The sequence below is a fragment of the Pseudophryne corroboree genome, chromosome 4 (genome assembly GCF_028390025.1).
Source record: "Pseudophryne corroboree isolate aPseCor3 chromosome 4, aPseCor3.hap2, whole genome shotgun sequence".
In the NCBI taxonomy this organism is placed as follows: Eukaryota; Metazoa; Chordata; class Amphibia; order Anura; family Myobatrachidae; genus Pseudophryne; species Pseudophryne corroboree.
The window spans coordinates 309,754,404-309,826,492 of record NC_086447.1 but is presented as its reverse complement, the minus strand read 5'-3'; positions in this window follow the sequence as shown (position 1 = coordinate 309,826,492).

Genomic DNA, 72,089 nt, shown 5'->3' with positions numbered 1-72,089 from the left:
GAAGCAGACTTCCTCAGCACGACCTCCACCCGGGAGAGTGGGGACTTCATCGGGAAGTCTTCCACATGATTGTGAACAGTTGGGAAAGACCAAAGGTGGACATGATGGCGTCCCGCCTGAACAAAAAACTGGACAGGTATTGCGCCAGGTCAAGAGACCCTCAGGCAATAGCTGTGGACGTTCTGGTAACACCGTGGGTGTACCAGTCGGTGTATGTTAGTGATGAGCGGATTCGGTTTTACTCGGTTTTACTCGGTTCTCAAAACCGAATCTTATTGGCTCACTGATGTCACGTGTTTTGGATAGCCAATAAGATTCGGTTTTGAGAACCGAGTAAAACCGAGTAAAACCGAATCCGCTCATCACTAGTGTATGTGTTCCCTCCTCTGCTTCTCATACCTAAGGTACTGAGAATTATAAGACATAGAGGAGTAAGAACTATACTCGTGGCTCCGGATTGGCCAAGAAGGACTTGGTACCCGGAACTTCAAGAGATGCTCACAGAGGACTCATGGCCTCTGCCGCTAAGAAGGGACTTGCTTCAGCAAGTACCATGTCTGTTCCAAGACTTACCGCGGCTGCGTTTGACGGCATGGCGGTTGAACGCCGGATCCTAAGGGAAAAAGGCATTCCGGAAGAGGTCATTCCTACCCTGGTCAAAGCCAGGAAGGAGGTGACCGCACAACATTATCACCACATGTGGCGAAAATATGTTGCGTGGTGTGAGGCCAGGAAGGCCCCACGAAGAAATTTCAACTCGGTCGATTCCTGCATTTCCTGCAAACAGGAGTGTCTATGGGCCTCAAATTGGGGTCCATTAAGGTTCAAATTTTGGCCCTGTCGATTTTCTTCCAGAAAGAATTGGCTTCAGTTCCTGAAGTCCAGAAGTTTGTCAAGGGAGTACTGCATATACAACCCCCTTTTGTGCCTCCAGTGGCACTGTGGGATCTCAACGTAGTTCTGGGATTCCTCAAATCACATTGGTTTAAACCGCTCAAATCTGTGGATTTGAAATATCTCACATGGAAAGTGACCATGATGTTGGCCCTGGCCTCGGCCAGGCGAGTGTCAGAATTGGCGGCTTTGTCTCACAAAAGCCCATATCTGATTGTCCATTCGGACAGGGCAGAGCTGCGGACTCGTCCCCAGTTTCTCCCTAAGGTGGTGTCAGCGTTTCACCTGAACCAGCTTATTGTGGTACCTGCGGCTACTAGGGACTTGGAGGACTCCAAGTTGCTAGATGTTGTCAGGGCCCTGAAAATATAGGTTCCAGGACGGCTGGAGTCAGGAAAACTGACTTGCTGTTATCCTGTATGCACCCAACAAACTGGGTGCTCTTGCTTCTAAGCAGACGATTGCTAGTTGGATGTGTAGTACAATTCAGCTTGCACATTCTGTGGCAGGCCTGCCACAGCCAAAATATGTAAATGCCCATTCCACAAGGAAGGTGGGCTCATCTTGGGCGGCTGCCCGAGGGGTCTCGGCTTTACAACTTTGCCGAGCTGCTACTTGGTCAGGGGCACACCCTGGCTGAGGAGGACCTGGAGTTCTCTCACTCGGTGCTGCAGAGTCATCCGCACTCTCCCGCCCGTTTGGGAGCTTTGGTATAATCCCCATGGTCCTGACGGAGTCCCCAGCATCCACTTAGGACGTCAGAGAAAATAAGAATTTACTTACCGATAATTCTATTTCTCGTAGTCCGTAGTGGATGCTGGGCGCCCATCCCAAGTGCGGATTGTCTGCAATACTTGTACATAGTTATTGTTACAAAAATCGGGTTATTATTGTTGTGAGCCATCTTTTCAGAGGCTCTGCTGTTATCATGCTGTTAACTGGGTTCAGATCACAGGTTGTACAGTGTGATTGGTGTGGCTGGTATGAGTCTTACCCGGGATTCAAAATCCTTCCTTATTGTGTATGCTCGTCCGGGCACAGTATCCTAACTGAGGCTTGGAGGAGGGTCATAGGGGGAGGAGCCAGTGCACACCACCTGATCCTAAAGCTTTTACTTTTGTGCCCTGTCTCCTGCGGAGCGGCTATTCCCCATGGTCCTGACGGAGTCCCCAGCATCCACTACGGACTACGAGAAATAGAATTATCGGTAAGTAAATTCTTATTTTAGGTCAGTGCCACCATATGTGCACATCGGTATATACGATTAATAGTGTTTTCTCGATTCCTAACACAAATAAATGACTAAGCAGCAAATTTTCAAATTTTTACCCACTCCTCCGGCTCGAGTCTCCCCAAAGTCCCTCTCCCAGGCCAACTAGTGGGGTTTACACATTGGTGAGGTTTTATGTTTTCCATAGGAAAAGATTCTGATGTGAGTTTGGTCTGTGTGAATTTTCGGGATTGCAGGAACATGCGAGTTCACATGTTCCTGCATCCTATTACATTGTCCGAGCTGTAAAAATGTTTGAGTTTAGCGCTAGACTCGCAGATTTAACAAACCATAATCTGTGATAAATTCCCAGAGCAATGGGTTAGCAGGTTTGCGGCACCTGTGATCAGGGCACCTATGATTTTTTCTGTTGGAGACTCCTTCAGGCTAGAATAGAAATCTACGTTAACTGAGGTCTGCGGGCTGATTGCGCCCTGTAATTAAATAGCCCCGGCAGATCAATTAGCCCTTGGTAATTAACTGTGGTTAATGAAATTCTAGACTTTATCTCTTTATTTCTCTTTCTGTCTGTCTCCTCGTGATGTGTTATTCATCTTTAAAAAAAATTTTTTTTTGATATGTATTAAATTAAGACCTTAATTTTTGGGGTTTTAATGTGTGGTAGGGGGAAAAACATAGGGAAGGGAGAATCTTTTGGTGGGTCCCTTTGCCAGGAGACCTCGGACCCCTAGATAGACCTTTATTGACAGTAACTCTAGCCTTCTGCCAACCAATACATACAGTACATATCTACAAATTTCAATATTTAGTATCAATCAATAGTGTTACAAAAAAAAAGCACTCCAAAAAACAAAAAATCCTAATCCCAAATCCTTTTATTTTTCTTTCAACTTAAGAATTTATATACATGCATACAATATACCCAAATGTAGTGGCAGTAACGTTTAAGTGAGGAAAACATTATGGACAAAAACACGCACCGCAGACCTTGACCCCTGCGACCCTATCAAATATTGTACAAAATAGAATAATTGGTATTCCTACTACAGGGGCAAATCATTGCTTACACTCTGGCACAGATATTTGAGGGTTTTGTAATTAAACTACAGTATGTAATAAAAAGTAGTAAAACTAGAGAGAAATATAGATTTTAGGAAATAGGCTACAAATGAAGTGTAAGTAACAATAAATAAATAAAATATATATATATGTATATTTATATTGAGCATGAGACTAACAGCACCCACTATAGAGTCGAATAGTCCAGAGTGCAGGGCTTTACAAATGTAAATAAAGAAGGGAGATTAAAGCCAGCATCATCCGATATGTAAATTCTATATAGCTTTCAATACAGCAAACACATTTGCAGAAAAAACACATAAAAGTGCATTGTGCAGCAGCAAAAAACAGGTGACCAAACACTAAAAAAGTGCAAAAAAAGTGCATACTGTAATTGCATACTGGTACTTATCAATAGTGCCAAGGTGTAGAAAGATTGTCAGTCATCCTGCTGCGTGTATAAATAAATATATGAAATAATTACAGTGTAGTGGTGATGTCTTGGTTACATAAATTCATTGCTTTATATTAAGATATTAGATTTTCATTGATTTTAATAAATTGTATGTTCTAGAAACATAATTACAGTAGGGATTTTAAAACTCACAGTTTTGCTAGCTCTATTTTAAGGTTATTAACTTGCAGTGTTCTGATTACTTAGATAGATTTAGACCATAGGTTGTCCTGAAAGTGATAACAGAAATGTCCCCGGCAGCCAGAACTAATGCAGGAGGAGTAGGGGATATATCCAGTATAATGGATAGTACATGTGGCAAGCAGTGCAAAGCCCCTGGGTGCAATTTCCTGAGCAGTCAAGGTGACTAAATGTCTATTCACTATGTTCTTTCTCCCCAGTCTTTGCAGTATTTACTAATATAAACAGTTCTGTATAGAAGTGTTAACTCATTGTACACAAAGTTTTTTTCACCAACACAAGCATATATTTATTTATAATGTAGACATTGAAGTAGACACTGATTCATCATGTAGACACTGATGACATGTCGACATCATAGAATCTCATCTTATCCAGGCCTGGCAACCGGGGTGGTCAAAGGGGACACCTGTACTGGGCCCCAAGGACACAACACTTAGTGCCTGGCAGGGATGTGAGCTGTTCTGTACAAATAGGGCTGCAAACTGTAAGCGGTGTGGGCGCAGCCTCAGTGTGACAGGAGCCTTTCACACACAGTGACTGTATGGTGCGAGTGTGCACCCGCTCTTCTGGGTCCAGCTCTGTTGCAGCCAGTTACTGCACATGGCAGCAGGTCCCCTGGCCAGGATTGCTGTACCTGCTGTGCGGTGTTCGGGCCTGGATACTGGGGAGTGCAGCGCAGGTGAGTCTCTCCATATGGTAACAGTGGATTGGTGAGGGGATACATGGTTTTGTGATGGGGTTGGGGGAGCTGGGAATGGAGCATGGATCCATGATCTGAGGGGTCCCGAGAGAAATCACTGTTTCAGGCCCCAAGATTTCTGTTGCCATCCCTGATTATATCATCCATGGTGGTCCATCAGTGATTTACCTGCTCACAACGGATGCAGCGTCTTTAGCTGCATCTTCTGGTTCTGACAGTCATGTGAATGTTAGTTTTGACGGACTCATAATCGGCTTTATTCTTGTCTACATTAACCCCTCCCTTATAACACACCTGGAACAGCACCACATCCCTGCCTCTGTAACAGCAGCACATCCCTGCATCACTGACAGCAGAACATACCTGCCCCACCGACTGCGGTGCATTCCTACCTCACTGACAGCGGTACATCCCTGCGTCACCAACAGCGGCACATCCCTTGCCTCACCGACAGCGGCACATCCCTGCCTCACTGACAGCGGTACAGTACATCCCTGCCTCACTGACAGCAGCACATCCCATCCTGACATCTGCACATTCTTGCCTTACTGACAGCAGCAGATTCCAGCCTCACTGACAGCGTCACATCCCTACCTCACTGACAGCAGCACATCCCTGCCTCACTGACAGCAGCACATCCCTGCCTCACTGACAGCAGCACATCCCTGCCTCACTGACAGCAGCACATCCCTGCCTCACTGACAGCAGCACATCCCTGCCTCACTGACAGCCGCACATCCCTGCCTCTCTGACAGCAGCACATCCCTGCCTCACTGACAGCAGCACATCACCTCAATGACTGCAGCACATTTCTGCCTCACTGACTGCAGCACATACCTGCCGCACTGATAGCAGCACGTCACTGTCTCACTGACAGCGACGCATACCTGCCTCACTGATGGCAGCGCATCTCTGCTCACTGACAGAAGTACATACCTGCCTCACTGACAGCGGTACATCCCTGCCTCACTGACAGCGGTACATCCCTGCCTCACTGACAGCGGTACATCGCTGCCTCACTGACAGCGGTACATCCCTGCCTCACTGACAGCGGCACATCCCTGCCTCACTGACAGCGGCACATCCCTGCCTCACTGGCAGCGGCACATCCCTGCCTCACTGGCAGCAGCCCATCACTGCCTCACTGGCAGCGGCACATCCCTGCTTCACTGACAGCAGCCCATCACAGCCTCACTGACAGCATCACATCACAGCCTCACTGACAGCAGCACATCACAGCCTCACTGACAGCAGCACATCACAGCCTCACTGATAGCGACGCATACCTGCCTCACTGATGGCAGCGCATCTCTGCTCACTGATAGTAATATATCCTTGCCTCACTGACAGCGGCACATCCTTGCCTCACTGACAGCGGCACATCCTTGCCTCACTGACAGCGGCACATCCCTGCCTCACTGACGGCAGCACATCCCTGCCTCACTGACGGCAGCACATCCCTGCCTCACTGACAGCGGAACATCCTTGCCTCACTGACAGCAGCGCATCCCTGCCTCACTGACAGCGGCGCATCCCTGCCTCACTGACAGCGGCACATCCCTGCCTCACTGACAGCAGCGCATCCCTGCCTCACTGACAGCAGCGCATCCCTGCCTCACTGACAGCAGCGCATCCCTGCCTCACTGACAGCAGCGCATCCCTGCCTCACTGACCGCTGCACTTCCCTGCCTCACTGACAGCAGCCCATCACAGCCTCGCTGACAGCGATGCATACCTGCCTCACTAATGGCAGCGCATCTCTGCTCACTGACAGCGGTACATCCCTGCCTCACTGACAGCGGCACATCCCTGCCTCACTGACAGCGGCACATCCCTGCCTCACTGACAGCGGCACATCCCTGCCTCACTGGCAGCGGCACATCCCTGCCTCACTGGCAGCGGCACATCCCTGCCTCACTGGCAGCGGCACATCGCTGCTTCACTGACAGCTGCACATCACAGCCTCACTGACAGCAGCACATCACAGCCTCACTGACAGCGACGCATACCTGCCTCACTGATGGCAGCGCATCTCTGCTCACTGATAGTAGTATATCCTTGCCTCACTGACAGCGGCACATCCTTGCCTCACTAACAGCGGCACATCCCTGTCTCACTGACAGCGGCACATCCCTGTCTCACTGACAGCGGCACATCCCTGTCGGCACATCTCTGCTTCACTGATAGCGGCACATCTCTGCCTCACTAATAGCAGCACATCACTGCCTCTGTGACAGCAGCACATCACTGCCTCACTGACAGCCGCACATCCCTGCCTCACTGACAGCCGCACATCCCTGCCTTACTGACAGCCGCACATCCCTGCCTCACTGACAGCCGTGCATCCCTGCCTCACTGACAGCCGCACATCCCTGCCTCACTGACAGCCGCACATCCCTGCCTCACTGACAGCCGCACATCCCTGCCTCACTGACAGCCGCACATCCCTGCCTCACTGACCGCAGCACATTTCTGCCTCACTGACAGCAGCACATACCTGTCTCACTAATGGCAGCTCATGTCTGCTCACTGACAGTAGTACATCCCAGTCTCACAGACAGTGGAACATCCCCGCCTCACTGACAGCGGTACAGTATATCCCTGCCTCACTGACAGCAGCACATCCCATCCTGACAGCCGCACAGTCTTGCCTCACTGACAACAGCACATCCCAGCCTGACAGCGGCACATTGCTGCCTTACTGACAGCCTCACATCCCTGCCTTGCTCTGACAGAAATAAAAATAAATGGCAGAAAAATATGAAATGGCAGAATTACCACATATATCCTGAACTATGTTTTCCTCCTATTCTGTAACTGTTTCACCATAAGTCATCTCTATGCAGAACTGATTTGTCACAGGTGCCATTTTATAAGATAGCTATTCCATTTGGGAGTATGGTCACACTCTGATACACGCGTGCCTTGGATGGTACTGTATATCAAAGCTTGACCACAGACCCAAGAGTGGCATATCTATTACATACAGTATGTGCAATTACACATCTCTGTAATATGTGGTTTGATACCTGCTATCATTATCTTTGTGCACATCCACCACCCTTATACTAGATGAGTCTACAAAAAGGTGTATTCATGAATACACTCTGCATAGCCTGCAGTTCCACTGACATTCCCTCACATCTACCTTCTCAACCTCAAATGGAGACGTGCCTGAAATGTGTTGCCCATAGTTACAAATCCTTGGTTCCAGAGCATGCAAATGATTTTGTGTTCAACTTCATCCTCATGCACTAACTGATATATACAACACACAAATATCAAAAACTATTATTCAGACAACAGATTATGTATGTGTAAGCAATCCTAAACCTAGTGCAGGTGGATATTTGGGGTGGCTTCCTGCTAAGAATCTTAAATTTTTCATTGAATAGTCTATGGCTAGCCCTGTGTAGGAGATGTGATGTGGTGGTGGAAGAAGGGGGGTAGTGCCCATGAGAGGTGAGAGGCTGGTGACGCAGCAGTAATATTCATAGCAGTATCTCCACTTATACATTAGCCGGTCATTATTCCAATTATTAATATGTCAACATGTCCAATGGTTAGCGCTAGGGTTGCCATTAACGCAAGGGTTACCATTAGGGCTAAGGACAGAATTAGAAAAATGCCAATATAACATCAGTGTTGACATATTGAATGTCAGTATGGTCTATGTCAACTTAAGGAATATGTCAACATGTTCAAAGTCACAATTACGACCATGTCAACATTCTCATGTCATCATGATAAATGTCAACATAGTTACCATTGACCAGATACTCCACACCCAAGAAGACTGACTGAGCCTCCACTGTCACACATATAACAGTTTTCTGTTGATATTAGTAAGTGATATTCATCTCAAAGATAGAGTTAAGGATCACTATGGCACGCAAAATGGAACAGGGAACCTAAATAAGCCAAACACATAAATCTGGACAATGGGGAGGAGTCCAATATTACTGAATAAGTAACATGAGAAATAGTCACATTTTAGCAAACGTCTCTTCAAGAATAGTTGACTTTGATGTTTTGGTTGCACATTTAATAGGATTATTTGCAGGCCTAAGCCATCACAAAACGTGAGCAGCAGAGATAATGGTGTGAGGGTACGTCTAGTATCACAGGTAGCAATTGGATCGGTTGTATAAATTGAACGTGCACATTTGTGACTTTGCACGGTGTGGGATGTGCATATTGTCAGCTACACACTGAGTTGGATCATAGCAGTTCCTTTGCACAGCTATGCAAATGTATTATCTACAACTACTGCATCACAATATTGAAACGAAAAGTACAGATTTACATTGGGATGGTATTTCGGGGGGATAGTAAACCTGGAATATGCCAAAAAGTTACTTTAATAAGGATGGTGGGCTACAAGTGTTCTGGTAGACATTACAAGACCACATGGGTAGTATACATTTATACTAGAGATGAGCGCCTGAAATTTTTCGGGTTTTGTGTTTTGGTTTTGGGTTCGGTTCCGCGGCCGTGTTTTGGGTTCGAACGCGTTTTGGCAAAACCTCACCGAATTTTTTTTGTCGGATTCGGGTGTGTTTTGGATTCGGGTGTTTTTTTCAAAAAACACTAAAAAACAGCTTAAATCATAGAATTTGGGGGTCATTTTGATCCCAAAGTATTATTAACCTCAAAAACCATAATTTACACTCATTTTCAGTCTATTCTGAATACCTCACACCTCACAATATTATTTTTAGTCCTAAAATTTGCACCGAGGTCGCTGTGTGAGTAAGATAAGCGACCCTAGTGGCCGACACAAACACCGGGCCCATCTAGGAGTGGCACTGCAGTGTCACGCAGGATGTCCCTTCCAAAAAACCCTCCCCAAACAGCACATGACGCAAAGAAAAAAAGAGGCGCAATGAGGTAGCTGTGTGAGTAAGATTAGCGACCCTAGTGGCCGACACAAACACCGGGCCCATCTAGGAGTGGCACTGCAGTGTCACGCAGGATGGCCCTTCCAAAAAACCCTCCCCAAACAGCACATGACGCAAAGAAAAAAAGAGGCGCAATGAGGTAGCTGTGTGAGTAAGATTAGCGACCCTAGTGGCCGACACAAACACCGGGCCCATCTAGGAGTGGCACTGCAGTGTCACGCAGGATGTCCCTTCCAAAAAACCCTCCCCAAACAGCACATGACGCAAAGAAAAAAAGAGGCGCAATGAGGTAGCTGTGTGAGTAAGATTAGCGACCCTAGTGGCCGACACAAACACCGGGCCCATCTAGGAGTGGCACTGCAGTGTCACGCAGGATGTCCCTTCCAAAAAACCCTCCCCAAACAGCACATGACGCAAAGAAAAAAAGAGGCGCAATGAGGTAGCTGACTGTGTGAGTAAGATTAGCGACCCTAGTGGCCGACACAAACACCGGGCCCATCTAGGAGTGGCACTGCAGTGTCACGCAGGATGTCCCTTCCAAAAAACCCTCCCCAATCAGCACATGATGCAAAGAAAAAGAAAAGAAAAAAGAGGTGCAAGATGGAATTGTCCTTGGGCCCTCCCACCCACCCTTATGTTGTATAAACAAAACAGGACATGCACACTTTAACCAACCCATCATTTCAGTGGCAGGGTCTGCCACACGACTGTGACTGATATGACGGGTTGGTTTGGACCCCCCCCAAAAAAGAAGCAATTAATCTCTCCTTGCACAAACTGGCTCTACAGAGGCAAGATGTCCACCTCATCTTCACCCTCCGATATATCACCGTGTACATCCCCCTCCTCACAGATTATCAATTCGTCCCCACTGGAATCCACCATCTCAGCTCCCTGTGTACTTTGTGGAGGCAATTGCTGCTGGTCAATGTCTCCGCGGAGGAATTGATTATAATTCATTTTAATGAACATCATCTTCTCCACATTTTCTGGATGTAACCTCGTACGCCGATTGCTGACAAGGTGAGCGGCGGCACTAAACACTCTTTCGGAGTACACACTTGTGGGAGGGCAACTTAGGTAGAATAAAGCCAGTTTGTGCAAGGGCCTCCAAATTGCCTCTTTTTCCTGCCAGTATAAGTACGGACTGTGTGACGTGCCTACTTGGATGCGGTCACTCATATAATCCTCCACCATTCTATCAATGTTGAGAGAATCATATGCAGTGACAGTAGACGACATGTCCGTAATCGTTGTCAGGTCCTTCAGTCCGGACCAGATGTCAGCATCAGCAGTCGCTCCAGACTGCCCTGCATCACCGCCAGCGGGTGGGCTCGGAATTCTGAGCCTTTTCCTCGCACCCCCAGTTGCGGGAGAATGTGAAGGAGGAGATGTTGACAGGTCGCGTTCCGCTTGACTTGACAATTTTGTCACCAGCAGGTCTTTCAACCCCAGCAGACTTGTGTCTGCCGGAAAGAGAGATCCAAGGTAGGCTTTAAATCTAGGATCGAGCACGGTGGCCAAAATGTAGTGCTCTGATTTCAACAGATTGACCACCCGTGAATCCTTGTTAAGTGAATTAAGGGCTCCATCCACAAGTCCCACATGCCTAGCGGAATCGCTCCGTGTTAGCTCCTCCTTCAATGTCTCCAGCTTCTTCTGCAAAAGCCTGATGAGGGGAATGACCTGACTCAGGCTGGCAGTGTCTGAACTGACTTCACGTGTGGCAAGTTCAAAGGGCATCAGAACCTTGCACAACGTTGAAATCATTCTCCACTGCGCTTGAGACAGGTGCATTCCACCTACTATATCGTGCTCAATTGTATAGGCTTGAATGGCCTTTTGCTGCTCCTCCAACCTCTGAAGCATATAGAGGGTTGAATTCCACCTCGTTACCACTTCTTGCTTCAGATGATGGCAGGGCAGGTTCAGTAGTTTTTGGTGGTGCTCCAGTCTTCTGTACGTGGTGCCTGTACGCCGAAAGTGTCCCGCAATTCTTCTGGCCACCGACAGCATCTCTTGCACGCCCCTGTCGTTTTTTTAAAAATTCTGCACCACCAAATTCAAGGTATGTGCAAAACATGGGACGTGCTGGAATTTGCCCATATTTAATGCACACACAATATTGCTGGCGTTGTCCGATGCCACAAATCCACAGGAGAGTCCAATTGGGGTAAGCCATTCCGCGATGATCTTCCTCAGTTGCCGTAAGAGGTTTTCAGCTGTGTGCGTATTCTGGAAAGCGGTGATACAAAGCGTAGCCTGCCTAGGAAAGAGTTGGCGTTTGCGAGATGCTGCTACTGGTGCCGCCGCTGCTGTTCTTGCGGCGGGAGTCCATACATCTACCCAGTGGGCTGTCACAGTCATATAGTCCTGACCCTGCCCTGCTCCACTTGTCCACATGTCCGTGGTTAAGTGGACATTGGGTACAACTGCATTTTTTAGGACACTGGTGAGTCTTTTTCTGACGTCCGTGTACATTCTCGGTATCGCCTGCCTAGAGAAGTGGAACCTAGATGGTATTTGGTAACGGGGGCACACTGCCTCAATAAATTGTCTAGTTCCCTGTGAACTAACGGCGGATACCGGACGCACGTCTAACACCAACATAGTTGTCAAGGCCTCAGTTATCCGCTTTGCAGTAGGATGACTGCTGTGATATTTCATCTTCCTCGCAAAGGACTGTTGAACAGTCAATTGCTTACTGGAAGTAGTACAAGTGGGCTTACGACTTCCCCTCTGGGATGACCATCGACTCCCAGCGGCAACAACAGCAGCGCCAGCAGCAGTAGGCGTTACACGCAAGGATGCATCGGAGGAATCCCAGGCAGGAGAGGACTCGTCAGAATTGCCAGTGACATGGCCTGCAGGACTATTGGCATTCCTGGGGAAGGAGGAAATTGACACTGAGGGAGTTGGTGGGGTGGTTTGCGTGAGCTTGGTTACAAGAGGAAGGGATTTACTGGTCAGTGGACTGCTTCCGCTGTCACCCAAAGTTTTTGAACTTGTCACTGACTTATTATGAATGCGCTGCAGGTGACGTATAAGGGAGGATGTTCCGAGGTGGTTAACGTCCTTACCCCTACTTATTACAGCTTGACAAAGGGAACACACGGCTTGATACCTGTTGTCCGCATTTCTGGTGAAATACCTCCACACCGAAGAGCTGATTTTTTTGGTATTTTCACCTGGCATGTCAACGGCCATATTCCTCCCACGGACAACAGGTGTCTCCCCGGGTGCCTGACTTAAACAAACCACCTCACCATCAGAATCCTCCTGGTCAATTTCCTCCCCAGCGCCAGCAACACCCATATCCTCCTCATCCTGGTGTACTTCAACACTGACATCTTCAATCTGACTATCAGGAACTGGACTGCGGGTGCTCCTTCCAGCACTTGCAGGGGGCGTGCAAATGGTGGAAGGCGCATGCTCTTCACGTCCAGTGTTGGGAAGGTCAGGCATCGCAACCGACACAATTGGACTCTCCTTGTGGATTTGGGATTTCGAAGAATGCACAGTTCTTTGCTGTGCTGCTTTTGCCAGCTTGAGTCTTTTCATTTTTCTAGCGAGAGGCTGAGTGCTTCCATCCTCATGTGAAGCTGAACCACTAGCCATGAACATAGGCCAGGGCCTCAGCCGTTCCTTGCCACTCCGTGTGGTAAATGGCATATTGGCAAGTTTACGCTTCTCCTCCGACAATTTTATTTTAGGTTTTGGAGTCCTTTTTTTTCTGATATTTGGTGTTTTGGATTTGACATGCTCTGTACTATGACATTGGGCATCGGCCTTGGCAGACGACGTTGCTGGCATTTCATCGTCTCGGCCATGACTAGTGGCAGCGGCTTCAGCACGAGGTGGAAGTGGATCTTGATCTTTCCCTAATTTTGGAACCTCAACATTTTTGTTCTCCATATTTTAATAGGCACAACTAAAAGGCACCTCAGGTAAACAATGGAGATGGATACTAGTATACAATTATGGACTGCCTGCCGACTGCAGACACAGAGGTAGCCACAGCCGTGAACTACCGTACTGTACTGTGTCTGCAGCTAATATAGACTGGTTGATAAAGAGAAGATGTCTATGTAACTATGTATGTATAAAGAAGACTGAAAAAATCCACGGTTAGGTGGTATACAATTATGGACGGACTGCCTGCCGAGTGCAGACACAGAGGTAGCCACAGCCGTGAACTACCGTACTGTACTGTGTCTGCAGCTAATATAGACTGGTTGATAAAGAGAAGATGTCTATGTAACTATGTATGTATAAAGAAGAATGAAAAAAATCCACGGTTAGGTGGTATTACAATTATGGACGGACTGCCTGCCGAGTGCAGAGACACAGAGGTAGCCACAGCCGTGAACTACCGTACTGTGTCTGCTGCGACTGGATGATAAATGATATAAAAAATATATATATATATCACTACTGCAGCCGGACAGGTATATATTATATATTATATAATGACGGACCTGCTGGACACTGTCTGTCAGCAGAATGAGTTTTATTTTTATAGAATAAAAAAAAAAAAAACCCACAAGTGAAGTCACACGACGAGTGTTTAACTTTTTCAGGCAATCACAATATAAGTATACTACTAACTATACTGGTGGTCAGTGTGGTCAGGTCACTGGTCAGTCACACTGGCAGTGGCACTCCTGCAGCAAAAGTGTGCACTGTTTAATTTTAATATAATATGTACTCCTGGCTCCTGCTATAACCTATAACTGGCACTGCAGTAGTGCTCCCCAGTCTCCCCCACAATTATAAGCTGTGTGAGCTGAGCAGTCAGACAGATATATAATATATATAGATGATGCAGCACACTGGCCTGAGCCTGAGCAGTGCACACAGATATGGTATGTGACTGACTGAGTCACTGTGTGTATCGCTTTTTTCAGGCAGAGAACGGATATATTAAATAAACTGCACTGTGTGTCTGGTGGTCACTCACTATATAATATATTATGTACTCCTGGCTCCTGCTATAACCTATAACTGGCACTGCAGTAGTGCTCCCCAGTCTCCCCCACAATTATAAGCTGTGTGAGCTGAGCAGTCAGACAGATATATATAATATTATATATAGATAATAGATGATGCAGCACACTGGCCTGAGCCTGAGCAGTGCACACAGATATGGTATGTGACTGACTGAGTCACTGTGTGTATCGCTTTTTTCAGGCAGAGAACGGATATATTAAATAAACTGCACTGTGTGTCTGGTGGTCACTCACTATATAATATATTATGTACTCCTGGCTCCTGCTATAACCTATAACTGGCACTGCAGTAGTGCTCCCCAGTCTCCCCCACAATTATAAGCTGTGTGAGCTGAGCAGTCAGACAGATATATATAATATTATATATAGATAATAGATGATGCAGCACACTGGCCTGAGCCTGAGCAGTGCACACAGATATGGTATGTGACTGACTGAGTCACTGTGTGTATCGCTTTTTTCAGGCAGAGAACGGATATATTAAATAAACTGCACTGTGTGTCTGGTGGTCACTCACTATATAATATATTATGTACTCCTGGCTCCTGCTATAACCTATAACTGGCACTGCAGTAGTGCTCCCCAGTCTCCCCCACAATTATAAGCTGTGTGAGCTGAGCAGTCAGACAGATATATATAATATTATATATAGATAATAGATGATGCAGCACACTGGCCTGAGCCTGAGCAGTGCACACAGATATGGTATGTGACTGAGTCACTGTGTGCTGTGTATCGCTTTTTTCAGGCAGAGAACGGATTATAAAGTAAACTGCACTGTCCTCACTAGTAAACTCTCTCCACTCAGTCTCTACACTTCTACAGTAACAGTACTCCTCCTAGTCAGCTCCAGTAAATCTCTCTCAGTCTCTTATAATCTAAATGGAGAGGACGCCAGCCACGTCCTCTCCCTATCAATCTCAATGCACGTGTGAAAATGGCGGCGACGCGCGGCTCCTTATATAGAATCCGAGTCTCGCGATAGAATCCGAGCCTCGCGAGAATCCGACAGCGTCATGATGACGTTCGGGCGCGCTCGGGTTAACCGAGCAAGGCGGGAAGATCCGAGTCGCTCGGACCCGTGAAAAAAAACATGAAGTTCGTGCGGGTTCGGATTCAGAGAAACCGAACCCGCTCATCTCTAATTTATACTGCACACATAAAGAACAAACGTAGATTTTTTTTTAATTGCATATGCTGTTTGTAAGTCCCCGCTGACTACCAAAACCTGATGCATTAATTTATATTCATAGCATGTAGGATCTGCAAGGAGTGTGCTTTATTATTTTACCTCAATCAATAAAATGTTATCTGGAGAAAAAATACATCAAGGTAATGAAAAATTTTATTTCAAGAGTTATATCATAAGAAAAGCCAATGTATTCCTGTTTCAACACATTGGAAACCACTCTACTACTAATACATGTATGTTTTCAACATTCAAACACTAATATCTTTTCGTAATGTAGAAAACAATCTAGCAGAATACTAAACAAACAAGTCCAAGTACAAGCTGCAAGTACCGTAAAGCTGCCGACTTTCTTTTGCTTCTGTGTAATTGGTTTTATCCCTTTTATGTGATAACTCCAGCAAATAAATGTTGCTCTGAATGCAATAATAGGATTTTGGTACTTACCAGGTAAATCCTTTTCTTTGAATCCATAGGGGTCACTGGAGTACTCTTGGGATATGGACGGTCGATAGCAGGGAGAGACGCATTTAAATATTTAAATGTGCAACTCTCCTCCCCCCTCCATACTCCCAAGTGCCTCAGTTTTTTTGTGCTGAGACGAACAGGAGCGAAAGCGAGGATGAACAATGGAGAGTTATAACATTTTAAAATAACAGACAACTGTAAAGTTGACACCTAACATAATGGTCAACTGGAAAGTTGATACCTAACATAACGGTCAACTGAAAAGTTGACACATAACGGACAACTGAAAAGTTGACCCGACAACCGATAATCACCGTAAGCTTCCAACAAGTCGGTGAGAATGTGTTACCATAAGATATACTGAACCTACCACAAGACAGGTGAAACTGCTCTGGGTGGGCGTCCAGTGACCCCCTACGGATACAAAGAAAAGGATTTACCTGGTAAGTACTAAAATCCTATTTTCTATTTCATCCACTAGGGGTTACTGGAGTACTCTTGGGACGTACCAAAGTTTCCCCCTTGGGCGGGAGAGCTGGTTGTCACCTGTAACAATAGACGGCCAAAACTAGATGCTGATGCCGCAAACGTGTTGAACTTGTAGAAGCGCACAAACGTGTGCCGTGACAACTATGTTTACCACCTGCTGTCCATGACGTTCCCACAGAACGCGTGGAATGTGCTGAAATCAACGTAAGCGGTTGTAAACTAGTATGAAAATAAGACTGACGAATGGTCAGCTTAATTCATCCAGCCAACCTCTGACTGGAAGCTGGACAAACTACGTGGACTGCATTATAAAGACCAAGCAATGTATACTATGTACTGTTGATATCTGGCTACCCAAATATGAAGCGCACAAACCATATTCACAGTAGCTGGAGTTCCTAAACCTTCTGAGAAACAGGAACAATGATTGTTAAATTTATGTGAAAAGAGGACACTACCTCTGGTTGAAGAACGGAATTCTTTCAAAGTTCCGCATTGTAATCTTTAAACACCAGATACGGTGGTTTGCATGACAACTAGAGATGAGCGCCTGAAATTTTTCGGGTTTTGTGTTTTGGTTTTGGGTTCGGTTCCGCGGCCGTGTTTTGGGTTCGAACGCGTTTTGGCAAAACCTCACCGAATTTTTTTTGTCGGATTCGGGTGTGTTTTGGATTCGGGTGTTTTTTTCAAAAAACACTAAAAAACAGCTTAAATCATAGAATTTGGGGGTCATTTTGATCCCAAAGTATTATTAACCTCAAAAACCATAATTTACACTCATTTTCAGTCTATTCTGAATACCTCACACCTCACAATATTATTTTTAGTCCTAAAATTTGCACCGAGGTCGCTGTGTGAGTAAGATAAGCGACCCTAGTGGCCGACACAAACACCGGGCCCATCTAGGAGTGGCACTGCAGTGTCACGCAGGATGTCCCTTCCAAAAAACCCTCCCCAAACAGCACATGACGCAAAGAAAAAAAGAGGCGCAATGAGGTAGCTGTGTGAGTAAGATTAGCGACCCTAGTGGCCGACACAAACACCGGGCCCATCTAGGAGTGGCACTGCAGTGTCACGCAGGATGGCCCTTCCAAAAAACCCTCCCCAAACAGCACATGACGCAAAGAAAAAAAGAGGCGCAATGAGGTAGCTGTGTGAGTAAGATTAGCGACCCTAGTGGCCGACACAAACACCGGGCCCATCTAGGAGTGGCACTGCAGTGTCACGCAGGATGTCCCTTCCAAAAAACCCTCCCCAAACAGCACATGACGCAAAGAAAAAAAGAGGCGCAATGAGGTAGCTGACTGTGTGAGTAAGATTAGCGACCCTAGTGGCCGACACAAACACCGGGCCCATTTAGGAGTGGCACTGCAGTGTCACGCAGGATGTCCCTTCCAAAAAACCCTCCCCAATCAGCACATGATGCAAAGAAAAAGAAAAGAAAAAAGAGGTGCAAGATGGAATTGTCCTTGGGCCCTCCCACCCACCCTTATGTTGTATAAACAAAACAGGACATGCACACTTTAACCAACCCATCATTTCAGTGACAGGGTCTGCCACACGACTGTGACTGATATGACGGGTTGGTTTGGACCCCCCCCAAAAAAGAAGCAATTAATCTCTCCTTGCACAAACTGGCTCTACAGAGGCAAGATGTCCACCTCATCATCACCCTCCGATATATCACCGTGTACATCCCCCTCCTCACAGATTATCAATTCGTCCCCACTGGAATCCACCATCTCAGCTCCCTGTGTACTTTGTGGAGGCAATTGCTGCTGGTCAATGTCTCCGCGGAGGAATTGATTATAATTCATTTTAATGAACATCATCTTCTCCACATTTTCTGGATGTAACCTCGTACGCCGATTGCTGACAGGATGAGCGGCGGCACTAAACACTCTTTCGGAGTACACACTTGTGGGAGGGCAACTTAGGTAGAATAAAGCCAGTTTGTGCAAGGGCCTCCAAATTGCCTCTTTTTCCTGCCAGTATAAGTACGGACTGTGTGACGTGCCTACTTGGATGCGGTCACTCATATAATCCTCCACCATTCTATCAATGTTGAGAGAATCATATGCAGTGACAGTAGACGACATGTCCGTAATCGTTGTCAGGTCCTTCAGTCCGGACCAGATGTCAGCATCAGCAGTCGCTCCAGACTGCCCTGCATCACCGCCAGCGGGTGGGCTCGGAATTCTGAGCCTTTTCCTCGCACCCCCAGTTGCGGGAGAATGTGAAGGAGGAGATGTTGACAGGTCGCGTTCCGCTTGACTTGACAATTTTGTCACCAGCAGGTCTATCAACCCCAGCAGACTTGTGTCTGCCGGAAAGAGAGATCCAAGGTAGGCTTTAAATCTAGGATCGAGCACGGTGGCCAAAATGTAGTGCTCTGATTTCAACAGATTGACCACCCGTGAATCCTTGTTAAGCGAATTAAGGGCTCCATCCACAAGTCCCACATGCCTAGCGGAATCGCTCCGTGTTAGCTCCTCCTTCAATGTCTCCAGCTTCTTCTGCAAAAGCCTGATGAGGGGAATGACCTGACTCAGGCTGGCAGTGTCTGAACTGACTTCACGTGTGGCAAGTTCAAAGGGCATCAGAACCTTGCACAACGTTGAAATCATTCTCCACTGCGCTTGAGACAGGTGCATTCCACCTACTATATCGTGCTCAATTGTATAGGCTTGAATGGCCTTTTGCTGCTCCTCCAACCTCTGAAGCATATAGAGGGTTGAATTCCACCTCGTTACCACTTCTTGCTTCAGATGATGGCAGGGCAGGTTCAGTAGTTTTTGGTGGTGCTCCAGTCTTCTGTACGTGGTGCCTGTACGCCGAAAGTGTCCCGCAATTCTTCTGGCCACCGACAGCATCTCTTGCACGCCCCTGTCGTTTTTTAAAAAATTCTGCACCACCAAATTCAAGGTATGTGCAAAACATGGGACGTGCTGGAATTTGCCCATATTTAATGCACACACAATATTGCTGGCGTTGTCCGATGCCACAAATCCACAGGAGAGTCCAATTGGGGTAAGCCATTCCGCGATGATCTTCCTCAGTTGCCGTAAGAGGTTTTCAGCTGTGTGCGTATTCTGGAAAGCGGTGATACAAAGCGTAGCCTGCCTAGGAAAGAGTTGGCGTTTGCGAGTTGCTGCTACTGGTGCCGCCGCTGCTGTTCTTGCGGCGGGAGTCCATACATCTACCCAGTGGGCTGTCACAGTCATATAGTCCTGACCCTGCCCTGCTCCACTTGTCCACATGTCCGTGGTTAAGTGGACATTGGGTACAACTGCATTTTTTAGGACACTGGTGAGTCTTTTTCTGACGTCCGTGTACATTCTCGGTATCGCCTGCCTAGAGAAGTGGAACCTAGATGGTATTTGGTAACGGGGGCACACTGCCTCAATAAATTGTCTAGTTCCCTGTGAACTAACGGCGGATACCGGACGCACGTCTAACACCAACATAGTTGTCAAGGCCTCAGTTATCCGCTTTGCAGCAGGATGACTGCTGTGATATTTCATCTTCCTCGCAAAGGACTGTTGGACAGTCAATTGCTTACTGGAAGTAGTACAAGTGGGCTTACGACTTCCCCTCTGGGATGACCATCGACTCCCAGCAGCAACAACAGCAGCGCCAGCAGCAGTAGGCGTTACACGCAAGGATGCATCGGAGGAATCCCAGGCAGGAGAGGACTCGTCAGAATTGCCAGTGACATGGCCTGCAGGACTATTGGCATTCCTGGGGAAGGAGGAAATTGACACTGAGGGAGTTGGTGGGGTGGTTTGCGTGAGCTTGGTTACAAGAGGAAGGGATTTACTGGTCAGTGGACTGCTTCCGCTGTCGCCCAAAGTTTTTGAACTTGTCACTGACTTATTATGAATGCGCTGCAGGTGACGTATAAGGGAGGATGTTCCGAGGTGGTTAACGTCCTTACCCCTACTTATTACAGCTTGACAAAAGCAACACACGGCTTGACACCTGTTGTCCGCTTTTCTGTTGAAATACCTCCACACTGAAGAGCTGATTTTTTTGGTATTTTCACCAGGCATGTCAACGGCCATATTCCTCCCACGGACAACAGGTGTCTCCCCGGGTGCCTGACTTAAACAAACCACCTCACCATCAGAATCCTCCTGGTCAATTTCCTCCCCAGCGCCAGCAACACCCATATCCTCCTCATCCTGGTGTACTTCAACATCTTCATCTTCAATCTGACTATCAGGAACTGGACTGCGGGTGCTCCTTCCAGCACTTGCAGGGGGCGTGCAAATGGTGGAAGGCGCATGCTCTTCACGTCCAGTGTTGGGAAGGTCAGGCATCGCAACCGACACAATTGGACTCTCCTTGAGGATTTGGGATTTCGAAGAACGCACAGTTCTTTGCGGTGCTTTTGCCAGCTTGAGTCTTTTCAGTTTTCTAGCGAGAGGCTGAGTGCTTCCATCCTCATGTGAAGCTGAACCACTAGCCATGAACATAGGCCAGGGCCTCAGCCGTTCCTTGCCACTCCGTGTGGTAAATGGCATATTGGCAAGTTTACGCTTCTCCTCCGACAATTTTATTTTAGGTTTTGGAGTCCTTTTTTACTGATATTTGGTGTTTTGGATTTGACATGCTCTGTACTATGACATTGGGCATCGGCCTTGGCAGACGACGTTGCTGGCATTTCATCGTCTCGGCCATGACTAGTGGCAGCAGCTTCAGCACGAGGTGGAAGTGGATCTTGATCTTTCCCTAATTTTGGAACCTCAACATTTTTGTTCTCCATATTTTAATAGGCACAACTAAAAGGCACCTCAGGTAAACAATGGAGATGGATACTAGTATACAATTATGGACTGCCTGCCGAGTGCAGACACAGAGGTAGCCACAGCCGTGAACTACCGTACTGTACTGTGTCTGCTGCTAATATAGACTGGTTGATAAAGAGATGTCTATGTAACTATGTATGTATAAAGAAGAAAGAAAAAAAAACCACGGTTAGGTGGTATACAATTATGGACGGACTGCCTGCCGAGTGCAGACACAGAGGTAGCCACAGCCGTGAACTACCGTACTGTACTGTGTCTGCTGCTAATATAGACTGGTTGATAAAGAGATGTCTATGTAACTATGTATGTATAAAGAAGAAAGAAAAAATAACCACGGTTAGGTGGTATACAATTATGGACGGACTGCCTGCCGAGTGCAGACACAGAGGTAGCCACAGCCGTGAACTACCGTACTGTACTGTGTCTGCTGCTAATATAGACTGGTTGATAAAGAGATGTCTATGTAACTATGTATGTATAAAGAAGAAAGAAAAAAAAACCACGGTTAGGTGGTATACAATTATGGACGGACTGCCTGCCGAGTGCAGACACAGAGGTAGCCACAGCCGTGAACTACCGTACTGTACTGTGTCTGCTGCTAATATAGACTGGTTGATAAAGAGATGTCTATGTAACTATGTATGTATAAAGAAGAAAGAAAAAAAACCCACGGTTAGGTGGTATACAATTATGGACGGACTGCCTGCCGAGTGCAGACACAGAGGTAGCCACAGCCGTGAACTACCGTACTGTACTGTGTCTGCTGCTAATATAGACTGGTTGATAAAGAGATGTCTATGTAACTATGTATGTATAAAGAAGAAAGAAAAAATAACCACGGTTAGGTGGTATACAATTATGGACGGACTGCCTGCCGAGTGCAGACACAGAGGTAGCCACAGCCGTGAACTACCGTACTGTACTGTGTCTGCTGCTAATATAGACTGGTTGATAAAGAGATGTCTATGTAACTATGTATGTATAAAGAAGAAAGAAAAAAAAACCACGGTTAGGTGGTATACAATTATGGACGGACTGCCTGCCGAGTGCAGACACAGAGGTAGCCACAGCCGTGAACTACCGTACTGTACTGTGTCTGCTGCTAATATAGACTGGTTGATAAAGAGATGTCTATGTAACTATGTATGTATAAAGAAGAAAGAAAAAAAAACCACGGTTAGGTGGTATACAATTATGGACGGACTGCCTGCCGAGTGCAGACACAGAGGTAGCCACAGCCGTGAACTACCGTACTGTACTGTGTCTGCTGCTAATATAGACTGGTTGATAAAGAGATGTCTATGTAACTATGTATGTATAAAGAAGAAAGAAAAAAAAACCACGGTTAGGTGGTATACAATTATGGACGGACTGCCTGCCGAGTGCAGACACAGAGGTAGCCACAGCCGTGAACTACCATACTGTACTGTGTCTGCTGCTAATATAGACTGGTTGATAAAGAGATGTCTATGTAACTATGTATGTATAAAGAAGAAAGAAAAAAAAACCACGGTTAGGTGGTATACAATTATGGACGGACTGCCTGCCGAGTGCAGACACAGAGGTAGCCACAGCCGTGAACTACCGTACTGTACTGTGTCTGCTGCTAATATAGACTGGTTGATAAAGAGATGTCTATGTAACTATGTATGTATAAAGAAGAAAGAAAAAAAAACCACGGTTAGGTGGTATACAATTATGGACGGACTGCCTGCCGAGTGCAGACACAGAGGTAGCCACAGCCGTGAACTACCGTACTGTACTGTGTCTGCTGCTAATATAGACTGGTTGATAAAGAGATGTCTATGTAACTATGTATGTATAAAGAAGAAAGAAAAAAAAACCACGGTTAGGTGGTATACAATTATGGACGGACTGCCTGCCGAGTGCAGACACAGAGGTAGCCACAGCCGTGAACTACCGTACTGTACTGTGTCTGCTGCTAATATAGACTGGTTGATAAAGAGATGTCGTAGTAGTATGAATGTATAAAGAAGAAAAAAAAACCACGGTTAGGTGGTATACAATTATGGACGGACTGCCTGCCGAGTGCAGACACAGAGGTAGCCACAGCCGTGAACTACCGTACTGTGTCTGCTGCGACTGGATGATAAATGATATAAAAAATATATATATATCACTACTGCAGCCGGACAGGTATATATTATATATTATATAATGACGGACCTGCTGGACACTGTCTGTCAGCAGAATGAGTTTTATTTTTATAGAATAAAAAAAAAACAACACACAAGTGAAGTCACACGACGAGTGTTTAACTTTTTCAGGCAATCACAATATAAGTATACTACTAACTATACTGGTGGTCAGTGTGGTCAGGTCACTGGTCAGTCACACTGGCAGTGGCACTCCTGCAGCAAAAGTGTGCACTGTTTAATTTTAATATAATATTATGTACTCCTGGCTCCTGCTATAACCTATAACTGGCACTGCAGTGCTCCCCAGTCTCCCCCACAATTATAAGCTGTGTGAGCTGAGCAGTCAGACAGATATATAATATATATAGATGATGCAGCACACTGGGCTGAGCCTGAGCAGTGCACACAGATATGGTATGTGACTGAGTCACTGTGTGTATCGCTTTTTTCAGGCAGAGAACGGATATATTAAATAAACTGCACTGTCTGGTGGTCACTCACTAGTAAACTCTCTGCACTCTCTACACTTCTACAGTACTCCTCCTAGTCCTAAGCTCCAGTAAATCTCTCTCTCTTATAATCTAAATGGAGAGGACGCCAGCCACGTCCTCTCCCTATCAATCTCAATGCACGTGTGAAAATGGCGGCGACGCGCGGCTCCTTATATAGAATCCGAGTCTCGCGATAGAATCCGAGCCTCGCGAGAATCCGACAGCGTCATGATGACGTTCGGGCGCGCTCGGGTTAACCGAGCAAGGCGGGAAGATCCGAGTCGCTCGGACCCGTGAGAAAAAACATGAAGTTCGGGCGGGTTCGGATTCAGAGGAACCGAACCCGCTCATCTCTAATGACAACGCACCTAATTTAGAACCCACCTTGCATAAGTCAAGGCTAGAAGAAACTGGTGTGGAATAGAGAAACTTAACAGCCCTTGTTGTAAGAGTTCCAAAAAATGAGGACTACAAAAACCTAAAAGTCTACTGAAGGCCCATGAAGATGTAGGTGGTATAAATGGATGTTAAACTGGAAGGATACCTTGCAGAAACTTATGCCCTGTTGGCACGAGAGCCAAACGGCGCTGAAAGACCATTGTGAAAATAGAAACCTGCACCTTTAGTGTCGATACACCTAGCCTTGCATCTAAACCCCGTCTGTGAACATAGCCCCAGACGGAATCATTTGAAATAAGATCTCGGAAACTTCTGAGCTTCACCCTAACCAACCTAAGCTCACTGAATTGCGCGATAATGCTGCTGTAACTGGCAACCCAGTATGTAGCTTGGTTGGTATACTGTGGAATGCCCTCTCATTTTAAGAGAGCGGTTTCAATAGCCACCCCGTGACATGCAGCCGCGCTAACTTGGGGTAACGAAACTGACCCTTTCCCAGAAGGTATGACGTAGTGGAACGGCGACGGATTGTCTGTGAGTAGCCAGCGAGGATCCGAGAACCCCACTCTCCAAGGCCAATGAAGCGCCACTAGGATTACAGTCGTGGCTTTTCTTACGTGATCCGCTTTATCAGAATGGTGAGAGCATACACTGCCCTCAGCCTTGTTTTGAACACCTACGTGAGTGTGTGATGAATTTGGAGAGATGCCAGTAAATCCACCTGTGGGAAACTCCACCGCTGGACTAAGATCTGGAACACTTTTGGATGTACAGACCATTCTATTTTGGTGCAAATCCTGATGACTGAGTCAGTCTGTTTTCTAGTTGTCCACTCCTGGACTGAACGGTGGCGTTAATATGACCTGGTGATGCTCGACTCAATTTAGGAATCGAGAAAACGTCTCGTGCTTTCTGTTCTGGTAGGTAAATCCGTTGATCCACCGTATTGAGAATCATTCCTAGGAATTGAACTCTTTGAGATGGAATCAGGCTTGATTTCTTGAAGGTGACAATCCAACCGTGCTGAACTAGTACATTGTATGTTAGTAAGGCATGTTGAAGGAGTGTCTGCTGAGACGGAGCTTTGATGAGCAGATCGTCTAAGGACGGAACTATTATCTCATATAGTTATGGAACGTCGAGTTCTTCGTTGTTTATTGACGTATGCGACTGCAGAGGCGCTGTTCGACCAAATATGAACAGCGTAAGATTACAAGAAATTAACTGCCTGTGTAGAGCCTTGTAAACAGGCCTGAGTTCCAAGCATGACAATAATCTTTCCTGATCTGGCCACAAACCATGAAGCTGACCATGTTGGATTATAGCTTCCCAACAGTTGAGAATTGCGTCAGCCGTCATAATTATCCAATTCCAGACTCCGAATCTTTTCGCCGCAGTGAATTTTATTTGGAGCCGTGAGCCATCCGAGTAGCGATACTCTGGAACCAATGACACCCTCTGCTGAATTTGTTGACGCAAGGCAGACCATTGTGCGGAAAAGACGCAAGAGTAAAATACTCCGAACGGGAATGCCTGGAAATATGCTATCTTCCCGAATAGTCGAATGCACCAGGGCCCTCATTCCGAGTTGTTCGCTCTGTAATTTTCTTCGCATCGCAGCGATTTTCCGCTAATTGCGCATGCGCAATGTTCGCACTGCGACTGCGCCAAGTAAATTTGCTAAGAAGTTTGGTATTTTACTCACGGCATTACAAGGTTTTTTCTTCATTCTGGTGATCGTAATGTGATTGACAGGAAGTGGGTGTTTCTAGGCGGAAACTGGCCGTTTTATGGGAGTGTGTGAAAAAACGCTGCTGTTTCTGGGAAAAACGCGGGAGTGGCTAGAGAAACGGGGGAGTGTCTGGGCGAACGCTGGGTGTGTTTGTGACGTCAAACCAGGAACGAAACTGACTGAACTGATCGCAGTGGCAGAGTAAGTCCCGAGCTACTCAGAAACTGCTAAGAAATTTCTATTCGCAATTTTGAGAATCGTTCGTTCGCAATTTTGCTAAGCTAAGATTCACTCCCAGTAGGCGGCGGCTTAGCGTGTGCAATGCTGCTAAAAGCAGCTTGCGAGCGAACAACTCGGAATGAGGGCCCAAGTGCACTGAAACTGGTCGTGATTAGAGCACTACAGTACCAGATGACGAATACCTTGCTTTTACTGCAGACAGGTACAATTGTGCTAAAGTAGGACCTTGTACGACCATAAAGCAAGGTGAAAGCATGTGTTAAGACAACGTCTTAAGTAGGTTGTCTGAGTACGAACTATTAGCACCCTTATGTATCTGAGATGAATTATCATCACAGATATCACTTCCCACAGACATCACATCTGTGATACCGGAGGCACTGATGAGAGCCCAAGAGGCAGTGCTTGAGTGATAATGGTTTTGTTTTACCACAAACCAAAAGTACAAACATTTGTAAGTATGCAGTCTCGGAATTCAGTAAAATCCTGATTTTCTGTGGTTTAGACCCACAAACGCTGACTGCAGCGATCACATCTTTCTGTAGAAATCCTAGTGATTGAGCCTCCTTAAGGTAAATATTGGTGTGACTGAGCCATAAGGCTTAGGCACTATCTAAAGATTGGTATAAAATACCTGAACCTGTATTGTGTATCTTGCGAAATTGCGGAACCCCCCCATCTGTGTGCATCTGCAACAACATCAACTGGAACGTCTGAACACATGCTTGCACAATGGAAGGTCAGAGATAGGCTGGAAAACCTCCAGGCCACTGGCTTGTCAGCTGGCTTTGTGTTCTGACGGCGGCTAGTGGCTTTGTTGAAAGCCCGTTCTCTACCATGTCTACTGCCCCCAGTAGCCTGAGAACCTAATGTGTCCTAACAAGGACCAATAACATAACACCAACAAAAGGTAACGTCACTATTTTATTTTTAAATAAGCCTGTCAAAACTAACGAGAACTTACTTGGCCATCTATAGATAGATATCGTAGGCCAAATACTCAGGTGATTCAGGAATGTGATCGTTTAGAAGTAACAGGTGTTCTGAGGAACGGCCCTGTTGTGGGCCTAAATTGATCTGTGTGGCCTATATAATTACCAGTATGTTAACCTAAACCCCCACTAATGCAAGTGTAAACAACACTTCTGCTGTAGTATAAATGGCCTTTAGCAGGGCTACCAGTTGATGCAGCGAAAGGTCATAAAGCGTTGTTTGGTGCTAGGACTGGAATAGTGAACTCTGTTGAAACTAAAGAGAGTCCACTGGTAACGAAATGTCGCAGTTAGTTTGAGAAAGGTTAGTAAAACAGAAATTGCTATGCACAGAAAAGCCTTTATCTGGATTTTACAACCTCATTGGGGTATATTTACTAATATTCGTGTTTGAGTCGGTTTGTGTAATGTTTAAACTCATTTTTTATCGGGTGCATTTTCATGCAACTTTTTGAAACTATATACGCTAAGTTACGAAGCAGTTGAGTTTATGGTTTTCGTGTTTTCCGATGTCGATGCCAGTCGTTTATTTTTGAAACATTTACAGCCGTCATTGTCGTTTGCGTACGTGTTTTTGTTGTTTTTACTGGTTTATTTTGTATGTTAAACGCGGCAGGGTTATTTATCAACCACGGCCGCATCTTCACTTTTAGTTTCGATTTTCATCCCCGTTCGTGATTGGTTGTGTTTCAGATGTAGGAGTGTCTGTGCGCAACCATATAAATACGCCCCAAACCGTCCGCACCTCTTGGGTTTAGTGTTAAGGAGGGAAGTTGTGCTGTGGAGGTTGGTGAGTAGTTGGTTTGGTGAGTTTTTTTGGCGATTTCTGAGTGTAGTATTGTGTTTGAAAGTAGTCTTGTCATTGTTGTAGTCTTGTTTTTTTTTGGTTTTGTCTCATTTTTTGTCCAAGTTTTTTTGATTTAGAGTCCCTTGTCAGTGTGTGTGTGTGTGTGTGTGTGTGTGTGTGTGTGTGTGTGTGTGTGTGTGTGTGTGTGTGAGTTATGCAGTGGTAGTGGAGGAGTGTGTTGTTTTAAAAAAAAAATTCTGTGTTAATTGTTGAACCACACAATTATGTCTGACTCAGAGGTGGGTGAGGTGGCTGAGGTGAGTGAGGTGGAGGGTGTGAGTGAGGGGGAGAAGGTTGGTCAGGTGGAGGAGGTGAGAGTAAGGTTGAGGAGGTGGGTGAGGTTGCTGCAGAAGCCTCAAGTGACAGTGATAGTGACAGTCAGAGAGCTCCGCAGCCACGCACCACTACTAAGACTGGGCGGAATGTAAAGTTTAGTTATGCAGAAAATGTGGCATTGGTGCGGGAGCTGATGAAGTATCAGCGGCAGCTATTTGGGCCTGAGTCCATGAAGGTGCCAACACGGAAGAAGATGGTGTTGTGGGCGAAAGTTGTTGCTGCTGTAAATAGTGAGGGGGTGGTCAAGCGGACGGAGGACACGTGCCGCAAACGGTACTATGACATAAAGCGACGTGTCAAGTCCAAAATGGCCAAGGAGGCGAAGTCTGCTCGCAAAACCGGTGGTGGACAGCCCTATATTGCCAGATATCTGGACTATGAGGAGCGCATGCGGAGTTTAATACCTCCTGAAGTAGTGTCTGCAACCCATGTCCATGATTCCGATCTGCCCAGGAAGGATGGTGAGCATGTGTATTTGTCTTAACATTCTATTACATTACTTCTGTCGTTATTTTTTGGGGAAATGTGTGTCATGTGACGTTGCATATTACTCCCATCTTCATGTGTGCGTCAGCAAAGACATTGTTTTGGTTAATGTTTTCTACAAAAGCCAATGTAACATAGTACTTTATTGTATGTCATGTGGTTTTTTAACAGTACATTTTCCATGTGTAGTTTTGACTTGGTGTGCCATTGAATTGTCCAGCAATAATGTTTTCCTTTTGCACATTTTACAGTTTGCAAGTTGGACTATGTTTTTTATTTCAGTTATCCATGTGCAATGTTTGAAAAACAGTGGTTGACATGTTAGAGGCTGGAGTAGTGCAAAGTGGCTTTCAAGCCAGTTACATGTGTAATTTCATTAGTACTGTATGTTGTTATCTTGTTTAAGACAAACCCACTATTTTTTGGTTCATTTAGAGTCTGTATTTGTACCCTGACACAACACTGCAGACATAGTTACCGTACTATTATGATGGTTTTTTTAATTTTGGTTTGGTTTTTTGCTCATATTGTGCTAATGTGTGTTTGGAGTGCCACATCACAGAGCATTTTCTATATTGCATCTTTCATTAATTACATAACATTTTTAAATGTAGATGTCTGTGTTTTGATTGTTAGTGTATGTATTAGTAATTGTGGGGCAGATTTATTAAGCCTGGTGAAGTGATAAAGTGGAAGTTGATAAATTACCAACCAATCAGCTCATAACTTCCATGTTACAGGCTGGGTTTGAAAAATTACAGTTAGGAGCTGATTGGCTGGTGCTTTATCACCTTCCACTTTATCACTTCACCAGGCTTAATAAATCTGTCCCTGTGTCCTATGTGTGTGCCCTGTACATTATGTCCTGTGTTGCACTTTCCATAGTGCATATGGCTATTGGCCAATGTGTGTGTTTTTAAAAATATTTTATGGTTTTGTTCTGAAATTATTCCCACATAAATAAGCATCCATTTTTCAAAGATTTAATGTTTATAAACATCATGGGTGGATGTATCAACAATAGCATGAATTTATTTGTTTCATTATTTACAGTGTTGAAAAAAAGCAGTACTGGTCGGCCTACAGTCACTCCCATGACATCTGATGATGATGACGCTGCGGAAGCAGGTAAAGTGTCCATTGTAGTATAGGTTATGTTTGTAAAGGAATGGACATAACAAAAGTACACTTTAAATCCTAGGTCCATCAAAAGAAGTCTTGAGCAGCAGAAGGCAGACTCCTGTAGCACACCAAACAATAATACATGTGGCAACAAAGAAAGCAAGGTCTGATGTCCAATCACAACCACAGCAGTCTACCCAGCCACAAAGATTGTCTACAGTTTCTTCGGTCCCACCACTCCAAATTTTGGTCACAACTCCAAGACGCCAACCACACTACCCTCATCTTGATTGTAAGAAACTAATGATAAAAAAAAATCAATCATCTCATAATAATCCATTTAATTAGACTAATTAACTCTAAATTCAACAAAATCTGCTATACTTACCAAAAACAAAAAAACATCAAATAGATTCTGAGCAAAATGGCCTTGTACACATCCAGTAAAGATATGTATGTCCACTTCAGCCATACAGCAGCAGATTGTGTGGAAGATGCTGCAACATAAACACATGTGTAAGCTTGGCAACTAGTAAGGTTCAACAATTTCACTTATGTGTTTGTCCTAACATTGGCACCAACATGCCAAAACATTACTATGTTTCTGTTTTAAACACTATAAGGCAACACATTATAATTTAAAGTGTGTTTTTATGGTGGAGTAGGTCTGATCTACCATACAACTCATGTGCTTGCTTTGAGAATGAAGTAACCAGACAAATTTGCCACAAACAGGAATATGTCTGTATTTAAGTTCTGTGTGATGATGTTGCTATGCTGGATATCTGAAAGCACCATTTAAATACGTGTTCCATGTTTATTGCTTTGCTTTAATTTCTCAAACATATGTCCAACTAATGCCAAAATGGTTCTTTTTCCAAATTCTATTACTGGTACCAGCATCCCGACGCAACAGCAGCAACACAGAGACATGGATGAGACAATCATGTTACAAATGCAGCCATTAATCGAAGGAATCAGCCACCCAGCACCTGTGAGTACACCACCACAGCAAAGCACTCCACCACCACAACACAGCCCAACACCAGTAGCACAAGGCCCTGATCAAGTGTTTTGGGACAGTTGGACTACACAGCAGGCCACTAATCAAGATTGCCTGCGTAGGCAGACCCAAATTTTTGCTAACCTACCATCTCACCTCAGAAGAATCAGCAGAAATATCATTCGCCAAAATGAACCAACCACCAGAATTGCCAATACCATGGAAATCATGTGTGCAGACATTACACATGTCATGGGCAACTTACAATGCATAATGGAAGAACAGCACAGACAACAGCAAAGCATCTTAGAAAACAATCAAATGATCAATGAATCTATCACCAGAATTTTAGAAAATCAAAATGCTGCAACACGTGAACTCAATGCCAGCCTCACTAACCTCAATGAAACACTCAGATCCCAGCACCAACAGCAACCAAGCAGCCGTTCTGGTACGACTACTCCTATTCTATCGCCAGTGTCCTCACCACCAAGGCGCTCCACCAGAGCACGCCAACACGACAGTCGTAAAGGCAAAGGCCAGTCCAAGCAGCCAACCCCAAAAAAATAAAAATTAGAGACACCGATTTCTGTATAGAGAAGAAAATAAACACAGTTAGTAAGTATAGGTTTGTCACAATATATATAACACTTAGCACCTTGTCAATTTGTTGAACATCATTAATTATAAGTGTTACAAACAACAACAGGATTTTTTGCAACACATTTATTCTTTAACATCTTTGTATTTTTTTGGAGGAAAAAGTTATTTGATCTGCACATTAATCTTAGCATGCAGTAACAATACCACTTGATTTTTTTCTAATCATTACTCTTTCTAGATTCCAATTATTCTCATATCCTGCAGACAGACTAATTGGCAGCCATGCAGATTCATCCATGACCAATACAACTTACAATTTGAATTTTAACTCTTTTACATTTCTTCTCTAGACGACATTACAAGAATAACACAATTGAGTTGGCTAAAAGGTCCTAATATGTTGTGAAACAATTTAGATAATTCAATCCCAAAATGAATTACTTTATTGTTGTGCCATGTTTGCGTGTGTTAAAAATGAGTGATCAGATTCTTACACATGATGCAGAAACAAAGAAATTGTAAATATTTTAATGTACAAAAATAATGTGTCTAATAATGGATATATGTTGAAAACTGTATTGACTTACAAATAAGCAAGTTTACTCCAGCAAACATAACGAAATAAATTATTTTGGATGATACAAAGTTTGTGTCCCTTAAATACGATGGAGCATCACACATAAGGACACATGTATTCCTCAAGTCTAACATATTATATGTGGAGAAGTGTTACATTAGGACATTACACACATTCATAAAGTAAAATACTAAAAAAATTACTATGTGGATTATGTGTGCTTTTAATAAATTATCAGTACAAGTTTATTAACACTTATCCAGACTTCATCCATGCCACTCATAATCTGTTGTTTAGAGATTTTAAATAAACACAATACACATGCTACATTTGTTTTGCATAAAGCGAGGGTATGTTTGTATGTCTCAAGGAGACAGACACATTCTGAGTAATGGTTTTTAAATGAAAAATGGGGCAACATATATTTAGGCTTACACAACAAATGAAAGTAGCTAACAAAACTTACCTTAAAATAAGATTTTTAAACCTACCGGAAAATCTTTTTCTCCTAGTCCGTAGAGGATGCTGGGGACTCCATAAGTACCATGGGGTATAGACGGGCTCCGCAGGAGATATGGGCACCTAAAAGAACTTTCTAGTATGGTGTGCACTAGCTCCTCCCTCTATGCCCCTCCTCCAGACCTCAGTTAGAGAACTGTGCCCAGAGGAGATGGACAATACGAGGAAAGGATTTTGGTAATCTAAGGGCAAGATTCATACCAGCCCACACCAATCATACCATATAACCTGGAATACACATAACCAGTTAACAGTATGAACAAACGACAGTATCGGTCCAAGACCGATTCTAACTGTAACATAACCCTTATGTAAGCAATAACTATATACAAGTCTTGCAGGTTTAGTCCGCACTGGGACGGGCACCCAGCATCCTCTACGGACTAGGAGAAAAAGATTTACCGGTAGGTTTAAAATCTTATTTTCTCTTACGTCCTAGAGGATGTTGGGGACTCCGTAAGGACCATGGGGTTTATACCAAAGCTCCCAATCGGGCGGGAGAGTGCGGATGACTCTGAAGCACTGACTGAGCAAATGCTAGGTCCTCATCAGCCAGGGTATTAAACATGTAGAATTTAGCAAAAGTGTTTGAACCCGACCAAGTCGCTGCTCGGCAAAGCTGTAATGCCGAGATGCCCCGGGCAGCCGCCCAAGAAGAGCCCACCTTCCTAGTGGAATGGGCCTTTACTGAATGCGGTAACGGCAATCCAGCCGTAACATAAGCCTGCTGAATCGTGTTACAGATCCATCGCGCAATAGTCTGCTTCGAAGCAGGCGTGCCAATCTTGTTGGCAGCATACAGGATAAACAATGCTTCTGTTTTCCGAATTCTAGCCGTCCTGGCTACATAAATCTTTAAGGCCCTGACTACATCCAGGGACCTGGAATCCTCCAAGTCACTCGTAGCCACAGGCACCACTATAGGTTGTTTCATATGAAATGAAGACACCACCTTAGGTAAAAATTGAGGACGAGTCCTCACTTCTGCTCTATCCACATGAAAAATCAAGCAAGGGCTCTTGTGAGACAAAGCCAATTCTGACACACGCCTTGCAGATGCCAAGGCTAACAACATGACCACTTTCCAGGTGAGAACTTAAACTCCACCGTTTGAAGGGGTTCAAACCAGTGTGATTTAAGGAACTGTAACACCACGTTCATGTCCCATGGTGCCATTGGGTGTACAAAAGGATGCAGGATGTGCAGCACTCCCTTTACAAAAGTCTGGACTACTGGAAGAGAAGCCAATTCCTTCTGAAAGAATATCGACAGGGCCGAAATCTGTACTTTAACGGATCCTAACATTAGGCCCATATCCACTCCTGTCAGTAGGAAGTGGAGAAATACATCACAGATGGAAATCTTCCGTAGGAGCATTCTTGGTTTCACAGCAAGAGGCATATTTCCACCAGATACGGTGATAATGTTTTGCCGTCACCTCCTTCCTAGCCTTTATTAGAGTAGGTATGACCTCCTCCGGAATACCCTTCTCAGCTAGGATCCGGCGTTCAACCGCCATGCCGTCAAACATAACCGCGGTAAGTCTTAGAACAGACAGGGCCCCTGCTGTAACAGGTCCTCTATCAGAGGAAGAGGCCCAGTATCTTCTGTGAGCATCTCCTGAAGATCTGAGTACCAGGCCTTTCGAGGCCAGTCTGGAACAATGAGAATTGTTTGTACTCTCTCGTCTTATGATCCTCAACACTTTTGTGATGAGAGGAAGAGGAGGAAACACATAGACCAACTGGAATACCCATGGTGTTACCAGAGCATCTACTGCTATTGCCTGAGGGTCCCGGGACCTGGCAGAATACCTCCGCAGCTTCTTGTTGAGGCGTGACGCCATCATGTCTATTTGAGGAACTCCCCCAAGACTCGTTATCTCTGCAAAGACTTCTTGATGAAGTCTTCACTCTCCTGGATGGAGATCGTGTCTGCTGAGGAAGTCTGCTCCGGAATGAAGACTGCTGACAGAGCGCTTACGTGATTTTCCGCCCAGCAAAGAATCCTGGTGGCTTCCGCCATTGTGACTGTGCTTTTTGTCCCGCCTTGGCGGTTCACATGAGCCACTGCTGTGACATTGTCCGATTTAATCAGAACCGGTAGGTTGCGAAGAAGACCCTCCGCTTGTCGAAGGCCGTTGTATATGGGCCTTAGCTCCAACACTTTGATGTGTAGACAGGACTCCTGGTCTGACCACAGTCCCTGAAAATTTCTTTCTTGGGTTACTGCTCCCCATCCTTGGAGGCTCGCGTCCTTGGTTACCAGGATCCAGTCCTGAATGCCGAACCTGCGACCCTCTAGAAGGTGAGCACTTTGCAGCCACCATAGAAGAGACACCCTGGCCCTGGGGGACAGTTTTATTTATTTATTTATTTATTTTGATAATTGTAGATGGGACCCTGACTATTTGTCCAGAAGATCCCATTGAAACGTCCTTGCATGAAACCTGCCGAAGGGAATGGCCTCATAAGTTGCCACCATTTTCCCCAGAACCCGAGTGCATTGATGAACTGACACTCTTTTCGGCTTTAGCAGGTCTCGGACCATGTTCTGGAGGTCCTGGACTTTTTCCCACGTGAGGAAAACTTTCTTTTGTTCCATGTCCAGTATCATGCCTAGGAACGTCAGTCGAGTTGTCGGAACCAACTGTGACTTTGGCAGATTGCGAATCCAACTCTGTTGCTGAAGCACTCTCTGAGAGAGTGACACATTCTCCAGTAGTTGTCTTGACCTCGCTTTTATCAGGAGATCGTCCAAGTATGGGATAATCGTGACTCTTTGCTTGCGCAGGATCACCATCATTTTCTGAAACTGATAATGACCATCCTGTACCGCGAATCTCAGGTACTCCTGATGAGAGGGATATATGGGGACATAAAGGTAGCATGCTTTATGTCCAGTGACACCATAAAATCCCCCCCTTCCCGGCAGGCTATCACCGCTCGGAGCGATTCCATCTTGAATTTGAATCTTTTCAAGTACAGGTCAAGGGATTTTAGATTTAAAATGGGCCTGACCGAACCATCCGGCTTCGGGACCACAAATAGGGTTGAATATGTTGGCTCAGGGGAACCCTGATAATCACTCGCTGTTGACACAGCGTTTGAATTGCAGCCAGCACTACTTCCCGTTCTGGGGTAGAAGCTAGTAAGGCCGACTTGAAAAATCGACGTGGGGCACCTCTTCGAATTCCAGCTTGTAACCCTGGGAGACTATTTCTATCACCCAAGGGTCCACGTCTGACTGAACCCAGACTTGGCTGATTAGTCCTCACCTGTGCGGACTCCCTCAGGGGAGCCCCAGCCTCATGCGGTGGACTTAGCGGAAGCCGTGGAGGACTTCTGCCTTGGGAACTAGCCGCAGCAGGTGTCCTCTTGCCTCTACCCTTACCTCTGGCGAGGAAAGAGGAGCCCCGACCTCTTCTGGATCTATGCGTCCGAAAGGACTGCATCTGATATTGTGGAGGTTTCTTTTGCTGTTGGGAAACAAAAGGTAAAAAGGTAGACTTACCCGCGGTAGCTGTGGAGACCAGGTCCGCGAGGCCATCCCCAAACAATACATCACCTTTGTAAGGTAAAACCTCCATATGCCTTTTTGATTCTGCATCCCCCGTCCATTGGCGGATCCATAAGGCTCTTCTTGACGAAATAGCCATAGCATTGGCTCTCGAACCCAGAAATCCAATGTCTCTTTGAGCGTCCCTCATATATAAGACTGCGTCCTTAATATGAGCTAATGTTAACATAATTGTATCCCTATCAAGGGTATCCAGATCAGCTGACAGGGTATCTGTCCACGCTGTTACTGGACTACATACCCATGCCGACGCAATTGCCGGTCTAAGCAAAGTACCAGTATGTGTGTAAATAGACTTTAATGTAGTCTCCTGCCTGCTGTCCGCAGGGTCCTTGAGGGCCGCTGTGTCAGGGGACGGTAGCGCCTCTTGGAAAGGCGTGTTAAGGCTTTGTCCACTGTGAGAGAGGATTCCCAACATACCCTGTCCTGTGTAGGGAAAGGGTACGCCATAAGAACTCTTGGGAATCTGCAGCTTCTTATCTGGAGTTTCCCAAGCTTTTTCACATAACTCATTTAGTTCATGGGTAGGAGGAAAACTCATAACCTGTTTCCTTCCCTTAAACATGTTTATCCTCGTGTCGGGCACCGAGGGCTCATCAGTGATATGTAAAACATCTTTTATTGCAATAATCATGCACTGAATACTTTTTGTCACACTGGGGTGCAATCTTGCTTCATCATAGTCGACACTGGAATCAGAATCCGTGTTGGTATCTGTGTCCCCTATTTGTGAGAAGGGACGTTTCTGAGACCCCGACGGGTCCTGTGAGTCGGTGCCATCCATAGATTGAACACCTGTCGACACCCTGGACTCTGCTTTGTCCAGCCTTTTATGTAGTGAAGCTACACTTGCATTTAACATATGCCACATATTCATTCAATCCTGAGTTGGCACCGCCGACTGTGACACACCACTCATCTGTTCCACCTCCTCTTTGGATAAGCCTTCCGTTTCAGACATGCCGACACACATGTACCGACACCCCACACACACTGGGATATAACTATAAGGGGACAATTCCCTAAAGAAGGCCCTTTGGAGAGACAGAGAGAGAGTATGCCAGCACACACCAGTGCCAAACTGACCCAGGAAAACCCAAACAGCGCTTATATATATATATATATATATATATTTATATATTGATTTCCCCCACTCACTGCGCCAATTATGTGCCCCCCTCTCTTTTTTCAGCCCTCTGAGCTCTTCAGCAGGGGAGAGTCCGGGGAGCCAGCGCTCTCTGCAGCTTCTGTGGAGAAAATGGCGCTGGTTAGTGCTGAGGGATCAAGCTCTGCCCCCTCCAGCGGTGGGTTTCGGTCCCGTTCTGTATCTGAAAATAAAGGCGGGAAATCATTTATTTACTGCCTCAGCATCCTAATAACATCCTTTTGTGCCAAAACGAGGTTTATTGCTGCCCAGGGCGCCCCCCCTGTGCCCTGCACCCATCAGTGCCATGTGTGTGTGTGTTATGTGGGAGCAATGGCGCGCAGCTTACTGCTGCGCGCTTACCTCAGGAAGATCTGAAGTCTTCTGCCGCCTGACGTCTTCTTTCTTTTCTAATACTCACCCGGCTTCTTTTTTCCGGCATCTGTGAGGAGGATGGCGGCGCAGCTCCGGGACGAACCCCAGGGTGAGACCTGTGTTCCGACTCCCTCTGGAGCTAATGGTGTCCAGTAGCCTAAGAAGCAGAGCCCTTAAACTCTTAAGAAGTGGGTCTGCTTCTCTCCCCTCAGTCCCACGATGCAGGGAGTCTGTTGCCAGCAGAGCTCCCTGAAATAAAAAACCTAACAAAATTATTTTCACAGAAAACTCAGGAGAGCTCCCTGTAATGCACCCTATCTCCTCTGGGCACAAGATCTAACTGAGGTCTGGAGGAGGGGCATAGAGAGAGGAGCCAGTGCACACCATACTAGAAAGTTCTTTTAGGTGCCCATATCTCCTGCGGAGCCCGTCTATACCCCATGGTCCTTACGGAGTCCCCAGCATCCTCTAGGACATAAGAGAAAAATAACTATTTATCAGGTCTTGCCTAACCTGCCTCCCTACATCTGTACTCCAAGTATCACCAGATGTCTCTAATTCCTCTGCTTGCTGGCTGCTTTCTTCATCCTCCTCCTCCTCATCAACATGTGGCAGATCTTGTTGCAAACACATGTTATGAAGAAAGTATCAGCAGAACACAATTTGAGTCACCTTCAAGGGACTATACAACAAAAGGCCACAAGACTTATCCAGACACCGAAACCTAGATTTCAGCACACCAAAACATCTTTCTATCACATTCCGCGTGGACTTATGTGCATGATTGTAATTGTGTTCAGCAGGGGTATCAGGTCAGGACAATGGAGTTAGAAGCCAAGAGAAACAGCTATGTCCTCCATCACCTGAAATACAGATATAGTATCATGATTCATGTTAAGATACAGCAACACATAAGTAACACACTGTGGCCCTCATTCCGAGTTGTTCGCTCGCAAGTGAATTTTAGCAGATTTGCTCATGCTAAGCCGCCGCCTACTGGGAGTGAATCTTAGCATCTTAAAATTGCGAACGATGTATTCGCAATATTGCGATTACACACCTCGTAGCAGTTTCTGAGTAGCTTCTGACTTACTCGGCATCTGCGATCATTTCAGTGCTTGTCGTTCCTGGTTTGACGTCACAAACACACCCAGCGTTCGCCCAGACACTCCTCCGTTTCTCCGGCCACTCCTGCGTTTTTTCCGGAAACGGTAGCGTTTTTTCCCACACGCCCATAAAACGGCCTGTTTCCGCCCAGTAACACCCATTTCCTGTCAATCACATTACGATCGCCAGAACGATGAAAATGCCGTGAGTAAAATTACTAAGTGCATAGCAAATTTACTTGGCGCAGTCGCAGTGCGGACATTGCGCATGCGCATTAAGCGGAAAATCGCTGCGATGCGAATATTTTTACCAAGCGAACAACTCGGAATGAGGGCCTGTATTTGGACAAAGTATACACAGGCCTACACATATCAAATTACATACCCAGCAGCCATCCATCTGGCATTTGTCCGTCCTCAAACTTATCAAAGAGGGATGACTGACTGAGGATGAAGGAGTCATGGCAGCCCCCAGGGTAACCAGCAACACTCATTATTTTGAGTTTTGCATCACAAACCACCTGCACATTTGTGGAGTGCTCTAGATGACGATTAGTATACATGTGCTGCCTGCCCCTAGGTGGTCTCAGCTGAATGTGTGTGCAATCTATGGCTCCCAGCACATTGGGCATGCCAGCAAGCTCACAGAAATCTACCCTGACGGCATGCCACTGAGACTCCTGGGTAGGAAAGCAGATTGAGGCATCGATGTGGGGCTGCAAAACAGCCAACACCTGTGTGTATATTTGATAGAAAATAAAACATGAGATTTTAGGACAGAACTGGCCACTGAGAGTAATTAAAAACAACCAAAAACAGAGGAGGTAGTTAGGTATACATCACCTGTGTTAATATTCTAGAAAATGTGGGCTGTGAGATTCCTATGACATCCCCAGACACAGCCTGGAAGCTCCCAGTAGCCATAAAGTGCAACACAGCCAGGAGTTTGTGCAGGCCTGAGACAGGGCGAGAGCGTGCTGTCTCAGAGTCTAGGCCCAGTTTGACAAGGTCATACAGATGGAAAATGTTGTTACGATTTAGACGGAACATCTGTATGACCCTGTTATCGGACAATGCGTTCAAGTTTAAACGCCCCCTAAAAAAACGAGGTCTGCGCAGCCTCCGCGGAACCTGTACAACCTGCTGACCATGTTCAGTTTCTTGGCCCTGGTTACTTACAGGCTGATGTCTGAGGAATCCCACAGCACACAAAAGATCACTGGCCCACAGTCCTGCTGCCATTTCTGAGTGTAAGTTGTTTGAAATGTGCCTAAGATCCTTTTATAGGCATCCTAATTCATGTGTGAATGATTTGTAAGTGGCAACACATGTAAACATGCCTGGAAAAAGCAGGTCTATTTATTTGCTGCTTTTTTTAACGAATCGCAAAAAAATATGACCGCAATTGAGCAACTCAGAGACTAACACCCAAATACGAATGAATAGTGAATACCCGTGCTGTATGAAATAACAGCCGCATTTGACCGAGTCTATTCATTCGTATTTCTGAACTTTGCCGTTAAAACCATTACGAATAGCCCAAACACTGCTGAGATTTGTGCTTAGTGAATTCCCGTGTTGGGACTTAGAAAAAAAACAAAAAACACAAATCGGACAAACTCGGATTATTAGTAAATATAGGCCATTGTTTCCTGAAATATTCAGGACTAGCATTTAATCCTTAGATAGTAACACAGAATATAAGACAAAAGATGAATAATGAACTATACATGGACAGTTCTAGACAGAGCACTGTGGGTACTGAGACGGTATATCTGACTTAGCCGCCTTGCGTTCTTCTGCCATTATACCAGCCATCATCGCTCAAGAAGAATCAAGGCAGAGATCTTTATTGACACCTGTATATACAAGACCCAGTAAGCGGATGGTGTGCCAGAATTATGTATACACCCAGCTCCGAGTGACTTATTTAAAAAAATAAAAAAAAATAAAGCGTGCTTTAAAGCACCAGTGGCACACCCTATATACTGTGCAGTAGTTTACTTTCTGAAGCAGCTCTACCAACACCCCTGCCCCCTCTCTGGCCGTGTGTTGTAGCCATACAATTCCTGGATGAAACAGGAATTATAAAATGGTGTACCCAGTATGTAAATTGTACAGAAAGTGTGTCAAACACCCACATACACATAGATTATATATTATTGTCATCGTAGGATGAATAATCTTCTTTGTTTCTAAGTACTGTATGTAACCAGCACTAACACCCCCTGTGCCTGCAGACAGTCTTAAGCCTTGCCGACCTGAATAAATATAAATACATATATATATATATATATATATATATATAAAAAACAGATACTCTCCCTTTTGCGCTATTAAACAGAAAGTGAAAAAGGATTGGGTTTGGGCTGCCAAATTCCACTAAGTCCCTTGTTAGGAGGTACTAAAAAGATACAAATATGTGCCAGTAGAGGAATGGGCGCACTTGGGTTGTTTTTCCACCCAATATTCAATGGGGAAAAACAGCAGTCTCCCTAAGATATTTACTCCTAATTCGTGAGCATAAAACCACATTTAACATGTTCCATGTAAAAATGAATTACAACTTAAAAGCAATGATACAAAACGGTATAGTATCTCTTCTTGCAGATAACACCATATAGTACAGAGGACCAGTTGAAATAACTTTGATAGATTCCTCCTTCTCCTTTGACAATTCGGAGATTTGATGTTTATGAACAAATAACCCGACGCGTTTCGTCTTACTCTAAGACTTCATCAGGGGTATGTCTCTAGTGCTTGATAAATACTGTTAGTGCATCAATGAAATGGCAATTACGTATTCTGGATACTTGAAAAAAACCACACACCGGTGGGGTACACAGGTGAAAGTTAGATTAAGCCTTATGGTTAAGTGCTTGAATAACAAGTTCAAACGCATAGGCTTGAACGCAAGTTCATATAGGTATGCGACCTTATGATTCAGGGATTTGGATAACAAGTTCAAATACACAGGTCTACCACAATTTCATATGCGTGTGTAACCTTACCAGTAGCTACAATAGCTTCAAGTCACAACCAGTGTAAAGTTGTGACTTGAAGCTATTGTAGCTACTGGTAAGGTTACACACGCATATGAAATTGTGGTAGACCTGTGTATTTGAACTTGTTATCCAAATCCCTGAATCATAAGGTTGCATACCTATATGAACTTGCGTTCAGGCCTATGCGTTTGAACTTGTTATTCAAGCACTTAATCTAACTTTCACCTGTGTACCCCACCGGTGTGTGGTTTTTTTCAAGTATCCAGAATACGTAATTGCCATTTCATTGATGCACTAACAGTATTTATCAAGCACTAGAGACATACCCCTGATGAAGTCTTAGAGTAAGACGAAACGCGTCGGGTTATTTGTTCATAAACATCAAATCTCCGAATTGTCAAAGGAGAAGGAGGAATCTATCAAAGTTATTTCAACTGGTCCTCTGTACTATATGGTGTTATCTGCAAGAAGAGATACTATACCATTTTGTATCATTGCTTTTATGTTGTAATAAATTTTTGCATGGAACATGTTAAATGTGGTTTTATGCTCACGAATTAGGAGTAAATATCTTAGGGAGACTGCTGTTTTTCCCCATTGAATATTGGGTGGAAAAACAACCCAAGTGCGCCCATTCCTCTACTGGCACATATATATATATATATATATATATTATTTTTTCTCCCACAGCACTATCCAGCTTGAGGTGAGTCTCCGCTCACTGCAGCTGCGGGCAGTCAAAGTGTTGTTGGTGCCTCGTGGGGAGCGGTGACATATAAAGTGAAACCCTCCCCCACATCCCAGTAAGCGGTGGCAGACAGAGATCTGCGTTGTCTGTGCTGGGCGGCGGCAGCAGGAGCTGACCACAGCAGACACAGGGGAACCGCACAGCCGGGGAATAGTGACGGCGGCCAGCGGCAGCTGACCGCGGCCGTCTGCAGAGAAGCAGGCGTCTGAGTGCTGGGGAACTGTGGCGGTGCCCAGCGGCGGCAGAGAGTGCTGTCCACGGCTGGGCCCTGGGAATCCACTTTCTTCATACACGACGGGGCGGCAGCTTGTGCTACCCGCCCCACTACTTTAAACACCAACCTCTAATGTAGCAGCAGCAGCTGTCCGCCACGTGCACCCTACCGAGAGCCCCAAAGCTTAGCTAAGCGGTGGCAGCAGGATCCACACAATCAGTAATGCAGCAGGACAAAATAAATGTATATTACTATTTACCACATTCAATACCAAACATGGGGTAGGTGAAAATTAAATTTCTTTTCATAGCTGTTTAGGGTGCATATTAGTGGAGTGCATATTAGTGGAGCGGGCAGGCTGACAGACAGCAGGGTCTCATATCATAAATGCAGCATTGCTTAGTGGATCGGCGGCCCCAGGAGCTGGCTGTCGCATCCACTTACAGTAATACCTGAAGAGTGTGCAGGAGCTCCCTACACCCAGGATGTCCACAGCAGCGCTGGGGAGAGGATCTCGGGTGCAGCGCCTGTAACCTCCCCCCCACCCATAGTAAAAATAGGATTTTAATACCTACCGGTAAATCCTTTTCTCTTAGTCCGTAGAGGATGCTTCAAGAACCATGGGGTAATGACGGGATCTGCAGGAGACATGGGCACTTTAAGACTTTAAAAGGGGTGTGAACTGGCTCCTCCTTCTATGCCCCTCCTCCAGACTCCAGTTATAAGAACTGTGCCCAGGGAGACGGACATTTCGAGGAAAAGGATTTAATTTTTAAAACTAAGGTGAGATACATACCAGCTCACACCTCAAACACGCCGTACAACATGGCATTCAACAACAACGCATGCAACGGCATGACCAACATCAGCCACAGACTGACTGAATTTAACTCAACATGAGTGTAACCATAACCAAACTGCAGATACAGCCCGCACTGGGACGGGCGCCCAGCATCCTCTACGGACTAAGAGAAAAGGATTTACCGGTAGGTATTAAAATCCTATTTCTCTAACGTCCTAGTGGATGCTGGGAACTCTGAAAGGACCATGGGGAATAGCGGCTCCGCAGGAGACAGGGCACAACTAAAAGAAAGCTTTTAGACTACCTGGTGTGCACTGGCTCCTCCCACTATGACCCTCCTCCAAGCCTCAGTTAGATTTCTGTGCCCGGCTGAGCTGGATGCAGACTAGGGGCTCTCCTGAGCTCATAGAAAGAAGGTTTATTTTAGGTTTTTTATTTTACAGTGAGACCTGCTGGCAACAGGCTCACTGCATCGAGGGACTAAGGGGAGAAGAAGCGAACCTACCTGCTTGCAGCTAGCTTGGGCTTCTTAGGCTACTGGACACCATTAGCTCCAGAGGGATCGACCGCATGGAACTGGCCTTGGTGTTCGTTCCCGGAGCCGCGCCGCAGTCCCCCTTACAGAGCCAGAAGCAAGAAGAGGTCCAGAAAGTCGGCGGCAGAAGACATCAGTCTTCACCAAGGTAGCGCACAGCACTGCAGCTGTGCGCCATTGCTCCTCATACACACTTCACACTCCGGTCACTGAGGGTGCAGGGCGCTGGGGGGGGGCGCCCTGAGCAGCAATAAAAACACCTTGGCTGGCAAATATATCACAATATATAGTCCCAGAGGCTATATATGTGATAAATACCCCTGCCAGAATCCATAAAAAAGCGGGAGAAAAGTCCGCAAAAAAGGGGCGGAGCTATCTCCCTCAGCACACTGGCGCCATTTTCTCTTCACAGTGCAGCTGGAAGACAGCTCCCCAGGCTCTCCCCTGCAGTTTGCAGGCTCAAAGGGTTAAAAAGAGAGGGGGGGCACTAAATTTAGGCGCAATATTGTATATACAAGCAGCTATTGGGAAAAATTCACTCAATATAGTGTTAATCCCTAAATTATATAGCGCTCTGGTGTGTGCTGGCATACTCTCTCTCTGTCTCCCCAAAGGGCTGTGTGGGGTCCTGTCCTCAGTCAGAGCATTTCCTGTGTGTGTGCGGTGTGTCAGTACGGCTGTGTCGACACGTTTGATGAGGAGGTTTATGTGGTGGCAGAGCAGATGCCGATAAATGTGATGTTGCCCCCTGTGGGGCCGACACCAGAGTGGATGGATAGGTGGAAGGTATAAACGACATCCCTCAGATGGCAGACACAGATGTCGACACGGAGTCTGACTCCAGTGTCGACGAGGTTGAGACATATACACAATCCACTAGGAACATCCGTTACATGATCCCGGCAATAAAAAATGTTTTACACATTTCTGACATTAACCCAAGTACCACTAAAAAAGGGTTTTATGTTTGGGGAGAAAAAGCAGGCAGTGTTTGGTTCCCCCATCAAATGAGTGAATGAAGTGTGAAAAAGCGTGTGTTCCCCCGATAAGAAACTGGTAATTTCTAAAAAGTTACTGATGGCGTACCCTTTCCCGCCAGAGGATAAGTTACGCTGGGAGATATCCCCTAGGGTGGATAAGGCGCTCACACGTTTGTCAAAAAAGGTGGCACTGCCGTCTTAGGATACGGCCACTTTGAAGGTACCTGCTAATAAAAAGCAGGAGGCTATCCTGAAGTCTGTATTTACACACTCAGGTACTAGACTGAGACCTGCAGATAGTGCTGCTGCAGCGTGGTCTGTGACTCTGTCAAACAGGGATACTATTTTGCGAACATAAGAGCATAATAAAGACGTCGTCTTATATATGAGCGATGCACAGAGGGTTATTTTGCCGGTTGGCATCCAGAATTAATGCAATGTCCATTCTGTCAGGAGGGTATTAGAGACCCGACACTGGACAGGTGATGCTGACTTTAAAAAGGCACATAGAGCCTTATAAGGGTGAGGAATTGTTTGGGGATGGTCTCTGGGACCTCGTATCCACAGCAACAGCTGGGAAGAAAAAAATTTACCTCAGGTTTCCTCACAGCCTAAGAAAGCACTGTATTATCAGGTACAGTCCTTTCGGCTTCAGAAAAGCAAGCGGGTCAAAGGCGCTTCTTTTCTGCACAGAGACGAGGGAAGAGGGAAAAAGCTGCACCAGTCAGCCAGTTCCCAGAATCAAAATTCTTCCCCCGCTTCCTCTGAGTCCACCGCATGACGCGGGGGCTCCACAGGCGTAGCCAGGTACGGTGGGGGGCCGCCTCAAAAATTTCAGCGATCAGTGGGCTCGCTCACAGGTGGATCCCTGGATCCTTCAAGTAGTATCTCAGGGGTACAAACTGGAATTCGAGGCGTCTCCCCCCTGCCGTTTCCGCAAATCTGCCTTGCCGACAACTCCCTCAGGCAGGGAGGCTGTGCTAGAGGCAATTCACAAGCTGTATTCCCAGCAGGTGATAGTCAAGGTGCCCCTACTTCAACAAGGACGGGGTTACTATTCCACACTGTTTGTGGTACCGAAACCGGACGGTTCGGTGAGACCCATTTTAAATTTGAAATCCTTGAACACATACATAAAAAAATTCAAGTTCAAGATGGAATCGCTCAGGGCGGTTATTGCAAGCCTGGAGGAGGGGGATTACATGGTATCCCTGGACATCAAGGATGCTTACCTACATGTCCCCATTTACCATCCTCACCAGGACTACGAGAAATAGATTTACCGGTGAGTAAAATCTTATTTTTCTCATACGTCCTAGAGGATGCTGGGGATGCTTCAAGAACCATTGGGTTTATACCAAAGCTCTAGAACAGGCGGGAGAGCGCGGATGACTCTGCAGTACAGATTGACCAAACAAGAGGTCCTCCTCAGCCAGGGTATCAAACTTGTAAAACTTTGCAAAGGAGTTTGAACCCGACCAAGCAGCAGCTCGGCAAAGCTGTAATGCCGAGACCCCTCTGGCAGCCGCCCAGGATGAGCCCACCTTTCTAGTAGAATGGGCTTTCACCAATTTCGGTAACGTCAATCCTGCCGTAGAATGAGCCTGCTGAATCGTATTACAGATCCAGTGCGCAATAGTCTGCTTAGAAGCAGGAGCTCCAATCTTGTTGGGAGCCCACACAAACAGAGCCTCTGTTTTCCTAATCTGCGCCGTTCTGGCGACAGATTTTCAAAGCTCTGACCACATCGAGAGACTTCGATTCCGCCAAGGCGTCATTAGCCACTGGCACCACAATAGGCTGGTTTACGTGAAATGATGAAACCACTTTTGGCAGAAATTGCTGACGAGTTCTCAACTCCGCTCTATCAGCATGGAAGATTAAATAAGGGATTTGTGAGACAAAGCCGCCAACTCAGATACCCGCCTTGCGGATGCCAAGGCCAACAACATGACGACTACTTTCCAAGTAAGGAATTTTAACTCAACCTTACGTAAAGGTTCAAACCAATGAGACTGCAGGAACTGCAATACCACATTAAGATCCCACGGTGCCACAGGGGGCACAAATGGAGGTTGGATGTGCAGCACGCCTTTCACGAAGGTCTGAACTTCTGGAAGGGAGGCCATTTCTTTCTGAAAGAAGATTGATAAGGCCGAAATATGTACTTTAATGGAGCCTAACTTTAGGCCCGCATTCACACCTGCGTGCAAAAAATGGAGCAAACGCCCCAGCTGAAAATCCTCCGTAGGAGCCTTCTTGGATTCACACCAAGACACATATTTCCTCCAAATACGGTGGTAATGCTTTGCTGTTACTTCTTTTCTAGCCTGAAGAAGTGTGGGAATAACTTCACTGGGAATACCCTTTCGGGCTAGGATTTGGCGTTCAACCGCCATGCCGTCAAACGCAGCCGAGGTAAGTCTTGATACACGCACAGTCCTTGTTGTAACAGGTCCTCCCGTAGAGGAAGAGGCCAGGGATCTTCTATGAGCAACTCCTGAAGATCTGGATACCAGGCCCTCTTTGGCCAGTCTGGAACAATGAATATCGCCTGAACCCTTGTTCTTCTTATAATCTTTATCACCTTTAGAATGAGTGGAAGTGGATGGAACACATAGACCGACTGAAACACCTACGGTGTCACTAGGGCGTCCACCGCTATTGCTTGAAGGTCCCTCGACCTGGAACAATATCTCTGAAGTTGTCATGACTGAGGTTTTGTGAACCCGGTGTTAGTGAAGTCTGTGCGGGCGACTGGAGAATTATATGAATACTACCACTGACCTAGTTTGGGAGTGTTGTGGACTCGGGGCCTCTTCCGGTGACTGGGAAGAGGAACCGCAGCAGAGATGGCCGAATCTAGGTTCTCCCCATGCAGGATTAGTTCGGCAGACAGGGGGCACGTGTGAACGCTGAAGGTCTCCTGCAAGACAGAACTGGAAAGGCGCTGATGAATCAATGAAGAATACCAGGTACAACTGCGCTAAAGTGCACTGGATGCTTGGAGACACTGAGGTGCTAGGAGGCACGGAAGTGCTTGGAGACACTGGGGGGCGTAGAGACACTGGGGGGCGTAGAGACACTGGGGGGCGTAGAGACACTGGGGTGCGTAGAGACACTGGGGTGCGTAGAGACACTGGGGTGCTTGGAGGCACTGAGGTGCTTGGAGGCACTGAGATGCCGGAAGCACGGAGATGCTGAAGCACGGAGACGCTGGAGGCACGAGGTGCTGAGGCACGAGGTGCTGGAAGCACGGAGGCGCTGAGGCACGGAGGTACTGAGACACGGAGATGCTGGAAGCACGGAGGTGCTGAGACACAGAGATGCTGGAAGCACGGAGATGCTGGAGGCACGAGGTGCTGAGGCACGGAGGTACTGAGGCACGGAGGTGCTGAGGCATGGAGATACTGAGGCACGGAGATACTGAGGCACGGAGGTGCTGAGGCACTGAGGTACTGAGGCACTGAGGTACTGAGGCACGGATATACTGAGGCATTGAGGTACTGAGGCACTGAGGTACTGAGGCACTGAGGTACTGAGGCACGGAGATGCTGAGGCATGGAGATGCTGAGGCACGGAGATGCTGAGGCACTGAGATGCTGAGGCACGGAGATGCTGCAGGGATACGGGAGCTCTGGAGATCACAACTACAACAGCAGTAAAGATGAACCACGGCAGCTGTGGTTTTCAGTTGAGACTATGGAATATAATACTGTGCCTTTAAGATGAACCACTGCAGCTGTGCCTTTACTTTGAGACTCGTGGAAATAGTGATCATCAGTGGCAACACAAAAGTAAACCAAAGAGGGTTTCAAGGAACAGAGTTTTCACAGGAACTAGAGTATAAAGGTTACCTTTAGGGAGCTCAGCTTAAAGACTCACACATAGCTGTGAGTGTGACACAAGGAACTGGCACAGTTTCTAACTCAGCCTCCCAACTTATACTTCCTGGTCCTTGGTGATTGGTGAGCAGGATTAGGTGATGCAGAGAGTCTCAGGCTGGTAGAGGATTGGACAACTCTGGATCAGGTGAACAGTCACTGTCATGTGACTACTCCAGACTAGGCTGTGATGTAGAATGAGGCCTAGCAGGCCGAGAGAACACTGAAGCCTGAACTTCATATTACTGAATTCAGCCTCACACAGGAGATCACCACAGGTGGAGCTAATTAACTATTACCTTTCAGGCAGAGAACTCAGGAAAACTCATAGTGCTGACAAGCTGTTTAACTCAGTGAGTAAAAAGACACAGGATCCGGGACAGATGGCAGGGGTAAGTCACCAAATATGAAACCTACAGTCATGATTGTGACAGAAGTTTCTTGTTGAGGCGAGACGCCATCATGTCTATTGGAGGAATTCCCCAACAACTTATCACTTCTGCAGAGACCTCTTGATGAAGACCCACTCTCCTGGATGGAGATCGTGTCTGCTGAGGAAGTCTGCTTCCCAGTTGTCCACTCCTGGAATGAAGACTGCTGACAGAGCGCTTGCATGTCTCTCCGCCCAGCGAAGAACTTTCGTGGCCTCGGACATCGCCGCTCTGCTCTTTGTTCCGCCCTGGCAGTTTATGTACGCCACTGCTGTTATGTTGTCTGACTGAATCAAGACGGGCATACCGCAAAGATGTTCCGCTTGCAGAATGCCGTTGTAAATGGCCCTTTATTCCAGAATGTTTATGTGCAGACAAGCTTCCTGGCTTGACCATTTCCCCTGAAAATTACTCCCCTGTGTGACTGCTCTCCAGCCTCAGAGACTTGCATCTGTGGTCACCAGGATCCAATCCTAAATACCGAACCTGCGTTCCTCCAGAAGGTGAGAACTGTGCAGCCACCACAGGAGGGAGATCCTGGTCCTGGAAGATAGGATTATTTTCCGGTGCATGTCCAGGTGAGACCCGGACCACTGGTTCAACAAGTCCCACTGAAACACTCTGGCATGGAACCTGCCAAACTGAATGGCCTCGTAGGCCGCCACCATCTTCCCCAGCAACCGAGTGCATTGAAGAATCAACACTCTTGCCGGTTTCAGAATCTGTTTCACCATGTTCTGTATTTCCAGAGCTTTTTCCTCTGGAAGAAAAACTCTGTAATTCTGTATCCAGAATCATACCCAGGAACGACAGCCGCGTTGTCGGAACCAACTGTGATCTTGGCAAGTTTAGTCGCCAACCATGTTGTTGCAGAATCGTCAGTGAGAGCGCAACGTTTTTCAGCAATTGCTCCTTGGATCTCACCTTTATGAGGAGATCGTCCAAGTACGGGATAATTGTGATTCCCTGCTTGCGCAGGAGAACCATCATTTCCGCCATAACCTTGGTGAAAATCCTCGGAGCCGTAGACAGACCAAACGGCATCTGAAATTGGTAATGACAATCCTGAACAGCAAACCTCAGGTAAGCCTGATGTGGAGGATATATGGGGACGTGTAAGTAGGCATCCTTTATGTTGACCGACACCATAAAATCCCCCTCCTCCAGACTGGAGATCACTGCTCGGAGAGATTACATCCTGAATTTGAATTTTTTTAGAAAGAAATTGAGGGATTTTAGGTTCAGAATCGGTCTGACTGAGCCATCCGGCTTGGGGACCACGAACTGGCTGAATAAAAGCCTTCCCCCTGCTGTGACGGGGTACCGTGACAATGACTTGATTTTGACACAGCTTTAGTATTGCAGCGCATACCACCTTCCTTTCTGGAAGAGAAGCTGGCAAGGCCGATTTGAAAAATCGGTGAGGGGGCACGTCTTGAAACTCTAATTTGTACCCTTGGGTTATATCTAATATCCAAGGATCCAGGGCCGAGTGAACCCAGACCTGATTGAAGAGTTTGAGACGTGCCCCCATCGGTGCGGACTTCCGCAGAGGAGCCCCAGAGTGATGCGGTGGATTTGGTAGAAGCCGGAGAGGACTTCTGTTCTTGGGAACTTGCCACAGCCTGTGACCTTTTTCCCCTTCCTTTTGCAGCAAGGAAGGAGGACCCTCGTCCTTTTTTGTATTTATTGGGCCGAAAGGACTGCATCTGATAGTGGGGCGTTTTCTTTTGTTGTGCAGGAACATAAGGTAAAAATGATGACTTACCCGCGGTAGCCGTAGATACCAGGTCAGTGAGGCCGTCACCAAACAAGACACTACCGTTAAACGGTAGAGACTCCATAGTCTTCTTAGAGTAAGCATCAGCATTCCATTGATGAATCCACAATGCCCTCCTAGCCGAGACTGCCATGGCATTGGCCCTCGATCCCAAAAAGCCAATATCCCTTGCAGCTTCTTTTAAATATGCTGCAGCGTCCCTGATATGACCCAGAGTCAAAAGCACGCTTTCCCTGTCCAGGGTATCTAATCTATCTCAGATGACAAGTTATCTGCCCACTTTTCAATAGTAGCGAACCTGTAGTGACATAAATGGATATTAGAGTATTTTCCTGCTTACGATCCGCAGGATCCTTTAGGGCTGCTGTATCAGGAGACGGAAGCGCTACCTTTTTGGACAGACGCAATAGAGCTTTGTCCACCGTGGGGGATGACTCCCACTTTTCCCTGTCACCAGAGGGGAACGGATATGCCACTGGAATTCTTTTGGGAACCTGTACCTTCATGTCAGGATTTTCCCAAGCCTTTTCAAAAAGAGCGTTCAGTTCATGAGGGAGGAAACGTTACCTCAGGTTTCTTTCCTTTAAACATACAAACCGTTGTATCAGGAACAGCAGGGTCCACCGTGATATGTAATACGTCTTTTATCGCTACAATCATGTACTGAATGCTCTTAGCCAGTTTAGGATTCAATCTCCTATATAATAGCCCAGATCTGTGACTTTGTGCTTCATTTGCTAATGCTGGGCGGAGTCACAACACTAGGCGGAGTTAGTCAAATAAGTCACAGATCTGGGCAAATCTATAAGAGACTAGGAGCAGAAGCAGATGGTATGGGCATGTCACAGGCAGGGGTGCATACCTTCCAGCTTTCTTCAGGCAGAAGGAAGGACACACGCACGGTGAGAATGGGGCGTGGTCAACGAAAATGGGCGTGGCTTCGCGGGAGCACCCGCAATCGTGAGCCACGCCCCTGTTTTCGTCAGTGAGGGGGCATGCCCAGCGCTCTGTGAGCTGCTGGCATGCCCCCAGGGGTGGATTATGAGTCTGGGGGGTCCAGGGCACTTGAGACAGGGGGGCCTATCTCATTGCTGTGCCTGCTGTGGGTTTGGGGGCGTGGCCTAACCGTGCGCACGTGGCCACGCCCCCTTATGCAAATTCCAGGAATTGTTGTTGTTGTTTTTTATGGGATTTTGGCCCCTCAGCTAGGGGTAAATCCAGAGGGGGTGGTCGCTCCCCCCTACACACCCACACAGGCAGAAGAAAGCAGGGAGCAGCAGCCTCCTTGCAACACCACAGACCTGCCAACACGCAGTAGCGTGTGCTGACTGTAGCACAATGCTGTTGCTGGCAGGACGGGGGAGCTTCAGAGCTGGGAAAGAGCTACTCCAGCCGGGGGGCCCCCTAAAACTGTGGGGCACGCAGTACGTACCCCCTGGGCCCCCCCTTAATCCGGCTCTGCTGCCGCCCCCCCCCCTCTTAATCCGTACCCCCTGATGCCCCCTATCCCTCTGTCTCCACTAAATAGTCTATTCACCGCTCCTCTGCTAAGCAGAACAGCGAGTACAGGAGCTTCCCAACTGACCCCCCCCCCCCCCCCAACACCGCAGGACACTGCGGCCCGCTGGTGGGACAGCAGGACAGACCCCCAAAAATGGGACTGTCCCGCGAATATCAGGACAGTTGGGAGGTATGGGGGTGTGTGAGGGGTATGCCGTACAGACAGACGGGCACCGGCTCACTGTGTGCTTGACCCCCCCACATCAGCATACTCAGCAGGGGCTCTCTGGCACGGAGGAGCGTCACTTTCTGGCACACTCCACGCTTCTTAGCTGCAGTTTTGTGGGGCACCTGACGCTGTGCAGGTTCCGTACCGCCTCTGTTATCTCCAGCCCCGGCAACCCCACCGCTAGCTGCTGCGCTGCCACCCGCAGTGAGGTGCACCCAGCTCCTTCACACACTTTAGCCGGCGGGTAGCGCTGCAGAAGTCCGCGCTGCTTGCAGGCTCCGACCCCCTCCTCCCTCCAGCCGCAGCGTCTCCTGGGCGCTAACCAGTCACTCCCAGTCTCCCCTTACCACAGTGCCCGGCAGCCGCGCAAGGTACGCGGTATGTGACCGAGGAGTGGGGGGGGGGGGTGCGGATGGGCAGAGGAAGCAGGACTCCAGCTTGAGAGAGTCAGCCATGCCAAGTCTCCACCAGCATCAGATCCCAACAGGCTGGAGTGGAACAGCAGCAGCCAGCAGCAGTGACTCCGGTAAGACACATCTGTCTGTCACCACTGTTCTGTCCCTTATACCAATCCCTCCCGTGCCCTGTGTTCTGTCATGTCCCTGTCACCCTTATCCTGGCCCTGTTACCCCTATCCTGGCCCTGTCAACCCTGGCCTTACCCTGTCACCCCTGGCCTTGCCCTGTCACCCCTATCCTGGCCCTGTTACCCCTATCCTGGCCATGTTACCCCTATCCTGGCCCTGTCACCCCTGTGCTTGCCCTGTCAACCCTATCCTGGCCCTGTCACCTCTGTCCTGGTCCTGCCGCCCCTACCCTGGCCCTGTCACCCCTATCCTGTCCCTGTCATATCTGTCCTGGCCCTGTCGCCCCTGTCCTGGCCCACCCGTCCACCCACAGCATCTACAGACACCCTCCCCCATCCACAGTCCCCCCCGCACCCGCTACATTCTGTACATCATGCCCTGCAGGTGCTGTTCACGCCGTCGCAAGGGGCTGCACCTCCTTCACCATCGCACGCCCTTTCATTGTGCAATATTTAACCACTAACAAAGGAATGCAGGTAATACCCCATATAATACAAATATTGAACCCCAGATAGGCATGTAAGGGTTAAGGGGGCGTAGCCCCTTGCGACGGTGTGAAGAGCGCCCGTAGGGCGCGATGAAGCACCTAGTCTAAAGTAATTGTGAAACATGCAATATCACAAGAGAGCGCTAGATACTGATCATTACTATATAAACATTTTATTCAATCACATAAAATAAAAGCATAAAAAATGCAATGCATATTTTCATAAAAGAATTATTCTCACTGCTATTATTTACACGCTGCCATATACTGTATCCCAATTGTATATTGCACAGATGTCCACATCCAAAAGACCAGTGTGGCTGGTTCGCTCCAAAGCAAATTATAGAGTCCCAATTTGTTTTAGGGAATGTGAATGGTGTTCACTAGATGGTAAGTGTTCAGCTGTATAAACGATGGGCGCTATACTACTACCTCCCCCGACCGCCAAACAATTTTGTGCTCACCACTTATTCCTTAGAGTCTCATGTGAGGCTGGCTGTCAGCATGCGGAATCCGTTGTGGTTGGTGGGAGCGGCAGTGTTCTATTCAGTTCACCGGGGAGGGAGGGCGCCATGTTTCACAATTACTTTGTATCTATTTGAGTATCGCAGAATACTCATCTGGGAGCACCTATAAGTATATAGATATCAGTATATCAATTCTATTATATAAATTGGGTGACCAACAGCTTTATTTTGTGCCTTATATCAGAGCGACTGATTTGATAATTTTAGGAGTCATAATTATCAAGCACTATAGGATTCAATCTGGCATCACTATAGTCGATACTGGAATCAGAGTCCGTGTCGGTATCTGTATCTGCTATCTGGGTAAATGCACGTTTCTGTGACCCCGAAGGGGTCTGAGCTTGCGACAATGCATCCTCCATGGATTTAATCCATGTCTGGTTCTTAGACTCAGATTTATCTAATCTCTTAGTCAACCGAGCCACATTTGCATTCAAAACACTCAACATATTTATTTACCCAATCAGCCGTCGGCGGTGCCGACACGGTCACTCCCCCAGCCTTTTCTGTCCCCACTCCTGCCTCCTCCTGGGAAGAGCACTCAGCCTCAGACATGTCGACACACTGGGGCTATAGGAGACAGACCCACAGCAAAGCCTGTTAGAGAAACACAGAGGGAGTTCTGCCTGCTCACAACCCAGCGCCTATCGCGGTTCTGAAGCATGTAATATACTGCCCAGACCTGTTAGTGCTTTTAAATTCAATAAAATAGCACCAAATCACTTGTGCCCCTCCCCCCCCCCCCCCCCCCGTTTTGCACCGTTACTTGTACAGTAGTGTGGGAGGCCAGGCTCAGCGTCTCTGCAACTGTGAAGAGAAAATGGCGCTGGTTAGAGCTGTGAGGGCTAAGCCACGCCCCCTTAATGGCGTGCTTCAGTCCCGCTTATTTTTATATATTTATACTGGCGGGGGTCTGTATTTAGTGCCCAGGCACTATATACTCTTGTGCCAGTCGCTATTGAGGTTTTATGCTGCCCAGGGCGCCCACCCTGCACCCTGCAGTGCCGTTTTGTATGTGGGAGCATGGTACCTCAAAAGCCGTCACTGAAATCTTCTGTCTACTGGCTCTGCAAGGGGGTTGATGGCGCGGCTCCGGGAACGAGCATCTAGGCGTACCTAGCGATCAGACCCACTGGAGCTAATGGTGTCCAGTAGCCTAAGAAGAAGAGCCCTGAAACTAACAGAAGGTCTGCTTCTCTCCCCTCAGTCCCACGATGCAGGGAGCCTGTTGCCAGCAGGTCTCCCTGAAAATAATAAACCTAACAAAAGTCTTTTTTCTGAGAAACTCTGGAGAGCTCCTCAGTGTGCATCCAGTCTCACTGGGCACAGAATCTAACTGGAGTCTGCAGGAGGGGCATAGAGGGAGGATCCAGTTCACACCCCTTTTAAAGTCTTAAAGTGCCCATGTCTCCTGCGGATCCCGTCTATACCCCATGGTTCTTGAAGCATCCCCAGCATCCTCTAGGACGTATGAGAAATACACATACACACACGCAGTGGCGGCAGCGTGAGCTGACCGTCCGCTTGTACTCACCGCACCTACCGGGATCTGGAGGCAATGATGGGCCTTCTGTATAAGATCCGTACTGCTCCTGCAGCCATAGCTGCATTTGCTGATAAGGTCTATGGCGGCGCTTCTCTTATAAGCGCCGACACACACATAGCACACACACAGACTGCGGAAGAAAAAAGTAAAAGGTAAAAAGTAAAACAAAAATTCTGCAGACTTCAGGAATGTGTCCTCCAAACTCAAAGACACAAAAAAAACTGAGGCACTTGGGAGTATGAAGGGGGGAGGAGAGTTTGACATTTAAATATTTAAATGTGTCTCTCCCTGCTATCGACCGTCCATACCCCAAGAGTACTCCAGTGACCCCTAGTGGATGAAAAAGAAAAGAAGTTACATACCAGCACAGTAAGCTAAACAGCTATGAAAAGAAATGTAATTTTCACCTAACCCATGTTTGGTATTGAATGTGGTAAATAGTAATATACATTTATTTTGTCCTGCTGCATTACTGATTGTGTACCCAGCTCTGGCTTCCTAATAATAGGAAATAAAAGGGCAATGATGGAGAGGGAAATCATTTATCCTTAACAGATTCACTTCTGGAAGCCTCTGTAGTAGGAATAAGATTGGCCCTCATTCCGAGTTGATCGGTCGCAAGGCGAATTTAGCAGAGTTACACACGCTTAGTCTACGCCTACTGGGAGTGAATCTTAGCTTCTTAAAATTGCGACCGATGTATTCGCAATATTGCGATTACTAACTACTTAGCAGTTTCAGAGTAGCTCCAGACTTACTCTGCCTGTGCGATCAGTTCAGTGCTTGTCGTTCCTGGTTGACGTCACAAACACACCCAGCGTTCGCCCAGGCACTCCCACCGTTTCTCCGGCCACTCCTGCGTTTTTTCCGGAAACGGTAGCGTTTTCAGCCACACGCCCCTGAAACGCCGTGTTTCCGCCCAGTAACACCCATTTCCTGTCAATCACATTACGATCGCCGGAGCGAAGAAAAAGCCGTGAGTAAAAATACTTTCTTCATAGTAAAGTTACTTGGCGCAGTCGCAGTGCGAACTTTGCGCATGCGTACTAAGCGGATTTTCACTGCGATGCGATGAAAAAGAACGAGCGAACAACTCGGAATGAGGGCCATTGTTTTCTTTGGTTAAGAACAACCAAAGTTGTGGGTGATCTGCAGATAAAACACAAACATACCAGGTGGCCTATTTCTCAACTAAGTATACTTTATAGCCATTTCCACATGATTAAGGAAACTATTTGTACTGGAGCCAATGAAGCAAAATGGGTGCTTTGGTTGTGGCAAAATCAGGTGTATTACTATTACAGTGCATCCGGAAAGTATTCACAGTGCTTCACTTCATGTTACAGCTTTATTCCAAACTGGAATAAATTCATTTTTTCCCCTCCAAATTCTACACACAATGCCCCATGATGACAACATCAAAAAAGTGTTTTTGAGATTTTTGCAAATTCATTAAAAATAAAAAATAAGAAATCACATGCACATAAGTATTCACAGCTTTTGCTCAATACTTTATTGATGCACCTTTGGCAGCAATTACAGCATCAAGTCTTTTTGAATATGATGCCACAAGCTTGGCACACCTATCTTTGGGCAGTTTTGCTAATTTCTCTTTGCAGCACCTCTCAAGCTCCATTAGGTTGGATGGGAAGCGTCTCTCCAGAGATGTTCAATCGGCTTCAAGTCTGGGCCACTCAAGGACATTTACAGAGTTGTTCTGAAGCTACTCCTTTGATATCTTTGCTGTGTGCTTCGGGTCGTTGTCCTGCTAACAGATGAACTGTTGCCCCAGTCTGAGGTCAAGAGCACTCTGGAACAGGTTTTCATCCAGGATGTCTCTGTACGCTGCTGCATTCATCTTTCCCTCTATCCTCCTGAGTAGTCTCCTAGTTCCTGCCGCTGAAAAACATCCCCACAGCATGATGCCACCACCATGCTTCCCTGTAGGGATGATATTGGCTGGTGATGAGAGGTGCCTGGTTTCCTCCAAACAAGACGCCTGGCATTTACGCCAAAGAGTTAAATCTTTGGGCCCCATTTATCAACGAGTTTCCATGCTGGAAACTCATTTTAAGTGGTAAATGAGACCAATTTCTATTTAACAAGGCTAATAGCGCTGCTAACTAGCAGCGCTATTAGCCTTTCATTTTCCCTATACTGCTGCACAGTAAAGTATATTTACCAACGAGCGTTATTTCTGAAATAGCGCTGGCTTACCTAAAATTGCTTTGTCTGCTCCGTGCAGACGTTATGGACACCGCTGCAGCGGTGTCCGTCCTGCGCTCGGGCTTCCCCCTCCAGCAGCAATCCCGGCATGCATCACGCCTGCCGGGTTGCTATAGTGAAAAGAAAACAAAAATGTCCGCCGCGTCCGGAAATCACCACTGCGCATGTGCCGGGAGTATGTATACAACGGCGTATACGCAGTAGTTAGGGACGCCGGAGAAAAAGGAATTCGTCTGTGCTTTTTGGCTTTGACAAACAGCGCTGACGGGTGTTTTAACGTTACCGCTCGCCAGCGACAGCTTCAATGCTGAATACAAGTAAAAAAGTGCGGCGAGCGGTAACGTTAATTAGCATAAGAATTTTTTGCATTCAGAAATGGGAGCCTTTGTATCATAAGACCAAAGAATTTTGTTTCTCATGGTCTGAGAGTCCTTTAGATGCATTTTGGCAAACTCCAGGCGGGCTGCCATGTGCTTTTTACTAAGAAGTGGTTTCCGTCTCGCTACTTAACCATACAGGCCTGTTTGGTGGATTGCTGCAGAGATGGTTGTCCTTCTGGAAGGTTCCCCTCTCTCCACAGAGGAATTCTGTAGCTCTGACAGAGTGACCATCGGGTTCTTGGTCACCTCCCTGACTAGGGCCATTCTACCACGATTGCTCAGTTTAGATGGCCGGCCAGCTCTAGGAAGAGTCCTGGTGGTTCTGAACTGCTTTCATTTACGGATGATGAAGGCCACTGTGCCCATTGGAACCTTCGAAGTAGCAGATCTTTTTCTGTACCCTTCCCCAGATTTGTGCCTCGAGACAATCCTATCTTGGTGGTCTTCAGACAATTCCTTTGACTTCATGCTTGGTTTGTGCTCAGACATGCACAGCAAGTGTGGGATCTTTTATAGACAGGTGTGTGCCTTTACAAATCATGTCCAACCAACTGAATTTACAACAGGTGGACTCCATTTAAGCTGTAGGAACATCTCAAGGATAATCAGTGGAAACAGGATGCACCTGAGCTCAATTTTGAGCTTCATGGCAAAGGCTGTGAATACTTATGTACATATGATTTCTTTTTTTATTTGTAAGAAATTTACAAAAATCGCAAAAAAAATCGGGTATTATTTGTAGATTTGGAGTGAAAAAAAAATTAGGATTTTAAATACCTACCGGTAAATCCTTTTCTCGTAGTCCATAAGGGATATTGGGGACAGATTAGTACAATGGGTATAGACGGGTCCAAAGGAGCCAGTGCACTTTCAATTTCTTCAACTGGATGTGCTGGCTCCTCCCCTCTATGCCCCCTCACACAGGCAGTTATAGGTAAAATAGTGTCTGAAGGAGAATGATATGCTTGAGAGTAGGAACATAACAAGTGTGGTGAGATTTACACACCAGCACACCAAAACATATCCCGGCCAGCAATGGCTGACAAGATCAACAGCTGAACAGGTAACACCTAACAGAGATTAAAAAAAATATATCAACTGCGCTTAGGAAGTTATATAAAGGAGCAGCTCTTACAAAGATAATGAAATGATAAATGTAATTGTAATGTAATTTTAGAGCGCTTGAAAATATAGTATGTGTTTGCGCAAAACCTAAAAATAAAAACATAATTAAATGAATGAAGACAGCTCTTTGGGGAATTGATAATTGTTTATATGAGGAGGGGATTCCCTTTATTGACGATTTTTAAAAGCAGGTACTATATGATTCCTATCTGTCCCTATCTAGAGTACCTGTAATTGTGATGATATGCGGCTCCTCTCAGCATGGTGGCTGTAAGTGGCTCTCTCCCAGCGCAGCAGTGTGTGGTAAAGCTGGCGGCTGATCACTGTGATGCTGACCACACGCAGTTCCTGCCAGCGGCACTCTCTCGGTGCAGCAGCTAAAAGCGACTCTCCCCCAGCACAGCCATATGTGGTAGCGCTGTTAACGGCTGGTCTCCTCTGTGTGCTATACTCTGTTCGTCCGTTAATTGCTCACAAACTCCTCTGCTGTATTGTTAACGTCCAACGCGTTTCAGGCACAAAGCCCTTTGTCTAGGATAAATTGCTGGACACAATAGTCCTCTTTTTATTCAAAAAAATTCAATTAAAAAATGGAAATGGTTGTTTAAAAAAGGCGGCAGCCTTATGTTCCTGTTTATAAGGAAATGCTTCATCTTTATTTTCCTATTTAGTATAGAGAATATAAATGGTAATGCGCATTCTAAAGTAATAATGTGATAAAAAATTTTTATAAAAATGCATTTCATTTTATATCAATGTTTAGACCATTGGGACTAAGTGTGTTCATTAAATAAATCCAGTGGGTCTCGTCTCTTTAACTTCTGGGAGGTGTTTTCTCCTCTCCAATTAATATCAACTTTTTTTATACCCATAAATTTTAAGCTTGATGGATTTTTATTATGATGATCCAAGTAATGTTTTGATAGACTATGGGGTATATTCAATTAGCAGTGATAACGGACTTTTCCCGCGAAACGCAATTACAGCCTATTCAATTTTCCTGGAAAATTTATCGGTCATAAGTTTTTCACTAATTTCACTTCACCTACTCTGAAGGAGGTGAAAAGTTGGGAAAAGTCACTATTTTAAGGTAAAAATGTGTGGATATGGGCCCTCATTCCGAGTTGTTCGCTCGGTAAAAATCTTCGCATTGCAGCGATTTTCCGCTTAATGCGCATGCGCAATGTCCGCACTGCGACTGCGCCAAGTAAATTTGCTATGTAGTTAGGATTTTTACTCACGGCTTTTTCATCGTTCTGGCGATCGTAATGCGATTGACAGGAAATGGGTGTTACTGGGCGGAAACAGGCCGTTTTATGAGCGTGTGGGAAAAAAACGCTACCGTTTCCGGAAAAAACGCAGGAGTGGCCGGAGAAACGGAGGAGTCTCTGGGCGAACGCTGGGTGTGTTTGTGACGTCAAACCAGGAACGACAAGCACTGAACTGATCGCAGATGCCGAGTAAGTCTGAAGCTACTCAGAAACTGCTACGAGGTGTGTAATCGCAATATTGCGAATACATCGTTCGCAATTTTAAGATGCTAAGATTCACTCCCAGTAGGCGGCGGCTTAGCATGAGCAAATCTGCTAAAATTCACTTGCGAGCGAACAACTCGGAATGAGGGCCCTGGTACAGAACTCCTGGGACACCCCCCTTAATGACTAATTAGGCACATTGAAGTTTTTAATTATTTTTAATTGGCCAATAATGACGTCATTTTTGAGGTGAAAAAGTACAAAGTGATGGAAACTGGGGTTCAAGGTATGGGTCAGGTATATTGGGGTGCTTTATGAGTGGGACAGGTGTTTTTAGGCTTGCAGATGGGAGTAATCGGTCTGTTTCCACTTTTTTTTAAAGTACCCTAAAATGACCCAAATATATACTTATACCCATTTTCATGTACCCCAAATTTAATGAGAGCATTTATTTTGCTCAAAAAAACTTGCTTTCTATCATTTTTTTACATTTTTTAAAAAAATGCATATAACAGCCATTTCACACAATTTAAGTCCCCAAAAACTCTCTAATGTGATCTCTAACACACTTCTCTTCTGTTTTCCTATGTTAGTTTAGCATTTTAGGGGGTACAGGCTTATTTCCCCATTTTCACCTGCACTTTTCACTGCAAGAATTTTCACGTGAAACCCGTTTGGAATTAAATAGGTCGAAAAATGGAGCGTTTTCGCGGCAATTTTCGCCCGATTGCCGCAAAAAAATTTCGGGTGAAAAATTGCTGTGAATTTGCGGATAATTGAATACCCTAGTATGTGTTTCCAGACCTTTTGTTATGTTAAGTATATGTTCCGATATCCTTATTTTTAATTTTCTTTTAGTTTGACCAATGTACTGGTAACCACATGGACATTCCAACAATAGGATTTTAATACCTACCGGTAAATCCTTTTCTCTTAGTCCGTAGAGGATGCTGGGGTCGCAATAAGAACCATGGGGTATAGACGTGATCCGCAGGAGACATGGGCACTTTAAGACTTTCAAAGGGTGTGAACTAGCTCCTCCCTCTATGCCCCTCCTCCAGACTCCAGTTTAAGGAACTGTGCCCAGGGAGACGGACATTTCGAGGAAAGGAGTTATTGTTAAACCAAGGTGAGCATCCTACCAGCTCACACCTCCAGCATGCCTCAAAAACGTGGCATGCAATAGAATACAAGCCAATGGCATGAACAATTGCAGCACATGCTGACCAGAACCGTACACAACCTGTGTGTAACCACAATTTATAACTGCAGATACAGTACGCACTGGGACGGGTGCCCAGCATCCTCTATGGACTAAGAGAAAAGGATTTACCGGTAGGTATTAAAATCCTATTTTCTCATACATCCTAGAGGATGCTGGGGTCACAATAAGAACCATGGGGTTATACCAAAGCTCTAGAACGGCCGGGAGAGTGCGGACGACTCTGCAGCACCGAATGACCAAACTTGAGGTCAACATCGGCCAAGGTATCAACTTGTAAAACTTGGCCAAAGTGTTTTCTAAATAGTTGCTCGGCAAAGTTGCAATGCAAAGATCCCCCGGGGCATCCGCCCAGGAATCGCCCACCTTTCTAGTAGAATGGTCCATCACCTATTTCGGTAACGGCAATCCTGCCATGGAATGAGCATGCCAAATCGTACCACATATCCAGCGCGCAATGGTCTGCTTGGAAGCAGGACACCCAATCTTGTCGGGAGCAAACAGGACAAACAGAGCCTGTTTTCCTAAACGGAGCCGTCCTGGTGACATCATTTTTACAACTCTGACCACATTCAGAGACCTTGACTCCGCGAAAGCGTCCGTAGCCACAGGCACCACAATAGGTTGGTACATGTGGAAAGAAGAAAACCACCTTCTGTAGAAATTGTTGACGAGTTCCCAACCCTGCTCTATCTTCATGGAAGATCAAATAAGGGCTCTTGTGAGACAAGGCCGCTAACTCAGACACCCGCCTTGCCGATGCCAAGGCCAACATGATGACCACTTTTCAAGTGAGGAATTTCAACTCCACCTTACGTAAAGGTTCAAACCAATGTGATTGAAGGAACTGCAACACCACATTAAGATCCCATGGTGCCACTGGGGGTACAAATGGAGATTGGATGTGTAACACACCCTTTACTAAAGTCTGAACTTCTGGAAGGGAGGCCAATTGATTTTAATTGAGCCCAGCTTTAGGCCCGCATCCACACCTGCTTGCAGAAAATGGAGAAAACGTCCTAGCTGAACTCTGCCATAGGAGCCTTCTTGGATTTACACCAAGAAACATATTTTCTCCAAAACGGTGGTAATGATTAGACGTTACCCCTTGTTTAGCCCCAAAAAATGTGAGAACGACTTCCCTGGGAATACCCTTACAGGCTAGGATTTGGCGTTCAACTGCCATGTCGTCAAACGTAGCCGCGGCAAGTTCTAATACATGCACGGCCCTTGCTGCAACAGGTCCTCGCGCACAGAAAGACCCAGGGATCTCCTATGAGTAATTCCTGAGATCTGGATACCAAGCTCTCCTTGCCCAGTCTGGGACAATGAGGATCGCTCGAATCTCTATACTTTTTATGATCCCAGAACTTTTGGAATGAGGGAAAACGGAGGGAATACATATACCGACTGAAAAAACCCACGGTGTCATCAGTGCATTCACTGTTATTGCCTGAGGGCCCCTTGACCTGGAACTCTGAAGCTTCTTGTTGAGATGAGATGCCATCATATCTATTTGAGGAAACCCCAACAACATGTCACCTCTTCGAAGACTACTTGGAGGAGGCCCCCCTCCCCCGGATGGAGATCATGGCTGCTGAGGAAGTCTGCTTCCCAGTTGCCCACTCTTGGAATGAATATCGCTGACAGAGCGCTTGTGTGTTTTTTCGCCCAGCGGAAAATTCTCGTGGCTTCTGCTATTGCTGCTCTACTTTTCGTTTGTAGAAAGCCGTTGTAGACGGCCCTTAAATTCAGATCGTTTACGTGGAGACAAGTTTCCTGACTTCACCATCTTCCTTGGAAGTTTTCCCCCTGTGTGACTGCTCCCCAACCTCGGAGGCTTGCATCCGTAGTCACTAGGATCCAGTCCTGGATCCCGAACCTGCGCCCCTCTAGGAGGTGAGAACTGCACAGCCACCACAGGAGTGAGATTCTGGTCTTGGAAGACAGGATTATCTTCCGGTGTATGTGTAGGTGGGATCCGGACCACTTGTCCACCAGATCCGACTGGAACACTCTGGCATAAAACCTGCCAAACAATGGCCTCGTAGGCCTCAACCATCTATTTCAGCAACCAAATGCATTGATGGATTGACACTCTTACTGGTCTCAGAATTTGTTTGACCAGACTCTGGATCTCCAGAGCCTTTTCCACTGGGAGAAAAACTCTCTGTAGTTCTGTGTCCAGTATCATTCCCAAAAACGACAACCGCGTCGTAGGGACCCACTGTGAATTTGGCAAGTTCAAGAGCCAACCATGTTGTTGAAGAAACTGTCAGGGAGAGTGCAATGTTTTGCACCAACTAGTCCCTGGATCTCGCCTTTATCAGGAGATCTTCCAAGTACGGGATAATTGTGACTCCTCGCCAGCAAAGGAGAATCATCATTACCACCATCACCCAGGTGAAAATCCTTGGAGCCGTGAGCAGACGAAACGGTAACGTCCGAAATTGCTAATAACAATCTTGAATTGCAAACCTCAGGTAAGCTTAATGCGGAGGAAAATGTAAGTAGGCATCCTCTATGTCTACTGAAACCATGAAAAACTCCTTTTTCCAGACTGGAGATCACTGCCCTGAGAGACTCCATCTTGAATTTGAATTTCTTTAAGTAGAAATTGAGAGAATTCAGATTTAGGATTGGTTTGACCGAGCCATCTGGTTTCGGGACCACGAAGAGGCTTGAATAAAAACCTTCTCCCTGTTGTGACAGGGGAAACCAGGACAATGACCTGATTCTGATACAACCTTTGTATTGCGTCGCATAGTACCTCCCTGTCCGGAGGAGAATTGGTAAGGCCGATTTGAAAAATCGGTGAGGGGGAATGTCTTGAAACTCCAGTTTGTACCCTTGTGACACTATTTGTAAAACCCACAGGTCCAGGTCCGGACGCATCCAGGACTGACTGAAGAGTTTTAGATGTGGCCCCACCGGTGAGGGTTCCCGCAAGAGCCCCAGCGTGATGCGGTGGATGTGGCAGCAGCAGAGGATGATTTCAGCTCCTGTGCTCTTGAAGAGGCTGCAGACCTCTTCCCTCTTCACCTTCCTCTACCTGCAAAGAAAGAGGAATCTGTATCTATTGGGCCGAACTGACTGCATCCGACTATGATGCGTCATCATCCATTGTGAGGGAACATAGGACAATAAGGTAGACTTACCTGCGGCAGCTGCCGAGATCACATTAATTAGGCCGTCACCAAACCAGGCTTCACCTTCATAGGGAAGCGACTCCATTTCTACTCGGAGTCAGCCTCAGCGTTCCATTGGTGAATTCACAACGCCCTCCTAGCCGAGACCGCCATGGAATTGGCCCGTGAACCCAAGAGTCCTATATCCCTAGCAGTCTCACGTAAGTATGCTGCAGTGTCCTTGATATGACCCAACGTAAGGAGTATCCCATCTCTCCCCAGGGTATCTATATCGGATGACAAGGTATCCGACCATTTTTGAATACTACTACTCACCCATGCGCATGTAATGGAAGGTCTAAACAACGTACGCGTGGACACATAACTAGAATATAACGTTGCGTCCTGCATATGATCCGCTGGATTTGTGACAGGGCCCCGTGCAGAACAGGGGGTGACTCCCACTTTATTCTGTCCGCGGCGGGAAAGGAATAAACAAATTGGAATCCTCTTGGGGATTTAAAACCATCTTGTCAGGGCTGACCCAGACTTTCTCAAACAGAGCGTTCAGCAAATGAGATGGAGGAACGTTACCTCAGCTTTTATTATAAATTTATATATATATATATATATATATATATATATTGAAAAAGAATGGATTAGTGCGCTTATCCAAAATATACAAAGTTCCTTACTGACAAAATATAGTTTGAAGTCACAGATGAATATGGTCGACTGACCAGTCCAGTATATAAGTTTTTTACAACTTATGTTCGATAAAATAGTCAAATAGTCCACACTTTCCCCGTTTTAACGGGTGGCTGCTCAGTTCTTCAAATAGTGCCACTAGGTATACGTAGCCCAAAGGATTACATTATAGAAGTGGTCATACTCAGAACTGGAAAAACAACATTCCCTTTTCACAGATGCATAGGATTAGAAGAAACTGCAGTACCCCAGAGACCTTTACGGAACAATCTCAGATCTATGCCAAGCGCTTTAAAGAAAGAGGATATCCAGACCATATCATCAATGAAGCAGTAAGAAGAGGTGGCGATTTAAACAGAGAAGAAATACTCAAACCCAAAGACAAAAAGGAGGGAGATAAGAAGAAACTGTGTGTCCCATTCATCACACAATATAATAGCGAGGAAATAAAAATAAGGAAGGTGCTCTCCAAACACTTGCACATTCTAAAGATGGATCCTATCCTTACAGAACTTCTGCCTGAACGTCCAGAAATTATATTCAGAAAAGCACAAAATCTGAAAGAGATTTTAGCACCGAGCATGCTAAGGTGCTCACACAATATTCCCACAGGCCTCCCGAAATGTACTGGTATGTACAAATGTGGACACTGCAATATGTGCAAATTTGTCCATCCAAATCGGAGGACGTTCCATAACAGTGACAACACGAAAGAACACAAAATCAAAGACTTTAATAACTGCAACACAACGTCGGTTATATACATGATCGAGTGCGGATGTCATCTTAAATATATAGGGAAGACGAAGAGACCACTAAAATTGCGGATCCAAGAGCACGTGAGGAACGTCAAAAACAAAGTAGAAAGCCACCCACTCTCCAGACACTTTGCCAAGACCCACAACTCAAATACAGATACCCTAACATTTAAAGCAATCGAACATGTTAAATTGGGCCCAAGAGGTGGCGACCTTTTGAAAAAACTTTCCCAACGTGAAATGTATTGGATTTTTACTTTGAACACTATGGGGTATATTTACTAACATTCGTAATTTTCGGAAAAAGGTCAAAGTTCAATCACGAATGACATCGACAGTGTAAAATTGCAACTTTTTGAATTGATTACGACTAATTTACTAAGCTGCCGTATTTTGCCTTTTCGGGTTTTCCGATGTCGATGTCATTCGTGTTTTTTTTCTGTTTTTTTACGGCAGTGTTTAGCAAAACACTGCCGACTTTTTCAAAATGAATCTTGGCCGGATCTGTGTGATCCGTGCTGGGGTTCATTTTTTTTTTTTTAAATAAACACTGTAAAACTTAAAAAAAAATTGCGTGGGGTCCCCCCTCCTAAGCATAACCAGCCTCGGGCTCTTTGAGCCGATCCTGGTTGCAGAAATATGGGGAAAAAAATGACATGGGTTCCCCCATATTTAAGCAACCAGCATCGGGCTCTGCGCCTGGTCCTGGTTCCAAAAATACGGGGGACAAAAAGCGTAGGGGTCCCCCGTATTTTTAAAACCAGCACCGGGCTCCACTAGCTGGACAGATAATACCACAGCCGGGGGTCACTTTTATGTAGTGCCCTGCGGCCGTGGCATCAAAAATCCAACTAGTCACCCCTGGCCAGGGTACCCTGGGGGAGTGGGGACCCATTCAATCAAGGGGTCCCCCCCCCCAGCCACCCAAGGGCCAGGGGTGAAGCCCGAGGCTGTCCCCCCCATCCAATTGGCTGCGGATGGGGGGCTGATAGCCTTTTGTGAAAATGAAAAGATATTGTTTTTAGTAGCAGTACTACAAGGCCCAGCAAGCCTCCCCCGCATGCTGGTACTTGGAGAACCACAAGTACCAGCATGCGGCAGAAAAACGGGCCCGCTGGTACCTGTAGTACTACTACTAAAAAAATACCCAAAAAAAGACAAGACACACACACCTTGAAAGTAAAGTTTTATTACATCCATCCACACAAACATACATACATACTTACCTTATGTTCACACGCAGGTCGGTCCTCTTCTCCAGTAGAATCCAAGGGGTACCTGTTGAATAAATTATACTCACCAGCTCCAGGGTCCCAGGCTCCTCGTAGCATCCATTTGTAATCCACGTACTTGAATAAAATAAAAAAACGGACACCCGAGCCACGCACTGAAAGGGGACCCATATTTGCACATGGGTCCCCTTTCCCCGACTGCCAGAAACCCACTCTGACTTCTGTCTAAGTGGGTTTCTTCAGCCAATCAGGGAGCGCCACGTTGTAGCACCCTCCTGATCGGCTGTGTGCTCCTGTACTGACTGACAGGCAGCACGCGGCAGTATTACAATGTAGCGCCTATGCGCTCCATTGTAACCAATGGTGGGAACTTTCTGCCCTGCGGTTGACCGAAAGTGACCACACCGCTGAGCAGAAAGTTCCCACCATTGGTTACAATGGAGCGCATAGGCGCTACATTGTAACACTGCCGTGTGCCGCCTGTCAGTCAGTACAGGAGCACACAGCCGATCAGGAGGGTGCTACAACGTGGCGCTCCCTGATTGGCTGAAGAAACCCACTTAGACAGAAGTCAGAGTGGGTTTCTGGCAGTCGGGGAAAGGGGACCCATGTGCAAACATGGGTCCCCTTTCAGTGCGTGGCTCGGGTGTCCGTTTTTTTATTTTATTCAAGTACGTGGATTTCAAATGGATGCTACGAGGAGCCTGGGACCCTGGAGCTGGTGAGTATAATTTATTCAACAGGTACCCCTTGGATTCTACTGGAGAAGAGGACCGACCTGCGTGGGGCCATAGGTAAGTATGTTTGTATGTTTGTGTGGATGTATGTAATAAATCTTTACTTTCAAGGTGTGTGTGTCTTGTCTTTTTTTGGGTATTTTTTTAGTAGCAGTACTACAGGTACCAGCGGGCCCGTTTTTCCGCCGCATGCTGGTACTTGTGGTTCTCCAAGTACCAGCATGCGGGGGAGGCTTGCTGGGCCTTGTAGTACTGCTACTAAAAACAATATCTTTTCATTTTCACAAAAGGCTATCAGCCCCCCATCCGCAGCCAATTGGATGGGGGGGACAGCCTCGGGCTTCACCCCTGGCCCTTGGGTGGCTGGGGGGGACCCCTTGATTGAAGGGGTCCCCACTCCCCCAGGGTACCCCGGCCAGGGGTGACTAGTTGGATATTTGATGCCACGGCCGCAGGGCACTATATAAAAGTGACCCCCGGCTGTGGCATTATCTGTCCAGCTAGTGGAGCCCGGTGCTGGTTTTAAAAATACGGGGGACCCCTACTCTTTTTGTCCCCCGTATTTTTGGAACCAGGACCAGGCGCAGAGCCCGATGCTGGTTGCTTAAATATGGGGGAACCCCTGTCAAATTTTTCCCCATATTTCTGCAACCAGGATCGGCTCAAAGAGCCCGAGGCTGGTTATGCTTAGGAGGGGGGACCCTACGCAATTTTTATTTAGAAAATAACCACTTTCCCACCCCTTCCTACTGATATACATGCACGGATCTCATGGATCCCTGCATGCCTATACAATCACGGATTAAAAAAGCAGGTCTGTTTTTTTTTAGCACTTTTTTACGAGTTGTAATTTTTCACGGCAGTGTTTTTTTTTTGTTTGCTTTGCACTTCTTAGTAAATGACCGAGATTCATACTTAAACAGCCGCGTTTTGACCGATGGTGTATTCATTCGTAATTATTTTCATGGACTACCCAAAAAATACGAATGCCCTCATCACTGCCGTGATTTGAGTTTAGTAAATTACCGAGATGACACTTTGAAGAAAAAACGGCATCTCGGTCAAAATCGGGACCTTAGTAAATATACCCCTATGTCTCCCCATGGCCACAATGAGGGTTATGAGATAGCACCATTTTTATAAGTACCCCACATCTGCAAACAATGGGTCTTTCCACCCCTTTTCCAATCCCTCTCACTTTGGAATTCACCTAGAACGAACCTTTACAAATCCAAGAATTATATCAATGATTATTCATAACTCATTGTTCATTATGCACTCCCTGTCTAGCTATAAATACGTAGACCTCCGATTTTACTATATTTTATTATAAAATATTAATTCCTGATTTGTCCTATATTAATAATAAAACATTTTTTTCACAGAGTAAGTTTAAGTCCTCCACTATTACAGAAAATATTACCAAGATTTTAAACATGTCCCCACTACTGTACTTAAACTCTTTTGGGACACGTTACTACATAGCTGCTATATATATATATATACATACTTGTTCTCTCTCTGTGTGGTTTTAAAGCGCTCTAATATATATATTTTTATATGTTTTTTAATATATATATATATATATTTTTTTTTTTTTATCTATTATTATTTTTTAAAATCATGAATTTTTTTATATTTATAATAATGTATAATCATATCCATGTTTCTATATATTCATATATATATATTTAGCAATGTTGATTAATCTATTTTATATGTCCTGTATATCACTAGCATGTATTCACCTGGTCTGTTTACTTATGTAAATGAGCCATGTGGCCATGGAAGTATCTCTTTCATACACACTCGTGCTGTGTATAGTCGATGCAGCCGAGGGCAATACGTCACTTCCGGCGGCGACGCACTTCCGCCGGAAGTCAGGCGCCGAGCAGCACGATCTGTAAACAGACCAAGGGGTCTGGTTTACAGTGAATCCACACATCAAATCAAAGCAGTATTATGGATGTGGGGAACATTGATGGATATACATTAATTTAAGACAGCGCATCATTAAATTTACAAAGAAGAATACTACTTCCGGTTTCGCAGATGACGCAAACTGGAAGTAATTTGCATAATCAAGCACTGATTGTTGTGGGTATAAATAGGACCTCACTACAGCATGTTATGATCTCCTGATGAAGCCCTGAGCTGGGCGAAACGCGTTGAGACACTGAACTACCGACCTGCCGACCTACTATTGCTGACATTCATGTCATTTAAAAGCTAAGCTATTTTAATTTTTTTATTATTTCTGTACATTTAATAAATTTACAACTTCTTATAAGAATTATTGATTGGAGCATTACTATATCATCCAAAGGTCTCCAGATGACCGCCACCCTCTGATGAGGACCAGGACTTAAGTGCTCATACTATCATGCACAAATTATTGTTTCATCTGGTACGCATGTAATTTTTTGTGAGACGTAACAATTGACATTAACTTGCGAGTAACTACTACGCTATTATAGCGATTCCCTGTCTCCTGACTCCATCTAGATTCCGGCAGAGACGTGGACTAGAAGACCAGGGGACCAATAGGCATTGAGTCAAGCCGTAATCCGGTACGCAATATTATTCATGCGTGTGACAAAAAGTTATTTAAGGGATACTACACTATAGGCGCTCTGCTGTTTCTTCCTCTACTTTCAGATATATATATATATTAGTGATGAGCGGGTTCGGTTCCTCGGAATCCGAACCCCCCCGAACTTCAGCC